This window comes from Panicum hallii, chromosome 2 (genome assembly GCF_002211085.1).
Source record: "Panicum hallii strain FIL2 chromosome 2, PHallii_v3.1, whole genome shotgun sequence".
NCBI lineage: Eukaryota > Viridiplantae > Streptophyta > Magnoliopsida > Poales > Poaceae > Panicum > Panicum hallii.
In genome coordinates, this window is record NC_038043.1 from 14,229,095 (window position 1) to 14,300,981 (window position 71,887).

A 71,887-nucleotide genomic window follows, 5' to 3' on the forward strand; every position below is an offset into this window, starting at 1 on the left:
TGAATTTTGATGAACTTGCTTGCTGATGCATTAAAAAAATAGATGTGCGGGAAGGGAGACATGCCTGGTCGTTCATGGCCTTATGTGTTAGATCCTTTCTAAGGTGGTGTGGGCTCTACAGTGAACTTCATAATATCACAGTTGGGGGCGGAAAAATTCCATTAACTCCCTTTGGCAGCACCATGAACTGATTTCGATGAACTTGCTTCGTTAGCATGATTTTTGTCCCTAGAACTGCAACCTTGATCTGAACCACCATCCTTATCATTGGGTTCCGCTACGTTACTTGGCTTGTCTGGCGGCCTTAATCTTGAGCGCCTGCTGTTCAGATTGCCCGGTTTGTTAGGTGGTTGAGCTTCAGGTCCTGTGCTCCCATTGCTTGAATTGTAGGTTCACCTCCAATGCTGTTAGTAGCAGGTGCTGTTTCCAATTACATCCTTTTTAACCGTATATTGAGAGGACAAGGTCTTTCTCGAATCCCTGGTCTGAACCATCCTCGCTGCTGCTGATCCACTCTTCTTCATCTTCAATGTAGTCTGAATCTTCGTCTATGTCTTCTTCTTCGTCATTGTTTTCATGTTGTTTTGCAGTTTTCCTCCGCTTTGATCTTCTCAAGTCTGACCTGGGATAGTCTTCTGCCTCGGCCATGTCTTGTACGAATGTGCCAAGCAAGTCTGACGCTTCCCTTAGAACTTTGCTCACAGCATAAGCAATTTTTCTCTTCATCTGCAAAACATTAAAAAGTGAATCCAGTGTGTGTATGCTGATTTTGCTGAATACATGCTATAAAACTGCCTGCGGAGGAAACCTAAATTACTTAAGGACAAACACACCTCAATTGCCATCGGTCGAGGCGCCTTTGATGCTACAAATCTGTTTACATCATCCATTTGGAAAATGAAACCTGGGCCGCCGAATTTCCTGATAATTTAAACTAGAAAAAAGAAAAAAAAAAGGCAGAAAGGTGTGCGAGGCCATCTATAGAACCTATTTTTACTGCAACAAATGTGCATTATTCGATTACCTTTAGTTTGTCAAATGATCCATCACAATTTGTATCAAGCTTGATAACCTGGTCCAAAAGTTTCCTCATCCATGCAGCAATCCTGGGCTTGGTTGTAGGGATTTGTACATCATCGGCAGCTAGTGAATCTATGTATTGGATCTGCAAAAAAAAGATGTAAGAAAAAAGGTAAAAACAAGGCAAGAGATGCAGTGCAGAAGGTATTTTGGATAAAAAAAGGTAATGACAGTAAAGAAAAAAAAGGAATTGGAACTTACAACAAGTAGTAAGAGGCAACCCTCCACAGAATTTTTCTTGTTTATTTTTCTGGTTGCATCCTTCACCTGGTCAACGATAAATTGACACCAATTTAGCTTCTTCACACACGTAAGGTCGACTAGTGTTGGATAACATCTGAGGCTTATTCCCAAACTGGTGGGCGGGCACAAAAAGGTTGACACTACAATCATCAGCCAAGTCCTCAAGAAATCCTCATATGCATGCTTGTTTCATTTCACCCTGTTCATCATTTCTTCAATCTCGGGTGCTTGCCCTTGGATGACCCCATAAATGTTGTGCATGAAGTTGATCGCATCCACATCAAGCTCGTATTTCACCTCATCACCCTTGTTAGCAAGTTTGGAATGTCAGCCACAGACTCTGCTGTCATTGAAATCCTGCCCCTCCCAGGGAAAACTAATTCTGATGATTCAGCATCAAAGCACTCCATCTGCCAGTTGGCAAAATCCGATGGGATTGTGGCGCATGCGATCTTGAGCAGACCATCAAAATTGACTTCACCAATCATCTTGTGCTGATCTTTAGACATGACTTTATATAGCTTGACAAGTCCATTATTTTTACGGCGGTAAGGCGAAGCTTGACGACCTGCCCCTTCTCGACGCCTAGGCAAATAAGGCGTGCGGCGAGGCGATGCCATACACATATCATCATTTAGAATTGAGCAGCACAAACATAAGCGATTAGACATTTTTAGACTAACTGAACAACAACCACAAATAACCCCGCAAGTGGTTTTAATCGGTGGTTTTGCTTGACGCGGTTTTATCTTTATCTTTTTTATTTATTTTCGTTGAATTTTAAAAAATTATAGTAAATTATAGAAAAATCATAAAATGGAAATCCAATTTTATTGGACTCCACACGAGTAGATCTAAATAGTGAACATATAATATAGCGTGTTTTAGTACAAAGTTTTTCCTATGACCTATACTTTTCTATAATTAATTGAAATAATTCATAGCTGCAGCTTCTATGGTCCAATTATGGTGAAATATTTATGGTTAGCATATAATTATATGCTTGAACTGTAGTAAAAATTTCATACTTATTGGATCATGTATAACTTAGTTACTGATAAAGTATAGATTCAGAGCATAGATTTAACAAGCATAAATCTAAATAAATCTATAACTAAGTTACACATGATTTAATGAGTATAAAATTTTACTACAGTTCAAATATAAAATATTTTTTCCACCATAAAAATTTCACCACAATTGTACCATAGAAGCTACACTTATGAATTATTCCAATTAATTACAGAAAAGCATAGATATAAAACTACAGCAAAAACTTTATATGAAAGCATACCATATTTTATATTCACTGTGTAGATCTACTCATGTGAGGTCCAACAAAATTGGATTTTCCATTCTATAATTTTTCTGTGATTTACTATAACTTTTCAAAAATTCAGCAAAATAAAAAAGACAAAACCCGCCACTATAGTAAAACCACCGCCCAAAACCACTTGGAGGGTTATTTGACCGGTTTTGAAAAGTTTAGGCATAGAATATTCAATTTTATAGTTTTGAGGTGAAGTAGTCCATTCTGGATAGTTAGGGATATTATGTAGACTTTTTCGTAGACAGAGGAAATACTTCTCATTAGTAAAAAACAAGTCGTAGAGATCAACGGTTATTTGGTTATTTTTTGAGAGAGGAGGAACCAAAGAGAGGTATTGGTAACAAACCTCTTAAAAAATTGTAAATCCTCAAAAAACTTATAAAAAATAGTAGGCCGACTTGGGCTGACTGACGTCAGGTAATCTTAGGCTGGGCCAAGCAGCCTAGGCCGAATTTTTTCACCCATAGTGACTTGCCGGCCCAATGAATCCTGCTCCATCATTTAACCCCTCGAACGCCGCCAGCCCCGCCGCTGTATCCTCCCTCTCCGCCCACCGGTTTCCTAAACCTTTCCCGCCGTCGCCACAATGTCGTCGGAGCCTTCGCCCTCCGCTTCCCCCTCCGCTGCGGCTGATCAGCTCGCGGCCGACCTCTCCGCCTCCGCCACCCTCAGCAAGAAGCAGCAGAAGAAGGACGCCAGGAAGGCGGAGAAGGCCGAGAAGGCGGCGCAGCGCCAGCAGCAGCAGCAGACGGCCGCCGCCGCCGAGGAGGACCCCTTCGCGGCCAACTACGGCGATGTCCCAGTCGAGGATGTCCAGTCCAAGGCCGTCTCCGGCCGCTCCTGGACCAAGGTCGGCGACCTCGACGAGGGCGCCGCGGGGCGCGCCGTGCTCGTCCGCGGGGCCGCGCAGGCGATCCGCCCCGTCAGCAAGAAGATGGCCTTCGTAGTCCTGCGTCAGAGCATGAGCACCCTGCAGTGCGTGCTCGTTGCCAGCGCCGACGCATGCGTCAGCACGCAGATGGTGAAGTTCGCCACCGCGCTCAGCAAGGAGTCCATCGTCGACATCGAGGGCGTTGTCTCGCTGCCAAAGGAGCCACTCAAGGCCACCACGCAGCAGGTAATTAGCATGGAATTCGTTTTATGTCACTACGATTATTTCTTGATCCTAATTTGTGTCAATATGGTCTTCGTATCGACGTCTGGTGACCCTAGGATGGTGATTCAGACATGTCAGATGGTTTGTGTGATTTATACATACATAGATATTTGCTCGCTGTCACCACCACCATAGCTAAACTAGGTTTACTCCTATGGCTTATAATTCATAATGCAAACTATTACACGCATTCAGCATTGCGGTTTGTTTGATTTATCCAGTTCCGATATAGTGCATGAATGGATTGTTTCTGTGGTCCTTCTGGATGCATCTTGCAGGTGGAGATTCAAGTGAGAAAGATTTATTGCATCAATAGGGCGACACCAACCCTTCCAATTAACCTCGAGGATGCCGCCCGGAGCGAGGCAGAATTTGGAAAGGCTGAACAAGTATGTTCTATGCAAATTATGTGCTTTGTCAGCCCCCTCTATTCTGAAAACACACAACATTGTGCTCCAGATTTCCTTCCTATCATTTTTAGAGTCATATCGCAGTTCAATGGACTGACTGTTGCTGTGATTGCAGGCTGGAGAGAAGCTAGTGCGTGTTGGTCAGGATACCCGCTTGAATTACAGAGCTATTGATCTGCGCACACCCTCTAATCAAGCAGTATTCCGGATTCAGTGCCAAGTTGAAAACGTAAGTTCTTGGTATTGTTTCTACTAATTGTTGATTATGGTGGATGGAGCTGTGTCGATAGTACGCTATATGACCTCCTTACATATTACTAAAAAAACACGAGTCTGCTGAACTTTTATACTTGCAGCATAGTATATTATATTTAATAAAATGTTCTTGTGTCTTTATCTGTACTTGAATTTTTCTTTAGCTGTGGCTCTTGTTTAGATATGTGGATTCAGTGGTCATGTTCATACTATATAGTACCCTTTTACCGGTGTCTTGCAATTCTGTCTTATTGCATTATTACAATTGAGTTCTACCATGATGCATAAAATAATTGTTTTTAAGGTGAAAACTATGTATCGCCTTGACTCTATCTTAATTAGGCGATTTGTCAAGGTGCCATGATTTGATGATGTATTTCTTTAGCATGCAATAGTCACAGTGCTGGTTTGTAAATATATCTTTTCCTGGGTATTCTGCAGAAATTCAGGGAATATTTACTGTCAAAGGACTTCGTTGGGATCCGTACCCCAAAACTGATTGCAGGATCTAGTGAAGGGGGTGCAGCTGTGTTCTAAGTTGTTGTACAATGGACAGCCTGCTTGTTTAGCGCAATCTCCTCAGCTTTACAAGCAAATGGCTATATGTGGTGGATTTGAGCGTGTATTCGAGGTTGGTCCCGTATTTAGAGCTGAAAATTCCAACACACACAGGCATCTTTGTGAGTTTGTTGGTCTCGATGCTGAAATGGAGATCAAGGAGCATTATTTTGAGGTAAGGGTGGAATGATTTTATTTCATTTACTTAAGTAATGATGATTAAAATGGATTTCTTTACACAGGTTTGTGATATTATAGATGGCTTATTCGTGTCAATATTTAAACACTTGACCACAAACTGCAAGAAGGAACTTGAGACAATAAATGGGCAGTATCCTTTTGAACCTTTGAAGGTAAATATTATTGTTTGTTCTGTGGTTCCCACTATATGTTACTATTTGTGCCCTTTAGCTCTAATAACTGACTCAAATTGTGCGAATTATTCATGTAGTATTTAGAAAAAACCTTGAAGCTGACTTATGAGGAGGGAATTCAAATGTTGAAGGTACAAACTTGCTGCTGTTTCATCTCCATCTTGATTACTTGAGCACTTATTATATTAGGTCAAGCAATCACATTAAACTTTCCTGAGTTGTTATATGCTGGTCTAGATTGCAGAACGTTTTTATCATGCTTGGTTTAGCATATAATATTCAGTAGCTAGTACCTGCTGACGACTTTAGTATGCATAAAAATGACTACATTGCAATTCATTTAATTGGCAGGAAGCTGGCACAGAAATTGAGCCTATGGGTGACCTCAACACTGAAGCTGAGAAAAAACTTGGTCGGCTTGTCAGGGAAAAGTACGTAGATTCTACAACTCTATTACATTTTACTTTATAAATTTGAAGCTTAATTTATGGTGTTGTTTGTAGGTATGGTACCGATTTTTTCATTTTGTACCGTTATCCTTTGGCTGTACGTCCGTTCTACACCATGCCATGTTATGACAATCCAGCTTACAGCAATTCTTTTGACGTGTTCATCCGAGGTAAGCTTTAATGCAAGTTATCAGTGAGTCATAAATAAAATGCGAAGTTATCGCCGAGTCATAAAATGTCTGTACTGGGGTGAACCCTTTTCTTCTGTAGACTGTGGGTAAGGCCTTTGAGTTTAGAACTTTAGATACAGACTGAAGTTGTTCCTTCTCTTATTTTCATTCATCCTAGGATATGCAGTCTTTGTGTTTTCTTGTTTTATTTAGGTATCTTGATTGTTTTTAATATATTTGAGGACTATTTATTTGATTTTCCGATCACCAGTTTTAGGTGTGAGATATTTCTTATTCCAATCATGCATATTTAATGTTACTTATAGTCCATGTGCAACTTTGGTTCTTTTTATTGCAAACAGTTAAGTAAAGGTATCTCATTTTCATGCTTTAGTTTCCCTCTATCTCAGGTGTATATGCTTGCAGTTTGGGTTTGAAAATACAAAATTTAATTGTGCATAGACATTGTAAATATGTTTTTTTTTCTTTACCAAGAAATAAGTTCCTTACCACTCTGCACATATTCTAGCTGGCAAATCTTTCCATTTGGTCTCCTTTGAATGTACTATTTATGTTTTATCACTATACAAATAGTGTTCTATTGTACAGAAATGGGTGTCCAATACGTTTGTCTTGCTTAATCTGGCAATGGAGACAGAAAAGAGATTCCGTTACCTGAGCTTTAATGAAAATAGGCACTGTAAAAAGAATCACATCATTTTTCATGTTCTTTTGAAATGCACGGAAACCACTAACATCCTGTATGTCAGCTGGCCGTCATGTTTGATCTTTATGATTAGGTTATCTTAGTGTTTTACACTGCATCATAAACCCTCGGATTGTGCCCTTGATCAAACTAAGCAAGGTTTAAATGTTCAATTCAGTGAACTTAACTATTGTGGCTGCCTTATTCGTATATTTTCTGCTTGCCTAATGGGAAATCAATTTGGGCTTCACGAGTTCCTTTCTTCCCCATGATGGCATTCAGTATTAGTAGCACTCATATACACCTGTGGAAGTTGTAAATAAGTTGTGTATTTGGGAACCTGCGTTTTAAGCTTTCAAGCTGCTGCGTAAAGCAAACTGTGGTGTTTTTTTTACGAAGTTGAGCTTTACAATGATCAAATAATGAGCCGGTCCAAATTTACTGATTTGATATAGGTGAAGAGATAATTTCTGGAGCACAAAGAATACACACACCTGAGCTGTTGGCGAAACGTGGAGCAGAGTGTGGAATTGATGTGAGTACTATCTCAGCATACACCGAATCATTCAGGTATGTTCCACAGTCTTCCATGTTGCAACCTCTATTATATAGCTGTGTTTCAACACTGCATCAGTTAGTTTCTCTTATCTGTTTGCCTGGTACTGATTTCAAGATATTTTTATCATTGTAGTTATGGTGCACCTCCTCATGGTGGCTTTGGGGTGGGCTTGGAGAGAGTCGTGATGCTGTTCTGCGCCCTAAACAACATCAGGAAAACATCGCTATTCCCTCGTGACCCACAAAGGCTTGTCCCATAATTTCCATTTTGCCAGAGCTGAGGATAATCCCATTGTGAATTCCATATTTGCCAACCCTCTGTCTCTCAGCTCTTGAAGCAATAGGTTTATTGTTTTGGAAGTAGGGCTGTTGCACAAAGCTACTTGTTTCTACTAGTTTGATTAAAGCCATTGAACAATACATACCTCATTCGTGGATTGATGTTCTCATTTCGGTTCTTTCTCACTTCGCCCGTGTACATGTACGCCCGGTGGAGATCCTTTGGTTGACTATTCCTGTTGATAAGCTGGGTTGCTATGGCAGCGCCATTGTTGGGTGGTGTGTGTATGCGTGTTTGATATGAGGATTGACCTGATCTCCAGTTCACCGGACGGGCGTTGATAGCTTTGTTTCATGGAGTGCCAAGTTGGCGAATTCAGGGCTTTTAATCGAGCTTTGACCAGAAATCTTGCAATCGTTATATCAGGATGTTATCAACCATGTTGAGCAACTTTGCTTCTAATTGAGCTTTGATCATGTGAGTATAGAAAAAATATCAGAATTTTTGATTCAGTGATTAAAAACGTAGTCCTAAGCTAGGCTATTTCTTTTGAAACTATTTCTTCTTTCTTTTCCTTGACTTATTTAAATTGGTTAGCCGCTTTATTTTCATTTTCTTTTCCTTGCCTCTTTGAATTGGCTAAGCTGTTTTATTTCCATTTTGTTTCTTCTTTCACCACTTTGCTATTCTTATTTTAGAAAGTGCTGAAAAATAATTTTACAATGCAAGGATTAGATGTACCAGCACAGCTTAGACATTCACAGCCATCTAACAAATTCTTATTTGGATTGAAGAATGAAACGTGTTATCCATCGCCGCCTCATCCCTCATATGCACATAATTAGTAATACGGACTTGAATCATTCTACGAAAATACATAGGGGCAACTCGTGAATCGTGAAAGGAAAATGCAGAAATATTTTGGTTATAGTCTTTAGTATCCTTTTCTGTAATTGGTGCTGCTATTCTGTTTTGTCCTCTGTTCGCCGGATTTTGCATTATATGCTACCATGCTAAGAGAGGAAAAAGGTTGGTTGCGATCAATTAGAAAGGCCATCAAAAATACAGGTCAAAACAATTTTGGTGAAGGTAATAAGCATTTCCTTCTAACAATTCTTAGCAAAAGCGTGCTTTTAGAATTTAACAAGGTCTTACTCAACTCCTTTTTGCTAGCTCGCAATTAGAAAGGCCATCAAAAATACAGGTCAAAACAATTTTGGTGAAGGTAATAAGCATTTCCTTCTAACAATTCTTAGCAAAAGCGTGCTTTTAGAATTTAACAAGGTCTTACTCAACTCCTTTTTGCTAGCTCAGCAGGATTTGAAGTAAACTTTCACAAATCAATAATGATCCTCATCAATCTATTAAGGAGAAGATCACACACCTTTTTTTGCGTGGAAAAGGGTTTTCCATTGACTCAGTGGTGCAGCAATATCGCTGGCCACAACGTCCACAATACAAGACGGAGTACCATCCCAGGACAGTACATGCCCAAGTGGACACGAGCACCCTACAGCTGCCAAGACATGAGCAGCTTTGTTACATGATCTAGGAGCATACACAAATTCATACGACAGGAAGCTGTCCTCCACGAGATCACACACCTTACAGGAACCTTCAGTAGCAATGCTGCCTAGATGCCTTCTACTTACCTTGGGCTGCCATTATGCACCACTAGACCCACAATGTCAGGGATATATGCTTCTCATGAACAGGGTGGAGAGAAGAACGGCTGATATCCATTCCAATTATTTTTTTTCTCACACACATATGCTGGATGACCGGACCGGTCCTAGCGAACTCAATCTATACTAACTTGCCAATGACTACATGATCGGTTAAAGAAAAGGGACTACATGAGCATATATGTTTAAATATCCAGCCACAGTGATCAAACAAGTGGAAAGATATAGAAAGGATTGTGTGTGGGATGGTGATGACAGACATCAAGAAAGGCTCACGCCTTGTTGGATGGAAAACGGCCATAAGACCCAAAAGAACAAGGTGGTTTTGGTATTCATGAATGTGATTTGGAGGCAGGCACAGAAATACTATTGTCTTCGACAACTATGAGACTATCTCTTAGCAGATGGAAACCAAAGTTCAAAGAACAAATGGGGTTGACCATTTTGGAAGCAAAGATGAGTAAGAAACAGAAACTTCGGACCTGGCTGGATAGGTTCCGTTAGCTTCATTGTTTTCTTTTCTGTTTGGGGTTTTGGACTCACGTGTGTGGAACCGTCCAAGTTATCTTGACTAAATGGAGGTTATCATCTTGCTTGACTCAGCTTAAGTGAAATAATTCCAGTAATCCTCCGTATGCGTCTTGAGCATCGTCCAGGAACAACTTGCTTATCGTTTGTACATTATAGCAGCTATCATCACAAGGATACATAAGAGAGAAAAATTATAAGCTTTTGATTACAAATCCTAATCATCTTACAAAAGTTCATGAATTTAACTATAACATATACAACTAAATTATGAGAGTTTTCACCAACTAAAGTGAGGTTCTTTACCAACTAAAATGTAGCCTAGGTCTAGGTGGCTATCTTCCAATATGTTTTCCTTTGATTGAAGATAAAACACAGCAGGAAGGTAGAGAGTATTAAGGAGCAACAATGATATCCTTGCCTACAAGACACCACATGCATAACTTTGAGCGACTTCCACCATCCATCCACTTTGCCGGCTCCGTGATAGCTTTTGCACGACCACTTGTTTTGAGGATTTCCATTGCCTAGGACTTGATAATGACGCGAGTCTAGCTATATTGAAAAGTTTATCTCCTTAGCTTTCCGTACATATGTTGAATGTTAAAAACCGAATTTGTATGTGGCTTGGAAGATAATTTTAGTGCGGACTGCTATTGGACTCCGAGGTGGACTCGAATTCGCTATATTGCGGGTTCTTGGATATGCTGCTCATGATGGTCTTCCCCTTCTCCATACCTCTCTCTACAAACACTTTCTGGTCCTCTTCATTGTTGCTAAGTACAATTATATCATTAGGTAGCATAACATTCTCACAATTATCAAATGTACATAGTAACAAACCCATCTATTGATTTAGCTTAGCTGTTGTGCTCAAGATCTAATGACGGTCCTTGCAAATCATACATAAGTATTGCATGTATCCAAAAGAGTGATATCCTCATTAGATTTGAACCCTTAAGAGAAGCGTAGTGAGGATGCCCGCTTCCTACAACAGGAATATAAATATACTTTTGATAGTTGTCTAGTGTGTTATATATTTGTTCCTAAGTGCGAATATATTAAGAAAACGAGAGAAAGAAACAAAAAGTAAAGATGTAAAACTCTTGGAGCAACACAATCACACAATTACTTTGATTACACATAGCACAAGGTCATGGATCTCTTAAATGAGAAACTATTGTTATACATCTACCCATGAGCTACTATCCACTAGATTTGTTAATTAAATAAATAATAGGAATCACATGCTCCTTCCGTCCCAAAATAACAAGTCAGTCTAGAATTCAAAATTTATCCCAGAAAATAAGTCATTCTACCCTATTTAGAAAGTGCACGTGCATGCAAGAATTAATTAGTGTTAAATATAGGTAGTAAATAAGGGCAGATATGGTCATTTATCTTTTTGTTAATCTGTCATAGAATTCCTAGAATGGCTTTGTATTTTGGGACGGAGGGAGTATACTGATTTTGATATCCTTATCTATTTAGGGAGAAAGTTACCTATGTAACACTAGTAAAAATATTGCTTTTTTTTTTAGTTCTAGAATGTTAAACTTCCCTATTTGGTACTATGCTGAAATTTCATCCTCGATATAACACTACTATTGAATCTGTCAGCTATTTCCATCAACATGTGTCCTCATGAAATTTATATGGACCAAAATTCCCTCCTACGGCTAAGGCCTCCAGCGGCGAGGTTGCGCTCTCCACACCGCGGCCAGTTATGTCGTCGCTTCTGCGCCGTGCCCCTCACTTAGCTGCGGTGGGATGGACACCGCGCGGAGGCCGTCACCATCAGCCGAGTTTATGAGGCGGAGCGGTGGCTGGGTTACACGACGACGGACCTTGGGGCGGTCCTGCAAGCTGCAAGTCGTTTTGGTGGTATTACACAGGACAGGGGCCGAGTTTGTCTGTTCTGATCCTGTCACCTCACGACTTGTCCTGAAGATCACGTCTGCTTCTACAACTTTTCGTGGTATTTTTTATAAAAAAATCCGTGTTGTTTTGTCGTCCAACTGGAGTACCAAAACATGTACTGATACACTTTTTATGTTTTGCTTGCATAATAAAAAAATGATGCTGAAACAACTACCTGATGTACAAATGCACATTTCTTAAATATCAACGGCAAAATTGCATTGCTCACACTAAGGGGCAAAAGGGTCTTATCAACCGCCAATTAACACCATTACTGCTCAAAACGAACGGCGTGTCATATTGGGAATGAAATTTAGATATAGTGTCAAATAGAAAAAGTTTAAACTTTCGAGAGTCAAAGAAAGAATGAATTAGTCATTTGACTTGTGTTAAATAGAGACCTCCTATTTAGGCTAATCCAATGTACCTATTATGCGCATTTGTTTTTAACATGGCTTAACATGGCACGGAGTTACAGAAGTCAGAGAAGAAAGCTATCCTATCATAGTAGAGATACAGTTTGGACTCTATATCTTGACTAGAAAAATGTGCTCACCATTTGGACCACTCTCATAGATACAAATACATAACAACTTAGGGCACGTTTGGCGCGGCTCCTACCGGCTCCGGCTTCCGCACTGTAGCAAGAGGGAACCAGAGGAGCCATGTTTTGCAGCTCCACTAGCTTCCACTGATGTTGTACAAAGATGGCTCCAGTTCTGAGTGGAGCCCCACGTGAAGCCGACGGCGGAGCCATTTTGTATTTGAGCATTTGGCAGAGCTTCACATGAGGCCGGCAGTGGAGCTGACCATGCCAAATAGGCTGTTAATGTGTTGCGTGGCATAGGATACAACAATACAATTCCGTGTATTGTAAAAGTTATTTCTACACATCTATTTAATAGGTTTTAGTGACAACCTTAGACGGAACACCATGTTAACTGGTATTAGCCTTAACCTAGGTTGGGCTCCATGATCCACATTGGCTTAGAATTTGTAGAGTAAAATAAACTTTTATAAATATCTATATTTAATTAAAACAATAACAAATTTTCTTAACCAAATGTCTCCAACGTGCTGATGGCTCCTACTTTCAAATATGGCGAAATAGCTATTTTTATCCTTAAATTTTTCTCCCAAGGTCCAATTTAATCCCTTCCCTGTCAAAACAGTTGTTTTGGTACTCGGACTTTTCTTTTGAGCTCAATTTCATCCATTGCACTATGTGGCATGCCATGTCATGCCAAGTCAGCAAAGAATCACCGGAGTTTCATGGTAGCTATGTACATACATTTAAATATCCCTTTTACTCTCCTGTATGCAGCGCATGTCCCATTGAACCTGACCTATTTGGTTGACATTCTATTATGGTTTGTTTGTAACCAATCGTGTGGTCTGGCTGATCTGGTTCATATTCAAGGAGGAGGAATCATATGATTTTATTGTGTCTTTTCTCAGGATTAAGAGAATCTAATCAAGGGATGCGTATCTTTGACTCACTAGGACTGACAAAAGTCAATAATCTTCGTACGGTTGGCGAGCTCTGGTTGCTACTGTGACACTTATGAAAAGTACATTTCCAGGCCATCTGCTTCCGATCAGAGGCTGAGATTGCGCCACAAGTTACTTTACAGGCCTCAAGTAGCCGAATTTTTTTTGAAAGGTTCAAGTAGCCTAATTTTTTTTTTGAAAGGTTCAAGTAGCCGAATGACTAGGCGCTACTCGCTCCTCATCCATTCGTGTCAGAAGGGCGGCCCCCAAATTCCTTCAGCAGCAGCGAAGCAGGCAATGGCGCCCTACTGCTGCATGCTCGCCGGCGCCCGGGCGGCGACCTCCCCTTCCCTCCCCGCCTCCGCCACCCCCCTTCTGCGGCGCCACTGCCCGCTAGCGGTTGCCGTGGGTGATCCATTCCCGCGCGCCCAGCGGTGGCGCCGCGGCCTCCGCTTCCCCTGCGCCTCGTCCCCGTCCTCATCGCCTCCGCCGCCCCCGCCGGTGCCCCCCGAGGAGATCGACGACTACGAGGTACGGCCGCTTCTTCAGTTCTTCTCCTCTTTGGGTTTGGGTCTCGTCTTCGTTCTAGTAGCTTATTACCCAGCGACCCCGCTGGAGTTGTTATGCAAGCTGGCTTGCTGCTGCGTTTCGGTAAAATAAAGCTTGACTGAACCCGTGCTGCCGCGGACACTCGGGCAGTATGCGTCTATCCCATCTTATACTCGGATCCTTGTGTGGTTCGAATCGTGTGGCATTTACTAGTGGTGATAGCTGACGCTCATTCCTTAGATTTCAAAGTGATCTAGAAATGTAGTTTTTGATGACAGCGAAATAAATATTATGAGAAGTTTTGAGAATGTGCCTTACATCAACAGTGAGATGCAACTATTTTCTAGCATCTCAGTGAAACTCTCATGAATGAGTTTCTATAAAATAGACAACCAGTTACTGGCCATGAACTAGATCCCGTCGAACATGGCTGCAGAAAAATAGCATAGAACACATTGCTTGATGGTAGTCTTAATTGTTAAATTATAATGAAGGGATATTAGGTTGAATCTACAAGCATATGGTTTGCTTTGGTTTCCACAGTCTTCAAGATTATACTATGCTGGTTTCTAGTATCAAATGTATGATTAATTTTTTGCAACTAGCGAGTTGGGGAGTTTTTTTTGTTCTAGTGAGAATTTCATCTGTTTTCCACCTGCACATCATGCTTGGATTAAACTTGAAGAACAAGACCATTGAGAGGAAAAACCCAGCTGTTTAGGTCCTACAATTTTTTATCTGTCAATCTTACGATTTATTTTCATCAACGAGTGCAACTACCATATGGTGGACGGTGCGTAACTACATATACAAGTAATTTGTCAATTTAACTTTAGTGACACAGAGTTTCCGTGTATTCCCATTTATCAGTAAACAACTTGTTGATAGAGATCTCTACGTCCTTGCATACGAGTACTTGGCACAGTATTTGTGTTGCTTGCAAGTGTATTATGCTGGGCTTGGTAGTTGCTAGTCAGTTCTATGCAGTTATTAATGCCTTTTTGTTTCACTAAAATTTCAGCTTCTGGACACAACAGGGAATTGTGACCCTTTATGCTCAGTCGATGAAGTTAGCTCACAGTACTTTGAAGCTAACTACAAACCAAAAGATGATCTTCTGAAAGCTTTGACTATCTTTGCAACAGCATTGGCTGGGGCAGCTGCAATAAATCATTCCTGGGTTGCTGCTAATCAGGTCAGTTAAGTCCTTGCATCTTGTTCAGCATTTCCCTCTTTTATTAGTTTAACTATGTATTTTAACCTCATTATTTTATTGCTATTGTGTGGTAATAATGATTGTTGTGAACACAGTTTTATCATTTCCCTTTTTTTGTTATGCATACAATAGTAATTATTATTTTTGCAAGCATTATTAAAATATTTCCTTTTGCAGGACATCGCAATGGTGCTGGTTTTTGCTCTTGGCTATGCAGGTATCATTTTTGAAGAGTCACTGGCATTTAACAAAAGTGGAGTCGGAATATTGATGGCTGTCTGCCTATGGGTTGTCAGAAGCATTGGGGTAAGCTACTCTGCGAAACAATCTTCAAGACTTCTTCTTAAACAACAACTTCAAGACTTCAGCAACTGTCTCAAAATTCAAGCTATCAATCATGTGTTTTAAGGCTCAGTTGTTTTATCTTGATTATCACTGGCTGAGAGTTGAAAATATTACACTATAGACTGGTTGTGATCTTATTAGGTATTGAACCTCATATTGGCATCGTGATTAGCTAAGCTCGAAAATGATATATTGTCAATAAATCTGTAACAAAATTATGGAAGATTGGAGGCCATGGTCGCTTTATTCCTCTCCCTAATCTATCTGTCTCATTTTTAGTTAATAAGAAGATTCAAGACTTGTGAGTGTTAGAAACTTAATATATTTTTGACATTTATGGCATCCTAATTGTTGGTACAGTTAGAATAAGGTGCTTAGTTGCAAGTTACGGGCAATGCTGATTGATGTTCTGATGGGTTCTTAAATGATTCACAATAATAAACTTGCAGCCTTCTTGTTTCTGTCACTGAGCCAAGGAAGGTTGTTTTTGGACACTGAGTTCTCTCATTGTCATGTGGCCCCGGAATGGAAGAAAGTAAAACTTGATGCCATCATGTCTTATGGCAAGAAAAATTTTCGCTTTATTTAATCCTGAAACTCAGTCTAGTTTTAGAATAAAATCTATCTGAATCTATGCATGTTTATGATGAAATTTTGAATTGGGTTGTCCCAATACAGAACTACAGATGAATAATATGGTGTAACTTTGTTTGTGAGTGTCTATTTAAAGTGCCAACATTTTAACACATGGAGGGAGTATAATAATTTTTTCTGTTGAAACTATCCGTTCAAGCATTTATATATGATATTTTCTTTTTCCAAAAGAGATGTATATGATATTCTCCGATTGGCCTTTATTCTTACCTGTTTTTCTGCTGGATGTAGGCTCCCTCGATTGACGTAGCTGTTCAAGAGTTGAGTCAGACAACTTCTGAAGTCAGTGAAATAGTATTTTTCTTGCTTGGTGCAATGACCATTGTGGAGATTGTTGATGCTCATCAAGGTTTCAAGTTGGTGACTGATAATATATCTACTCGAAGCCCTAAAACTCTTCTGTGGGTGGTGAGGTTTTTTAACATATACTTTATCCATTGTACTGTGCACACACTTAATATAATACCAAAGAGTCAACAAAAGAAACTGTTTTGCCGGTGGTGTACTAATACGATTGCTACATATAAATACTACAATGTTACCCTTTGAGACTAAGAATCTTCATTTAACTAACTATCCAGTCCGGATAGAAATTCTTTTAGTAGAGGCCCAGAAAGATCATTTTGTATTTAGGGATTTTTAGTTTCGACCAGCTTCTAATGACCAGTGTGGACCACCTTCTGTTTAGTTGTTCAGTCCAGATACAAACCATACTTTTCAACACACAAACACGCAAGATTTGACCTAACATGAAAGCTGCTTCCACCCATTCTCTATTTTTTTTTCTCAAACACGTATGAGAGCTTCGTATCTTTGTATTAAGAAGAGAGAATTGGCCAATCCACCTTGGGCCAGAATGGGTGACGGTAGAACAGAACTCAAAAAAAGACTATTACAGAAAAATAGGAGGTAGGACCTGACCACAGCACCCTAATGGCGCAGCTAAGTCACCCGGCCAACGCCGAGGGCCCTAAGCCCCTTAGTGCTTCCACCCACCATTCTCTTTCTACTCTTCTGTGTTTCTCTTTATGACTGCTTTGTATACATGGGGGGATGTCTTATCCCCAATGTTGAGTTGTTGTTTTTTTATACTGATACTGCTATTGTTTTTTTTCTGATCGGGCCTTTACCCCATTTCCATTTAAAAAGAGAGAAGTACCTACTACAGTGATTACATCAGAGATAGAAAGGTCAAAAGAACCAGAGCTTATTTATTCTTGTTGGGTTTCTCTCTAGCCTACCCTGAGTTTGAGGATAGACTTCGAGTTTCTCCTTTTGGTTAGTAGTTTTATTGCTTCCTAGCATATGTTGATTTCTGCCACTGTTAGTTAACGCTGCAAACATGTTAATTGGATCTGAGTTTTGCTTCGAGTTAGGTTTACTTCCATTGCTTGTTTTCGCGTTTCTTCACTTGGAAAAGTTCAGTTGTAAGTGTAGTTATGCTAAAGGCTGTAATGAAATATGTCGAGTGTCAAATACTTTGTTCACTTCACCCTCTTATTGCTCTCGGTCTCGGTTTGTTGGTTCCTTTTGCCAAGTAAACAAATCCATCAACTAAACCTGCTCAATTATGCAGCAATTTCTAAAGGTCTATGCACAAATTTAAGCTGTTACTTAATTCCAACTCTGGTAATATCTTAGCAGTTGAGAAATACTACATTTTTACAATTTTCTATAGAATTCCAGCTCACCCAGCCTTTGCGTTGGTAGGCTAACTTGCTTGGGACAAAGGCTTTCTTGTTGCTGCTGCTGTTAGACTTCTGATATTTTTTTCTCTCCATATAGTGCATAGTCTATTTTAGTGAAGAATGCTAGTTTGGTTCCTATAGCTTCCTGTGTTCCCATTTTCCTGTTCTACAAGGTCAAAAGAAGAAAATCGTGGCTGTAATGAGTGCACTTGAGCTATGTAGACTGACCAAATTCAAGAGAAGCAATGCATGTTGTGCAATATTTGGTGCAGTACAGTGCGGATGAATTTGAATTTTACTATTTCAGATAACTGTACTGCTGCATACTGCATCTCTTTCACTATTCTTGGTGATCAAATCTTTCTTCCCCAAATACTTTGCACTACGTCCATCCCAATACGCTTTTTCCGCAATTTTGCCCTTACGACATACTCTGGTCATTGCTTGTGCAGTTTAGTTTTGTTAGATGATATGGTAGGCTGGTTAGGCCGACCCATTGGGCCGTAGGGCTGCTGGCCGTGCGCCAGCCCTCCTCCTGGGATAGGTTCTAGGTCAAGTATCTAGATTAGGCAAGGTCTCCGTTGATTGGTATTGTTTCCACAACCCTGGGGCATCCTTGCCTATATATCTTGTACATGTGCTTTGCAGCCTAATCGATCAATTATCCCGAGCCATACTTGCTTTCAAATTTGGACTAGACAATTAAGCATGGATTATGCAGGCACGTATACTTACGTAAAATACGAAATAAAGAATTAGCTGTCCCTTTCATCTCCATCTCATTAGTACCCATCTGGCAGAGGAGATGTCAGCACTGAACCTCCCTTGGGCGGGTACACCAGGCCCAGGGTGGGTTTGTGAGATTAGATTAGATTAAATTCCTGTATCCCTACCATTATGGTGCAGCCGCTGGGCAACACCAAAGGTTGCAGAATTTGTGTTCATGGTCGTGGCCATCTAAAGTATGCGCATGACACCCCCACCAACTACCTTGAACTATTAATTTGTTTCTTAATTGTGAAACTGTTTAATATCTTTCTATATTTTTCAAGGATGAATTATTTACCTTTTCAGATTGGTATAGTAACTTTCTTCCTGAGTGCGATCCTTGACAACTTGACGTCCACCATTGTGATGGTGTCATTGCTTCGGAAATTAGTACCTCCATCGGAATATAGAAAGTATGATTTTTTTCAACTCGCCTGTTATATCTGCACATGATCTAGTAATTTTCTTCTATACATATGTCCATTTTATGGTTGCTCTATCTTGCAACGTTTTAATAGCGGGCTATAACATTTACATTTACTTAAATAGTGGTCTAATATTGTTAGGGATCATGTCCGCAAAAAAAGGGGATGAACAATTCTTATTTGTCACCTACATATGTCCATTTTATGGTTGCTCTATCTTGCAACATTTTAATAGCGGGCTATAACATTTACATTTACTTAAATAGTGGTCTAAGATTGTTAGGGATCATGTCCGCAAAAAAAGGGGATGAACAATTCTTATTTGTCACCTATATTTGGTGACAAATAAGGGTTTTCCCCTCCTTTTCTTTTTGTGTGTTGGGTTTGAGCCCAACCCATTGTAGTTTCCATACTTTCACCAAGTGGGTTGTTGGTGTTAGTTTTTTTCTTTTAATGTTAGAGCATGGCAATAGAGGTCGACACAACTCAATGCAGCCTGCTGAAGCCTCAATTGCTGAGGTGATATGGTTGCTACTGTAATGGGTTGACTGTAACATCTTTTTCTCTTAATACAAAGATACACAGACCTCCCGCATGTTCGAGAAAAAAAAAAGGTGTGCACAACATTTAAGTTCAATCTAAAGGAATTTTTATTCCCTTGCTCCATCCATAAATAGTTTGTAGGAATGTTGTTGAGCTTCTTGAATGAGTAAAACATTTTCTTATTGGGACAGATTGTTAGGTGGTGTTGTTGTAATAGCAGCGAATGCTGGCGGTGCATGGACACCAATTGGTGATGTGACAACCACTATGTTGTGGATTCATGGTCAGGTTACAACATTGAAAATAATGCAGGTCAGCTTTTAACGACTGTTGTTATGTACTGCAATATGCCTACACAAATAAATTTCCTTACATTTGGTTTCATTGACGTTTCATGCTATATTGTTCTTTCTTTAGTTGTTAATGATAAGTATTTGTCAAGATTTTAATAATCGTGTCTGCAATCAATCCAGAATTTCAAAAATCAGATAATGCCTGTCTTTTTATGTGCGGAAGTCATAAATATTTTTCTTGAACACGCAGCAGAGCAGCATGTATAAAATCTTAGCAACTTGCTCAGGAGAAGTGGAGAACATCTAAACTTGTCTACAGAAGATGTTACTAAAGGATAACACAAAATTTTATCTCTCTCTCTCCCTCTCTCCATAAAATGATCTATTCGTGTTCTGCCAAGTGTCTATATCTTTTTTACCCAACACACTGTTTGAAATTCCTCACAGTTGTATGTATTACTCTTCCATGGTGCAAAAAATTAGGTGACTGGATTAGATCAATATAGTTGAAAGATCTGCCATCACAAAACTGGAAAGTAATATTGCAGAAATTACAGAATGGCCACCACAAAGCAAAGCAGCTACTATATCTATGACATGAAATTTAGATTGCCGAGCTTTGTTTGTTGGAAACTGTTAAGTCTCCACTTTATTGCCTTGAATGATGAAATGCTAAATAGATAGCTATGTTAAAATTTAGATGGATTATGTTTATTCAGGTTTTTGAGGGCTGCTTGCACAAGCCTGGAATCCTTCTTTCCATGATTCATGATAAACAAAATGTACATAGTAAAAGAAAGAAAATAAGGCATTGTCACTGTTTGGTTTAATGTGTCCGGAAGATTTTATTGGATTAATTCATTACAGGAATTAAGAAATTCATTGCATGCTGGACAAACAACATTCATTTTATTCATAATCTGAGTTATTGATTCATTGTTTTGAACGAAGACATTTTCCTATAGATTCTAGACCATAGTGTGGACTTCTATAGCTTTATGGAAGGCCCAGCTGCACACTGGAATTACATATTCATTGCACATATCTGTTATGAACATGACATCACCCAGTGGTTCTGGTGACTCAAGTTTTAAAATAGCATTGAAAGTTAGCATCGTGCAAGTGTTAATTAACTGATCATGTGGTTGCTCATACAAAAGGTCAATTTTCTTTGAGATAATTTTTGGTATCTGATCTTTGTAGGGAAATCCGGTTGCTTTATATTGGTTTTCCATTTCCATTATTTACTTGCTTTGTAGGATAGAGCTTCGCCCGTTGTTGTCATGCTGTTATGTTTATTTTTCTGCATACCACTTCAGCAAAACACTGCTTCATTTGATTGTGAAATCAGCTGTTTGGCTTATGATCTGGCAGGGCTTGTTTATTCCCTCAGTTGTTTCATTGGCAGTCCCACTGGCTCTGATGTCCCTCACCAGGTTGTTAACTAGTGACAACTTATGATATACTCCGTATGAAATGGAACAGTTTTAACTGTGCCTGATTTAACATTTTGTATGCATTGCAAATAGTGAAGCAAATGGATCATCTCAGAAATCTTCCAGCATGCTGTCATCAGAGCAGATGGCTCCTCGGGGACAACTCGTATTGGCTGTAGGAGTTGGAGCTTTAGTGTTTGTCCCAGTCTTTAAAGCTCTCACCGGTCTGCCACCTTTCATGGGTATGCTGCTTGGTCTTGGGATTCTCTGGATCCTGACGGATGCAATACATTTTGGAGACTCTGAAAGGCAGCGACTAAAAGTTCCACAGGCCCTGTCACGGATTGATACACAAGGAATTTTATTCTTCTTAGGTATCCTTTTATCAGTTGGCAGGTAAATCCTTCACCCCTTCTCTTACTAAAATTATTTAAGAAATGCATACACCACTGAGAATCGTATGCATTTGGCATGCATAATTGTTAATATTCAAAGTATATTCTCAAAATAAAAATAAAGTACAGAGCTGTATGCCGTCGTGCCATGGTTACAGTGAAATGCTAGTAACTATGAGCTGGCATAGAGATGATAAGATTAGTTGGAGCATATCTTAAAGATAAGACTAATTATTTATTTGTGCAATGATTTGCCACTGTAAATGTCATTTAGGCCAAAGTTCTGTTTGTGATATGGTAATTAACTAAATGTAATGTACCTTTACACTTATGAACTATATGAGTTTATGGTGTTAGTGTAATGAAAAAGCAGCTGTCCTGTTATTTGCAGTCTAGTCCATTACCAATCAGATGTTCTTCATTTGCTAATAGTTTTTCTCTCTTTTGGCACTAGCCTGGAATCTGCAGGGATCTTGAGGCAGTTAGCGAATTATCTTGATGCCAATATTCCAAATGGTGATCTTATTGCTAGTGCAATTGGTGTGGCATCAGCAGTTATAGACAATGTTCCACTTGTTGCTGCAACGATGGGAATGTATGACCTGACTTCATATCCTCAAGATTCGGACTTCTGGCAGCTTATTGCATTCTGTGCTGGTACTGGAGGTTCAATGCTTATCATTGGCTCTGCAGCAGGAGTTGCTTTTATGGGAATCGAAAAGGTGGATTTCCTTTGGTATTTTCGCAAGGTAATCTTCTGTTTTGTTCAAATATGATGAGGAGCTATGTAACAGCCTAATGAGTTAATGAAAGTACCATATACTGCAGATCCCTTTTTTCTGCGTCGAAGTGCATTTTCCTATGTTTCCCTGATAAACTGTTGAATCCAGTCTCTGTCTGCTATTAGACCTTTTAAGGAGCGTAGTGTTGAGCAAACATGACTACCTTAGTTGATTACTGCAGTCCACTTATTTGTATAAACATATTAAAGTGTAGCTATATGAATATACTATTGCTGCCTGTTGCTGACTAAAGGTTACATCCAACTTCCATGATCGTTCATATATATGCTTATTGCTAGAGATGAAACATTCTTAGTTGAGTTATTTTGCCCACTGGTTCGCGCCATATTCTAGTAACCAATTATTCATCTTTCATGTTCCTTCTTGTGTTGGCAGGTGAGCGGTTTTGCCCTTGCAGGTTATGCAGCAGGTATAATCTCATATCTAGCTACTTCAAATCTCCATCTAACTCTTCCTACATCACTGGCTGAGATCCCATTTATTCCTGGCTCATAAAAGGTTGGTCTTTGTACTCCTGTAAGAATGATCTTGCCTTACACATGGAGAAAGTATTAATACTGTCTTTCATTTCGTATGTAAGCTCTGATGTGTTGTCAATGGGAGTGTTTAGAACTTGGGCAATAGATAAGATTAATACCCTAAGGTCCAAGACCCTCCACATCGGATCCAGACCAGCGCTATGAGTGCTGGCGAACTTTGTTAGTTGTTACCCTGGACAAGAATAAGAAAGAATATCAGGGAGAAGGCAGGCTATGGATATTTGAGCGTCTACTTTGGATAAATATGAGCAGCTTAGAAATGTGGGGTTATTGCAGAAACAAGCTTATTAGTTACTTTCAAAAGAAAACAAGTTGTCTCTTGTATACTAAGAACATGCAAGCTCGTTGAGTCATTTTCGAAAGGAAAAAAAAATGTGACTCCCATGATGCCATTTTAACCGACCTGACTGAAGAATACTCCTCCTTTCTAAGTTATTATTGTTCATGCTCTAAGTCAAACTTGTCTAACTTTGATTAAGTTTATAGAAAATATAAAAGCATCTACGATACTAAATAAATACAATATCAAAACATATTTCATGATGGATCCAATGAAACTAATTAATTTGATGTTGTAGGTATTGAACTTTTTCTGTAAACTTAGTCAAAATTAGGAAAGTTTGACTAGGATAAAGCGAAAGTGAAGTATGATGTAGAATGAAGGGAGTACAACCTACGGATGTTATACAAATATTGCGTGTTTGTATACTGCCATTGTTGCTACATGAATGAGCATCAGCTGAAGGGCAAGGCAAATGCAGGTGTCTGGTAACAGCACCAGCTGTCACTCGCATGAATGCGGGCAGGCAGCCCATTCAGAATGAGCACGACAGCCTGAGTAGTTAGTTCTCTGAAGTCTGGACTGCAGCAAGCGAGGTGTCAACCAAGGCATCGTTCCGAAAATCCTTTTCCGTTTCCTCTAAAAATACCTGATGTTAGAAATGCAGGATATTACTAAAAATACCTCTAACATCACTCACGTCTGCCCAGACTATATGATTTGCAGCTGGGGATTCACCATCTTGCTCGCCCATCGTCCTGCATGTACCATAAAAGGCCTGAAAGCGAGAATTAGCAGGCATAGAAATGATATGATAAATGCTGCCTTAACCTTTCCAATACTTCCAGTCTAGCGGTCAATTTTAGAAAATCTAATGAGCTTATTACTTCAAAAGCAGTAAGGGGCTGACCGAGGTGTACATAATTTGCCGCAGTGTAGTATATATGGCAGCAGTGGACAGCTAGTACAAGGAGATTTCTGATTCTTCGTTGCCAGATTGTTCAGCACGCACCTGGGTGAACACTGCGTAGTGGACGCACTAAGATGATCACGATTCGCGCCTCACGGTGTAAGGCATGGAAAGCACCAGCAGGTTCCTTGTTGTGACCTTGGTTTGACACCTTTGGGATGGAAATTCGACACCCACACTTGAGCGAAGAAGAAGAATAGTAACAGGATGCATTAGATGGTTCAGCAACATCATCACAACATAGTATAGCAAATCTCAAAGCTCTCTAACAATGAACTTAACCAAATATCTAACTGCCCAGCTAATCCAATCCGGCAAACCAACAAACTCAAACAAACCGAATCAAAACTCAAGCAAACTCCATAGCCACTATCTGCGGGGTGTCTATTCATAGTAGTTGTGGTTGGAACTCATCCAATCGCAGCAGCGCTCCCGCTCCGCCCTTCGGCCACAGTCCCGGCGACGTAGAGCTTCCCTGCCCCAAATCCAGCCACTGGTTATCCCGACCGCCGGCGGCCGGAGGCGTGCCCGCCGTCTCGCCGCGCGCCCTCACAACCGCCTCCACCGCCGGGCTGCTCTACCTCCACCTCCCTCTTCTAAGGTCGACATTGGCCACAGGACCCTGACAACCCCACACCTCGAACTCTGGCCGCCGCTGCCCTCAATGAGGGAGATGAACAGAAGCGGCGGCGGCCTTGCGCGATGCGGCGCATCCCACCCGCGCGCACGATGAATAGCCTCCGCCCTATCTGCCGCATGGGCCTTCTTCCTGCGCTGGAATTTCCTCCCAAAGAACGAGTCCACAACAGAAACTAACATGGTAGTGATGAAGAAAATGGCATGGTACCAACTTGAGGGTCTCCGGTTCATTTACTTCGCACCACAGAGAAGATCAAGCTTAAAAAGTGGTTCCTATTATGTCTGTGGCGATTCGAGTAACTTCTCTTTTGTTTTTTTAAGGATGCAACGGAAGTAAAAACAGTATAGCTAGGAGAGATGGAGTGCATTTACCCGAGGATGCCGGTTAGGAGCATAGACGCACGCGTAGCAGTTCTTGGGAGGACCTGGTGAAGAAACCTCGGCTGCTGCACGAAGCTTTAAGCTAGCGTAGTCCAAGCTGTTATCGCGCAGAGATTGGGAAGATTTGCAGGTGGCGGTGGACGGGCCTATTCACCTGTGGTGCGTGGAGGGGTGGTACTGCGCTTGGCAATGATGCTGGCAGCATCGTCCAGACCTGAAATCAGCTTCTGCTTCGTCTCGCTCCGATGTTGTATGCTAGCTGCTCCGTCGTAGCGTGATGTATGCGGGCGACGTGGTTTTCAATTCACCGAAAGATGCTGCAGGGAGATGTGGGCAGATCGTCCAAAGTCGGTGCTCCATCTGTTGGATGCGGGCGGCTGTTGGATCTAGTGGGGAGAGCTTTGCTTGAACCGAATCCAATCAGCGCAGAAATGGTGGATGTGGAGGATGAGCTAGACACTACCACAAACGGAGATTTCATAAGGGGGGCTCAATTTTCGTGAGAACTCTCGTGAAATCTTTTATTTTTACGAAGGTGTGTTGAATATCTGGGCCTAGCCCATGTAAATCCAAATAATTCCTGTAAAATCTCAAAGACCCATTAGTGCATAGGTGCATGCCAACAAATTAGTCCCACCTTGCTAGTGGAGGTGGAGGGAACCTAACTTAAATAGTTGGATGCTCTCCATGCTTTTGCAAGTGTGGGTGAGAGGAAGAAGGAAGAACACGCGCGCGCTCGCTCGCCTCGCCGGGCTCGGGCGAAGGGCGCGCGCACGCGACGTGCGCGTGAATGGTCCGCCAAAATCCGGGTCCAACCCTTGTGGGCGTGCGGCTTCTTTTTGCCGATCCGGTAAAGAGCCGATCGGCTCTCTCTGGTTTCGGGCGAAAGAGCCGGTTGTTCTTCCGTCTCGGGCGAACTGCTACGGCTGTAAAAGAACCGATCGTTCCCCATGATCGGCTCTTCAGACTCGGGCAAGCCGATTGTTTCCTATGAATCGGCTCTCTGGTCTCGGGCAAAGGCTGTAGAAAGCCCGGCGGCTTCCTTTTGCCACTTTGAATCTGTTACGGATTTCACGCGCGGATTTTTGGAACTCGTAACCGACTAGGTTTTGGGACGCCAAAACCCTAGCAGTTCTCCTGATAAATACGTGCGGGTGCCGGCATAGATAAAAAGTACAACGTAGAGAAAACCTACAACGCACAATACGCCTCAACCCGCCTGTTGCGCCGCCGTGTACGCTACTTCATCCCGTTCGTCGGCGTGCACCGGCGATCGGGAGAGCAGGTCTCCGGAACCTCGTCCTCAGCGATCCTGCACTGGGAGAGGGCGAATAAGGTTTTTGGGAAGCGCTCTGCGCGACTGCTCGAACGCTTCCACATCGCCGTCCTCTACGTCCTCGTCACCACGGCTCGTCTACCTCCTCGTCAGTGGGGCGCGACTCGGCGTCGTCAAACGCGCGGAGGTGCTGTTCATCGCCGTCGTCATCTTTGCCTGGTTATTCCAGTCACGCAAGACACGTACGACTCTCTGTCCCTAACTATGCTTTTCATACCTAGTATGATCTGGTTAGGGTTGATATTGCTGCTGCAATATTTTATCTTAAATTACGTCATGAGCATATTTAGATTTATTCGTTTTCTGTACACAACTTTCATCATGGTCATGATTTATCTTTGGATTATTTTTAAACTGAAACTCCTAATTTTTCCAACAATCCAAAAACCTTATTGTAGGAATTTCAGTTTCATGGCCGGATTTGTTGATGCTCTGAGGCCCGAGAAATTCTCTGGTGAGCATTTTAAGAGATGGCAAACGAGAGTGATTCTGTGGCTCTCTGCCATGAACGTGCTGTGGGTGTCCAAGGGCAAACCTGAGGGGCCTCTTACCCCTGAACAGGAGAAGGCCTTTACCGAGGCCAACACACTTTTTGTGGGCGCTGTGATCGGTACACTTGTAGATCGCCTACAGGATGTGTACCTTCATCACACAGACGCTAAAATGTTGTGGGACGCCCTGGAAGCCGATTATGGCGGCACAGATGCTGGCGCTGAGCTGTACATCATGGAGCAGTACCATGACTACAAGATGACCAATGGGAAATCTGTAGTCGTGCAGGCTCATGAGATACAGTGCATGGCGAAGGAGCTTGAGCACCTCAAGATCAACCTACCCGACAAGTTTGTGGCTGGTGGCATTATTGCAAGTTGCCTTCTTCATGGAGGGATTTTGCCACTACTCTCAAACACAAGAGGATGGAGATATCAGTGTCTGATCTGATAGCATCTCTTGATGTTGAGGAGAAAGCTCGGGCCAAGGATGGGCGATCTAAGGCTGCTGAGGGCCAGACTAGTGCCAATATGGTGCAAAAGTCTCACGGCAAAGGCAAGGGCAAGGGAAAGAAGACCAAGCCGCAGCCTACTACTACTTTTAAGAAGAAAAAGTTCAAGGAAGGTCAAGGCTGTTTTGTGTGTGGATCTAGTGATCATTGGGCAAAGAAGTGCCCACAACGCAAAGGAAGAAAGCCTTCACCTGAGCAGAAGACTGTGAACACGGTCACCATGGCTAGAGTGGAAACCAGTGGGTATAATTCTATACCTTCGGTTTTTTCAGTGTTTCAATCTACTAGTTGGTGGCTTGATACTGGTGCAAATGTTCATGTGTGTTCTGATTCTACCTTATTTTTTTCTTACCAGACCGCTCGGGATTCTACCGTGATGATGGGCAATGGGTCGCATGCTACTGTTCGTGGTGTTGGCACGATTGATCTGAAACTTACTTCGGGAAAGATCGTGCAGCTGAAGAACGTGCAGCATGTCCCTACTATCGGCAAGAATCTAGTTAGTGGATCCCTTCTGTGTAGGGATGGTTTTAAAGCAGTGTTTGAGTCCAATAAATTTGTCGTGTCTAAGTGTGGATAATTTATCGGCAAAGGCTATGAGTGCGGAGGCTTGTTCCGTTTTTCAGTCTCAGATTACTGTAATAAGTCTGTGAACTTAATTTCAGATGGTATAAATGAGAGCGATGCATCTGTTTGGCACTCGCGTTTATGTCATCTGAATTTTGGCTCTATGTTTCGACTTTCCACCATGAGTTTAATTCCGAATTTTTCCATAGTTAAAGGTTCTAAGTGCCATAGTTGTGTGCAGTCTAAGCAACCTCGAAAACCTCACAAGGTAGCAGAGGAGAGACATTTGGCACCTCTAGAACTCGTCCATTCAGATATCTGTGAGATGAATGGCGTGTTAACAGAAGGTGGAAAAAGATATTTCATGACCTTGATTGACGATGCAACTAGATTTTGCTATGTGTACTTGCTGAAAACGAAAGATGAGGCTCTTAACTGCTTTAAAATCTATAAGGCTGAAGTAGAAACCCAAGTTGAGAAAAAGATCAAACGACTTAGGTCCGATCAAGGAGGTGAATATTTCTCTAACGATTTTGACTTATTCTGTGAGGAACATGGCATTATTCATGAGAGAACGCCTCCCTATTCACCCGAATCAAACGGGATTGCCGAAAGGAAGAATCGCACGTTGTCTGACTTGGCTAACACCATGTTAGATAACGCTGGATTATCTAAGGCATGGTGGGGGGAGGCAGTATTGACTGCATGTCATGTCCTGAATAGAGTTCCCATGAAGAATAAGAAAAAGACTCCTTACGAGGAGTGGATTGGGAGAATACCTACACTCTCTTACTTGCGCACTTGGGGTTGTTTGGCCAAGGTGAATGTACCAATCAACAAGAAGTGCAAGTTGGGACCTAAAACTGTGGATTGTATCTTTTTGGGTTATGCACATCATAGCATTGCTTATAGATTTCTAGTAGTTAAATCTGAGGTGCCTGACATGCATGTAAATTCACTGTTCGAGTCACGTGATGCTACTTTCTTTGAGAATATTTTTCCTATGAAAGACTCGCATGTTATGAATGGAACAGTGAATACAACTTCTAAATCTGTTGAATTTTCTGAGCCTGATGAACACACACTTGAATCAAATCATGAGGAGATTCATAGTGATGCTCCTAGGAGGAGCAAGAGGCCAAAGACTGCAAAGTCTTTTGGTGATGATTTCACTGTCTATCTCATAGATGATTCTCCCAAAACAATCACTAAGGCATTCTCATCTCCTGATGCGGATGATTGGAAAGAAGCTGTCCGTAGCGAGATGGACTCCATTCTCTCCAATGGAACTTGGGAGCTGGTCGAAAGACCGTACGGTTGCAAACCGGTGGGTTGCAAGTGGGTGTTCAAGAAGAAGCTTAAGCCTGATGGTACTATTGACAAGTACAAGGCTCGTCTTGTGGCTAAGGGTTATACCCAGAAAGAAGGCGAAGATTTCTTTGATACTTACTCACGTGTTGCGAGATTGACCACTATTCGTGTGCTACTCTCCCTGGCTGCCTCGCATGGTCTTCTCATCCATCAGATGGATGTTAAGGCAGCTTTCCTCAACAGAGAGCTGGAAGAGGAAATCTACATGACACAGCCTGATGGGTTTGTAGTAGAGGGTCATGAGAACAAGGTGTACAAGTTGTATAAATCTTTGTATGGCCTGAAACAAGCACCTAAGCAATGGCATGAGAAATTCAACTTAACACTCATATCAGCAGGCTTTAGTGTCAATGAGGCTGATCGATGTGTGTATTATAGCTATGGTGGGGGTCAAGGAGTTATATTGTGTTTGTATGTCGATAACATACTGATCTTTGGCACTAGTCTTGATATGATCAACGAGGTCAAGATATTCTTGTGTCGAAACATTGATATGAAAGATCTTGGTGAGGCTGATGTTATTCTCAACTTCAAGCTGATCAAGGGAGAAAATGGGATTACTCTTTCGCAATCCCATTATGTGGAGAAAATGTTGAATCGGTTTGGCTATAAGGATAGCAAATCTAGTCCAACTCCCTATGATCCGAGCTTGATCCTTCGAAAGAACAAAAGAATTGGCAGAGACCAATTGAGATATTCACAGATAATTGGCTCACTCATGTATCTTGCGAGTGCAACGAGGCCTGATATCTCTTTTGCTGTTAGCAAGTTGAGCCGGTTTACTAGTAATCCGGGAGATGATCATTGGCGTGCGCTTGAGCGCGTAATGCACTACTTGGTGGGTACTGTGGAATACGGGATTCACTATTCTGGTTTTCTTGCAGTACTGGAAGGATACAGTGATGCTAATTGGATATCGGATCTAGATGAGCTGTATGCCACCAGTGGATACGTTTTCACTCTTGGCGGTGCTGCTGTTTCATGGAGATCATGCAAACAGACGATCCTGATGAGATCTACTATGGAGGTAGAACTCACAGCATTAGATACAGCTACAGTGGAAGTCGATTGGCTTCGTGAGCTCTTGATGGACTTACCTATTGTTGAGAAACCATTGCCGGCAATAATGATAAATTGTGACAATCAAACTGTGATTGTCAAGGTAGACAGTTCAAAGGACAATATGAAGTCTTCAAGACATATCAAGAGACGGTTAAAATCAGTCAGAAAAATGAGAAACTCTGGAGTTATCACTGTGGGTTATGTCCACACTGAGAAAAATCTGGCTGATCCGTTTACCAAGGGGCTGCAACGTAATGTGATAGACAATGCATCCAAGGAGATGGGTTTGAGACCTGTATAAGCTATTCCTGAGTGGTAACCCAACCTATGTGATCGGAGATCCCGTGAATTAGGATCTGGGAAGAACAAGCTAGAGGTTAGCATGAGAGTAAACTTTTATACTCACTCGAGAAGGATGTAATACTCTCGATTTCTGCATGGCAGGTTGGCATTGGCCTTAATGTATTCTGTTAGCTTTAATTAGCAAAGACGTTATCCTGCAGAACGTTCTTGAAAGAATACACCTATGTGAGCCCGACTGTTGGACGGTCGCAGTCTGTGAGATTCAGGTGATCTCTATTAAGCTCATGATGAGACCAGGGAGTACGACCTATATGCTCCAACCACGAAGTAGCCTACCAGAGGTCAAGTATCAGTTTGACTGTAAGTGAAACTCATTTGCACAAAACTTGCAATTCAAGGCTTAGTCCATTGTTCAAGTTGTGAATGAGTGTAACTTGCTGTTCTAGATGGAAGTTCAATTTAACAGTCTCCATTGAAACACTGATATATCAAACAACAGTGGGTTGAGGCAAAGTCATAATGAGACTTTGAGATCTGGTGGGGGATTGTTGGAATATTTGGGCCTAGCCCATGTAAATCCAAATAATTCCTGTAAAATCTCAAAGGCCCATTAGTGCATAGGTGCATGGCAACAAGTTAGTCCCACCTTGCTAGTGGAGGTGGAGGGAACCTAACTTAAATAGTTGGATGCTCTCCATGCTCTTGCAAGTGTGGGTGAGAAGAAGAAGGAAGAACACACGCGCGCGCTCGCTCGCCTCGCCTCGCCTCGCCTCGCAGGGCAGGGCTGGGCTGGGCTGGGCTCTGGCTCGGGCTTCGGGTGAAGGGCGCGCGCACGCAACGTGCGCGTGAATGGTCCGCCAAAATCCGGGTCCAACCCTTGCGGGCGTGCGGCTTCTTTTTGCCGATCCGGTAAAGAGCCGATCGGCTCTCTCTGGTTTCGGGCGAAAGAGCCGGTTGTTCTTTGGTCTCGGATGAACTGCTACGGCTGTAAAAGAACCGATCGTTCCCCATGATCAGCTCTTCAGACTCGGGCAAGTCGATTGTTTCCTATGAATCAGCTCTCTGGTCTCGGGCAAAGGCTGTAGAAAGCCCGGCGGCTTCCTTTTGCTACTTTGAATCTGTTACGGATTTCACGCGCGGATTTTTGGGACTCGTAATCGACTAGGTTTTGGGACGTCAAAACCCTAGCAGTTCTCCTGATAAATACGTGCGGGTGCCGGCATAGATAAAAAGTACAACGTAGAGAAAACCTACAACGCACAATACGCCTCAACCCGCCTGTTGCGCCGCCGTGTACGCTACTTCATCCCGTTCGTCGGCGTGCACCGGCGATCGGGAGAGCAGGCTCCGGAACCTCGTCCTCAGCGATCCTGCACCGGGAGAGGGCGAATAAGGTTTTTGGGAAGCGCTCTGCGCGATTGCTCGAACGCTTCCACATCGCCGTCCTCTACGTCCTCGTCACCACGGCTCGTCTACCTCCTCGTCAGTGGGCGCGACTTGGCGTCGTCAAGTGCGCGGAGGTGCTGTTCATCGCCGTCGTCATCTTTGCCTGGTTATTCCAGTCACGCAAGACACGTACGACTCTCTCTGTCCCTAACTATGCTTTTCATACCTAGTATGATCTGGTTAGGGTTGATATTGCTGCTGAAATATTTTATCTTAAATTACGTTATGAGCATATTTAGATTTATTCGTTTTCTGTACACAACTTTCATCATGGTCATGATTTATCTTTGGATTATTTTTAAACTGAAACTCCTAATTTTTCCAACAAGGTGGTCCAAAAACTCTCGCGAGAAGCTATTTTCGTGAAGGCATTTATGGACCGCCATGAAAATAACTATTTTTGTGAAGGTGTTGCAAAAACTCTCACGGAATCTGTAGATTCCGTGAAGGTGCTATATAACACTCATGGAAAGCTATTTTTATGAAGGTACTTATAGACCGTCATGAAAATGATTATTTTACGTGAAGGTGATGCGATAACTCTCATGAAGTATGTGTTGATTTAGTGTCCACAAACCCTCACGAAATAGTTGGATGCACACTCTAGTTTTCTAAGGCACACAATAGTTACTAAATTTTAATAATACCTAAATTTTCTCAAAAAATTATGAAATTCGGCTGAGGACCAATATACATCCCTATAACATACCCAAAAAAATTTCATCATGGAAATCAAATTGTGGTAAAAGTTGTTCATTTGAGAACAGATGTTCAAAGTCAACTATCTCCTTTCTAACAAGATTCAAGGTGATCGATATCTAACTTCATTTTTTTTCAAAAGAAGTTAACATAATCTCAATTAAGTATGTAGTCCATAGAAATAATTTCTAAAAAATAATATACATTTCTTAGAATTTAAATGTATTTCTGCCTATTTATTAGAATTACCTCACATTTGAACTACATGAGCTGTAAAAATTATCCCTAAATTACAAAAAACATATATGCAGTTAGATTCATGCATTTCGATACCACATGCAAATTTTTAAATGTTGGTATACTTTACACTCTTGTTTTCTTAGTCACTTTATAGGTTCTGAAATTTAATAATACCTAAATTTTCTCAGAAAATTATGAAGTTTGGATGAGGATCAGAATACATGCTTATAACATTACCAAAAAAGTTTCATCAATAAAATCAAATTAAGTTAATGATTTGCTTCATTTAATGTTCATATCGAATCATAAGTTTATGGTCAACTCTCTCTCTTCTCTAGCAAGATTCTAGGTGATCAATAGGTAACTTTACTTTTTTGCATGAAAAACTAATACAGCCTTGAGCTAGTATGTTTGTTAATAACATAGTTTAGTTATAGTTTTTAATGCAATTTCATGCCTTTTGAAAAGAATTTAATTGCATTCCTATTTGAGCAAAACATCTGTTAATTTTTATTAAATGGGCTGAAACACCTACACCTGGGCATTGTTAATTTTATACTTTCCTTGACTGTCATTGTTCTGAATTTGCATTTCCTTAACTGCCATTTCCGTGGAAGACTGTTAAGTTGGAGACGCTGGCAGCTTGGGCCCGCAAGGCCGCAACCATGCCCTCTGTTATCGTTTCCGTGCCGCATGCCGCACCCACCCAATTCGGCAGACGAACTGGCCGCGACTAGGCGAATGCCGGCTGCCATGGCGAACGTGTGGTCGCATCTGGGTGAAAGCAGGCAGCCTTGGGGAGCGTGCGGCCTGGGCAAGCGTAGAGCCGACAAGGCGGAGCGCCGCTAGCTGCTGGGGTGCGTGCGTCAAGCCCCGTACACATGCTGGAACATTGCCGGAAAGTTGCTCGGCGAGCCTCCAGCTCCGCATGCAGGATGGTTTCTAGTACAAGAACTTTTAATTTACATGGAACCATAACAAATGAGAGAGCGGAGAGAGAAAAAATTTGATCTTATGCAAGAATTTAATGTCAACACTTAAACCAATACGCTAGACACTACAAGTTGTGCATTGAGAGTGAAATGGTATCTTCGTAATAAATGAAGAACAAATATAATAGTGGAGAAAAAAAATAAGTTTAATAGCAATCCATATTAAGATAAAATGACTCGCAAAGTGCAGTTTCTAAAAATATTATCTTAATATGATAACACAGATACTATCTATGCATACTATTATACTATAAGTTGAGATTGCCCACTAGCTCGGCCATAGATTAGGGCAATGCGCAACCTTTTCCTCTTCTTTTCTACTGATGGGCTTCTGATGCCATTTTTTCTCTCGCGTCTTGGGTCCTTTCTTTCCAGTTAGGAAATAATCAAGCATCGACGGGAGGCGGAGTTCGCCATTGCTGCTGTAGCCGGCATGCGTGCCTTTTGCCTCATCCTCTCGGCGCCACGTGCGAGTGCATTGGACCGCATGTTCATACCCTGTCAGAACGAAGCACTGCCTCTGATGGGGCTGCTTCTGAAGAGCTTGCTTCTGTTGAGCCGCGTCGTGGTGAGCAGGCCCGAAAGCGTAAAGCGCGTGTCTGGTCCAGAGTGGGAGTAGCATGAGCTAGTTGCTCGATGTGCGTTCTGATCTGTATTAAGAGCGAGTCGAGCTCATGTATGAATAGAACAACTTTTACTCCAAGAGAGCATTCCTTCGAAACTAATCTGTCCAATTCCTGTCTCTTGCTTGCTATCCGATCCCCATTATGATTCTCTACTCCTATCCCCGCTAGCTCCGCTAACATCTGGTACCACATTCGTCAATTCCGTTCGTGTCGAATTCCTTGGGCCATCGGTTGATTCGGCGCCTGGATTTGGTTTGGTGTTGAATTCGCGTTATGAATAATAGTTCACAACTTGCCAGTAATTCCGGTTCCTGCTGAGTCGACTTGTGGCGATTCGCCATCCTGGATTCCAATTTCCATCACGACCATTTCACCCGTCTACGTAAGAACCGTCCAATATAACATCATTTTAAACGAACCGCCGGTCATTATCATTAAAATGAGAGTTAACACGTTTGCACCAAAAGTATGCCACGTGTTAATCCACATCTAAGTCATGAACAACCGACACGTCATTCGCCAAAAATAATATCAAATTCGGTAGTCCCGGTATGTGCTCCACCATATGGCCAAGATCACATGTACACACATACCATTTACAATCACATACATTGCCGATGAACCACAAAGACCAATTTTAAGCATTACAAGGTTTGATAATTAAATATTACAAGTTCAACATAGGAGGGTTCAATTTACGGTTCAACAACAAAATACAAGCCTCGGGCTCTCAATTAGCATTTAAAAGGGACATGAAATATAAAGTTTAGTGTTTAACATAATAATATCAAAAAAATGATTGCGCAGCGGATAACTTGATAAACGCGATAAACGTGATAAACTAATGGAGTCTTGCTCAAGGACACCATCAAAGCCACATCAACCTACTTCTCACCCGCACCAGGATTGGGGGGGGGGGTAGAAGTGGCCAAAACAACTTTCGGCTCACCTGCAACTTAGTTTAAAAAGTGACATAAGTATAAAGGTACTCGCAAGATTTACGCAATTTAATAACCAAGTAGTATGCAAATGAGGGCTCACAAGATAAGACTTTAGGATTAAGTAAGTTTGCATAAGCATGAGCTCTCTAATCCAACACCTAGCTTTCTAGCCATTTAATTATCTTGCCCAACCCACCTCACAATTTTAGTTGATTGAATTACTAAACAAATAAAGCATAATGAGGTGACATAAGCCAAAACCAAACATAAACGATACTTGTACGAAGAATTCATTGGATATTGAGCTTGCTCATAACCGATAGCGCGACAATTCGAATTGATTAATTAACCTTGCTAGGTGTACTTCTTTACCCACACGACACAAGGACCATGCGACTCACCCAACCAATCATGTTGGTAAGGGGGTACTCGCATCAACCTTTTCCAACGAGTCTCAACCGTGAAAATCACACCTAACTTACACGGAGAGTCACCTAGGTCCGCCGGGGACACCCCTAAGCCTCTCTACAAAGCCATATGGCCACGCATCTAGGACCGTGCATCAAAGATTAAAACTTAGAAGGTATTCGGCTCATCCATACCATGATTCGATATGTGGTAGTAGAATAAATTGCTCAAAACCGAGGTCATCCACGGACGGTCCTTAACCGATTCAAGCAGACTACGCCTCTGAGACTCCTTCCTCTAGGCCCTACTTTCCACCCAAACCACGCAAACACATAACCAACTAGACCGTTCCGATCCTTCCAACATCTCAAAACCGGATAAGTGCGATCAAGGTAAACAAGTCGTGTAGTGAGCATAGTGATTCTATTCCTAAAATGTCCTTACAAGTTATAGACCAACTCTAAGCATGGCTAAGCATTTATTCAATTAATTAGTTACTAACTACAAGTGACAAGGACATGGAATGTAAAAACAAGGAGGATAAATGCACGAAAGTAGGATCAACGATGCAATAGATAAACATATAGCATAACCACACATACTTAAGTGGGATAACTAAATTAAACCAATTTAAGTGGGTCAAGGAACATGCTTAGCTGCTTGCCTTGGATTTCTTCCGGCTCGACAATGAACTCAACTCCGGGCTCGGGTTCGACGGTCTCGGCTGGCTCAACGGGCTCGTTCTCCGGCGTTTCGATCACTATAATGCATGAATGAGATGCATGCATTAGTATGATACCGATGATATGAAAATGATATGGTATAAACTGAGAATGAATGGCACACTTAAACCCGACAAGCATCACGAACTCTAGCATACAGGGAACCTCATAATAAACTTATGGGAGTTGGATTTGCAGAAAAATCATTTTGTAGAATTACTTATGCATAACACCATTTTCAGCTACTCTAAACAAATTAAATCTTAAAAGACATGCAAATCATTTCCACAAATTCTCAGAAAATTACTAGAGGATAAAGACATGAAAAAAAGATAACAGAAGTGGTTTCGCCATTTTATCACTTTTCAAATAAAAGTTATGAATTAAAAAAGCTTGCCGGCAAAGAACAATTAAACACACTAAAACCCTATCAAACAGCATAGATTCATTAGAACAAGTTGCACCATTAGATAGCACATTTCACAAGGATTCTAACAAGATTTAGTTTGACATTTTTAGAGCATCCTACCATTTATTAAGCCATTAACTTACTTTGATTGAGATAAGGCATAACTAAATTTACAGAGAATTAACATAAAAAACAACATTTTTGCCATGAAGATCTACAACACAGGAACCCAAAAAAATAAGTTTCATAATTTTTGGAGCTCTACACAAATTTCTATAGAATTTACAAGTTAACAGCTCAAATGAAACACATAAAAACTTCGAAAAGCACTAAGGACACCCGGATCCGGCGCTCCCAGGCACCGACAAGTGGGCCCAGGAGGCCAGGCAGGCTTGGGCTGAGTCAAGGCCGACCTCTCGCCTTGACTCGCTGCAGGGGCGCGGCCAGAGCGTGCCCACGACGCGGCCTGCGCGCGAACGCGAGCACGCAACGCGGTGTCGCGGCGGCCGGCGGGGGAATGCGGCCGGGAATGCGAGCGGGGCGAGGGCGGCGTGTGCACGGGGAGCTAGGTGCGGCATGGATGCTCACCCACCCGCACCAACGAGTGGAACAGTGTGGCGAGCGGTGGCACGGCGAGGAGCGGCGGCGGCGGGCGGAGGCGAGCGTCGAGGAGTACCTGAGGGGTAGGAAGACGACCGGTGAGGTTTTGAATCGGACAAGGGGGTTGAGGTGGTGCGGTGCGCGCGGGGAATCAGAAGGGGGCTCACTGGAGGTGGCGAATCACAGCGGCCAGCGGAGCGGAGGAAGGAGGAGGTGGCGGCTATGGAGGAGGACCTAGGGTTTTGGGGAGAGGAACGGCGTTTGAATGGGGAGAGGAAGGAAGGCGAGTGGCCGCGGGGGCGGCTTTCCTTCTGCGGCCATGCTGGCCCAGCTAGCGGCCGACGACATGGCACCGCTGCTCGGGCTGGCCAACGGGCACGGCCGGAGGCGCGGGGAAGGCGGGGGCTGCGGCTGACAGGTGGGCTCGGGGCGAGTGTAAAAAAAGAAAACAGTGGTTCAGCTTTCAAATTCAAAAACTGGCACTTCCAGGGCTTCAAAAATTGCCAAACTTTTACTGGAGCAAGATCAAACTACCCAGAACATAATGCAAGAACAAGAACTCAAAAATCTATTAAGGATTGCTCACAGAAATTCAAACAAAACAGCAATTTTTAAAGCTTCCAAGAATTTTATGGCTCAGGCTAAACATCACAAAATTGAGAAAAAATATGTTCAATCCACCATTTGAAATCTAGTATTTGAATCAAAATTTTGAGGGCACATTTACTTAGCAAAAATTAGACTTGCTTCACAACTTTCACTCAAACAAAACAAAGAATTAAATATAAACAATCCAATCCATGCATAAATGATGCTCCATTATGACTAGATGATGCTCATGATGCTGCAAATTACATGTTAACATGGTTTTTAAACTTTGGGATGTTCCTCGTTGGTAAGGCCCGGTTGAAGATCAAGTGTTTCTATGTTGGCGGCGTTGGTTGGGACTCGAAGACACTTCTTCAATTGAGAAATATGAAAAACATTGTGAACGGTGGAAAGTAATTGAGGAAGATCCAATTGATAAGCCACTACTCCAACCCTCCTTGTGATTTGAAAGGGTCCCACAAAACGAGGTGCTAATTTTCCCCTTAGTTGGTAATGATGAGTGCCCTTGAAAGGAGAGACCTTGAGATAGATATAATCGCCCACCTTGAAATGGAGTTCACGACAGCGACGATCGGCATAGGTGATGGGATTGAGAAATGCGAAGATTTTCACGAATAATCTTGACTTGTTCTTGGCATCTTTCACCAAATCCGGGCCAAAGAAAGGCCTTTCCCCCCGGATTCGGACCAATTGATAGGTGTCCTACACCGTCGTCCATAGAGGGCTTCAAAGGGAGACATTTTGATACTTGCTTGATAGCTATTGTTATAGGAGAACTCCGCGAACGGTAAGCAAGTGACCCATTTCTTCTCATATATAAGAATGCAAGCTCGTAGCATATCTTGTAGGATTTGATTCACCCTTTCGGTTTGGCCGTCGGTTTGAGGATGATAAGCGGTGCTATATGTGAGGTCGGTTCCCATGGCTTCATGATGGCTCTTCCAAAAATAGGCAACAAATTGAGGACCACAATCGGAGAAAATAGTTTTAGGAACACCATGAAGGCATACGATGCGAGTAAGATACAACTCCGCATATTGCTTGGCTCGGTAGGTAGTCTTGACCTGAAGAAAGTGAGCCGATTTTGTTAAACGGTCAACGATTACCCAAATAGAATCATACCCTTGAGAAGACCTTGGCAAACCGGTGATAAAATCCATTCCAATTATTTCCTACTTCCATGATGGAATAGGCAAAGTTTGAAGAGTACCAGCTGGTTTGAGATGCTCGGCCTTAACCCTTTGGCAAACATCACACTCGGCGACATATCGAGTGATTTCCTGCTTCATGCGAGTCCACCAAAACCTTTGCTTGAGATCTTGAAACATCTTGGTACCACCCAGATGAATAGAGAATTGAGAACTATGGGCTTCATCGAGAATTAGGCATCTTAAGTTGTGATCCTTGGGCACTACAATACGCTTCCCAAAGAATAGAACTCCTTGATCATCAAAAGAGAAACATTGAGCTTTGCCCTCCTTCATCAAAGCACGAATTTGGGCCATACCTTTATTATTCTTTTGAGCTTCCTTAATTTGATCATGGAGATCGGACTTAACCATGAGAGCACCAAGAAAACCCTCCTTGACCATTCCCATTCCAAGGTTTTGGAATTCTTCGCAAAGAGTATGAAGAGGAGGCCCCATAGTCAAACAATTGCATTGGGCCTTGCGGCATAGTGCGTCGGCAACAACATTTGCCTTTCCGGGATGATAGTGAACTTCAAGGTCATGGTCTTTGATTAGTTCAAGCCACCTACGTTGCCTCATGTTGAGATCGGACTGGGTGCAAATATATTTAAGACTTCTATGATCGGTGTAGATGGTTCAATGATTACCAAGAAGGTAGTGGCACCGTATCTTTAGAGCATGGACAACGGCCGCAAGCTCCAAATCATGGGTAGGATAATTTTCTTCATGCCACTTGAGTTGACGAGAGGCATAGGCCACCACTTGGCCTTCTTGCATAAGGACACAACCGAGACCGATGCGAGAGGCATCGCAATACACATCAAAGTTCTTGTGAATATTTGGTTGAGTGAGAACGGGGGCGGTAGTGAGATGATCTTTGAGAGTTTGGAAGGCTTCCTCATAAGCTTGGGACCATTCAAACTTGACCCCATTCTTCAACAACTTGGTCATAGGTTTGGCAATTTTAGAAAAATTCTCTATGAGCCGGCGGTAGTATCCCGCAAGCCTAAGAAAATTCCGGATATTGGTGACACTTTGAGGTTGCTTCCATTCAAGAACATCTTGCACTTTGCTAGGATCCATGGCAACACCGTCCTTAGAGAGAATATGACCAAGAAAAGATACTTCTTGAAGCCAAAACTCACACTTGCTAAACTTGGCATAAAGATGATGCTCCCTAAGCTTTTATAGGACAATATGGATATGATGAGCATGATCTTCTTGAGTCTTCGAATAGATAAGAATATCATCAATGAAGATAACCACAAAGACATCAAGTTCCTCCATGAAGATACTATTCATCAAATACATTAAATAAGCCGGTGCATTGGTGAGGCCGAAGGACATGATGGTGAATTCATATAAACCATATCTAGTAGAGAAGGCCATTTTTTGAATATCTTCTTTGCTAATCTTAATTTGATGATAACCCAACCTTAGATCAATCTTGGAGAAATAACGAGCTCCTGAAAGTTGATCGAACAAGATATCAATACGAGGAAGAGGATATTTGTTCTTGACGGTGACCTCATTTAACGGACGGTAATCAACAGACATTTGCAAACTATCATCCTTCTTCTTCACAAAGAGAGCTGGGCATCCCTAAGGAGAGGAGCTCGGATGAATGAAACCCTTGTCCAAAAGAACCTTGATTTGTTCCTTCAATTCTTTCAACTCATTAGGTGGCATACGGTAAGGACGCTTGGAGATAGGAGCTGTCCCGGGCATGAGCTCAATGACAAACTCCACATCACGATTGGGAGGCGTGCCTAGTAATTCATCCGAAAAAACATCTGGAAACTCGCAAACCATAGAAATATTTTCCAACGCCGTGGCTTCGTTACCTGTCAGGGCATAAAGACAAACTTCCTTCTTGGCGAGAGAGAGAAGAACCCTATTCCCGGAGGGGTGCAAGAGATCGATGGTGCGTGGCCCACATTTGATAACCCCATCATGTTTACCCAACCAATTCATTCCGAGGATTACATCTAACCCTATCTTATCTAGGATGAGAAGATTAGCTTGAAAGGTAGCTCCCTCAATGAGAATTGGAACTTTATCTACAAAATGTTTTGAGATGATTTCCCGACCCGGTGAATCTATATGGTATGGTAGTTGTAGGGTTTGCATTTGAAGTTTACTATGCAACATGAATTTCTTGTTGATGAAAGAAAGAGTTGCTCCTGAATAAAAAAGAAAATGACAGGATAGGAATTTATGAGAAGCGTACCCATGAGCACTTCGGCATCCTTCAGAATTTCTTCCGTGGTGGTGCAGTTGAGGCGGCCATGCTTAGGAGCTTGTTGTGGCTTGGCTCATTGACGTGGTGCTTGAGGTGGAGGGTTGTTGGGCCTAGGTGCATTGGTGACACCATCTTGTCTTAGGGATGGGCAATTCTTGGATATGTGGCCCATGCCACCACAATTGTAGCATGGACCCCTTATGGCACCACTTGGGTTGTTCCAATAGGCATTGGCCGGCCTTGGGGCTTATCCTTGAGGAGGTTGAGGGTGGCATATGACCCACATAGGATGTGGAGGTTGAGCATCCGGCGCACGAGGTGGAGGAGGATGTGGCCCCACACGTCAACGTGAGGAGCTACCTCCCGCCGAGTTAGGAGCGGGATGCTTGTTCTTTGCTTCAAGCTTCTTCATCTTATGCTCGGCGCTGATAGAAATATTCACCAAGTCATTGAAGTCATCAAACTTGGTGGTAGAGAGTTTGTCTTGCAATTCCTCCGAAAGACCATCATAAAACCGCTCTCACTTCTTGGCATTGGTAGCCACTTCTTCGGTTGCAACTTGGGAGAGAGTGTTGAAAACATTGATATATGTCATTACATCATGATGGCCTTGAGTGAGATTGAGAAACTCCTTTTTCTTGATGTCCATAATGCCCTTGGGGATGTGGAAGGAGCGAAGTGCCGTCCGAAACTCCTCCCATGTGAAGCGGTGATTTTTGGGCTGTGAAGCCCTGAAATTCCGCCACCAAGCCTCGGGGTTGTCATGAAGTTGGTGAGAGGCAAATAGAACCTTCTCATGTTGCTCACATTGAATAAGGCCAAGTTTCTCCTCAATTGCATTAAGCCAAAAATCCGCATCAAGAGGATCCTTGGAGCCATGGAAGATGGGTGGGTTGGTGCGGAAGAATTTCCCATACTTGTTAACTTGAGGCTCTTCCCTAGGAGCTTGATTACTGGCATTGCCCATGTTGCCGATGTGGTTGACTATTTGCCCAAGGAGTTGAGTTTTTTGGGCAAGCACATCCGCGAGAGTGGGGTGGATGGGAGGGTTGGGAATGTCGTTGCTGTTGTTGTTGTTATTATTGTTATTCCCACCTGAGCCATTCGCGAGGTTCGTTCCGGTTCCCAAACACAAATTCATCCTAGCAAGATGAGATAGGTTAGCCATTGAGAGTGAGAAAAGAATGATATTAAAGAGCAATGGCGGAAGGATAATGCATAGGTAACGATTTGATACAAGATTGAGACTTGAGCAACAACTATAGAAGAAAAGACATATTCGGTCCACTAGAAGCATAGGTTTGATAAGTGCAAAAATCGGGACAGCAACACTTAAGTTAATTAGGTGCGGATTTGGAGACCAAAAGAGTAAGAAAATTGTCACCAATGTACTCCAACAAATATTATATGTGTATGAGTGCATGCATGCGAGGTATGAGTGCAAAATGTCATTTCCTCACATCGTTTCACACAATAACATAAGCTCCACAACAAAGAAAATTCAGCAAGCATACAAGGATTAAAACGAGATTAAATTGCACAAATAAAGCTACAGCTAGGAACATTTAAGCATAACAATAACAATGAGACCGATTTAACTCAACTCACAAGCATTCAACAAGTTTAACCAACACACAACAAGCGCATTTTAACATCTTAACGTTTACTTCCACCAATACAACCTCATTACCCAAAGTGCTATGACCCTCTTATTAGCACTTGAGATAATGGGCAACTCTCCCTCTCACAAAGCGATAGACATGTCAAGGGTCAAAATGCTCCGGGGCTCCCAAAAGAGACTCACGAGTGGTGGGCTTCACATGGAACCGGCGCATGTGCAACCCCATCGAAATGGGATTGTATGTTTCCCTCGCCTCGGCCCACACACCCACCACGTGCGGAAAGCTATCAGAAGGAGGTGCTTCCTCTTGCAGCGTGTGTCGCGGCCAATCATCGATGGCCTTCTTGGGCAACTTCATCAACCTTAGGTACGGCTCCATTTGGTATTGGAGGTGGACGAGATGGCTCTTTGTCTCATCCAACTCCCAAAGTAGGCTCCGATGCGCCATCTCATAGGCGGAGATGGTTTCTGCCATGCACCTCTCCAAAGTGAAGGGCCCAACCGGGGGTGAGACAACATGCGCAATGGGTTCCTCAGATCCCCGCACTGGACGGTAGGTGAAGGGGTCATCCCAAAGCTCCCGGTGCTCGTGACAAAGTCGAGTGATGGCTCCTCGAGTCACCTCTTGTATGGCCATCTCCACCGAGGTACGCCAAGCGTGAAAGTCGTACGTCTCCACTCCAACCACCATCCTTGCGTCAAGGTGGAGGGTCGCCAAGTAGTCCACCAAGCCTGCTCCATATCCACGAGCATAGACTGCGTACTCGGGCCGAAGGGTGTAGTGCGCCTGCCTCAACATCTCATTGAGGAGCACCGGGAATCCAATCATCTCCAGAGCGTGGGTCGCCATGATCAGCTTAAGGGCCATCTAACCATGAAGACAAGAGGGATTAAGCACATTTAAATAACAAGTGAAGCAATAGAGAGAAAATAGCTCTAGGACAAAGGAAGAAAGTTAGCAATTAATCCTTAGGTTCAACTTTCTGCAAGAAATAAATATTAGTGCAAGTACTCAATTTTTATTTCGCTCTCAACCCACTAAGAAACATTTTAAGTTCACTTCATGGAACCTCGGCTCTGATACCCATTGTAAGAACTGCCCAATTTGACACCATTTTAAACGAACAGCCGGTCATTATCATTAAGATGAGAGCTAACACGCGCTTGCACCAAGAGCGTGCCACGTGTTAACCCATATCTAAGTCATGAACAACCGACACATCATTCACCAAAAATAATATCAAATCCGGTAGTCCTGGTATGTGCTCCACCATATGCCCAAGATCACATGTACACACATACCGTTTACAATCACATACATTGCCGATGAACCACAAAGAGCAATTTTAAGCATTACAAGGTTTGATAATTAAATATTACAAGTTCAACATAGGAGGGTTCAATTTACGGTTCAACAACAAAATATAAGCCTCGGGCTCACAATTAGCATTTAAAAGGGACATGAAATATAAAGTTTAGTGTTTAACATAACATCCAAAAAATGATTGCGCAGCGGATAACTTGATAAACGTGATAAACTAATGGAGTCTTGCTCAAGGACCATCAAGGCCACATCGACCTACTCCTCATCCGCAATGGGATCGGTGGGGTAGAAGTGGTCAAAAACAAATTCCGGCTCACCTGCAACTTAGTTTAAAAAGTAACATGAGTACAAAGGTACTCGAAAGACTTTCACAATTTAATAACCAAGGAGTATGCAAATAAGGGCTCACAAGATAAGGCTTTAGGGTTAAGTAAGTTTGCATAAGCATGAGCTCTCTGATCCAACACCTAGCTTTCTAGCTATTTAATTATCTTGCCCAACCCACCTCACAATTTTAGTTGATTGAATTACTAAACAAATAAAGCATCATGAGGTGACATAAGCCAAAACCAAAAATAAACAAATAAAGCATCCTACCATTTATTAAGCCATTAACTTACTTTGATTGAGATAAGGCATAGCTAAATTTATAGAGAATTAACATGAAAAACAACATTTTTTCCATGAAGATCTACAACACAGGAACCCAACAAAACAAGTTTCATAATTTTTGGAGACCTACACAAATTTCTATGGAATTTACAATTTAACAGCTCAAACAAAACACATAATAACTTTGAAAAGCACTAAGGACACCCGGATCCGGCGGTCCCAGGCGCCGACAAGTGGGCCCAGGAGGCCAGGAAGGCCCGGGCCGAGTCAAGGCTGGCCGCTGCCCACGACGTGGCCCGCATGCGACACGGCGTGACGGTGGCCGGCAGGGTAACGAGGCCGGGAATGCAAGCGGGGCGAGGGCGGCGTGCACACGGGGAGCTAGGCGCGTTGTGGATGCTCACCGGCGGCACCAACAAACGGAATGGTGCGGCGAGCGGCAGCAAGGCGAGGAGCGGAGGCGGCGGGCGGAGGCCGGCGTCGAGGAGCACCTGCGGGGGAGGAAGACGACCGGTGAGGGTTTCAATCAGACGGGGGGGGGGGGGGTTGAGGTGGTGCCGTGCACACGGGGAATCGGATGGGGGCTCACCGGAGGCGGCGAATCGTGGCGGCCGGCGGAGCGGAGGAAGGAGGAGGTGGCGGCTATGGAGGAGGAGCTAGGGTTTCAGGGAGAGGAACAGCGTTTGAATGGGGAGAGGAAAGAAGGCGAGCGGCTGTGTGGGCGGCTTTCCTTCCGTGGCCACGTTGGCCCAGCCAGCGGTCGACAGCGCGGTGCCACCTCTCGGGCTGGCCAACGGGCGATGTCAGACCCGGGACTACAGGACTGTGTACATAACGTAGTTCATACAGGAATAGGGGATAGGACATGTCCTATACCTTATGTATGTTGTATTCTACTCGCATGCGAAGTAGAACTGGTCGATACAGAAGGAAGCTACTCGAGTTGTACTCGAGTACGATTCCTAGTCTAGTGTCGGACTAGGATTCATGTAACCCTGTCCTCCCGGATATATAAGGGTGGGCAGGGACCCCTTCAAAACACATCAACACCCAAGACAATACAAACCAGGACGTAGGGTATTACGCACCTCGTGGCCCGAACCTGTCTAAACCTTGTGTTGCTTGCACCTTCTAGTTCCTGATCTCGGTGACACCCTACCTAAAAATCACCACCTCGGTTATACCCCTCGGTGGGCAGGCGGTAAAACACAGACAGCTGGCGCGCCAGGTAGGGGAGCGCATCGAAGATCCATCGGCGAACTCGATGGCATCATTCAAGTTCACCAATGGCATGCTCCCCGAGGGCACGACGGTCATTTTTGGCTCATGGGTCTGCGTCGCAGACGGCACGGGCGATTTCAGTCGATTCACCATCGACATCATGAAGCCGAAAACTATTGCAGCGAGTTTCCACAGTGAGCTCAATGAATTTGTCGACAATCTCGATGACTTGTTGACCCATGGCTTCGTAAGGAAGATCGAGGAGGAGTTCGTTGTCAACGTGACTCCACCCCATGCTGCAACGACCACGCCCGGATCGGACTCGCTCCAATCTGAGGACTTGCGTAGCCGTTCATGACTCGGTCTACGCAATTCGGCCACTGATCTTCAGGAGGCCAACAATTCTGAGTCCCTCTCCGCATTGGAAAAGGACTTAGACCTTTTACTCCAAATCGGAAAACCCGAAGCCACTACACGTCAGGGGGCTGCGGGTTGCCTTGGTGACGATGGTCTGATGATCACCTCCACTCCAGAAGGCCGTTTCGTGCATTGGAGAGGCATGAAACTCTCCGATCTACTCGAAGATAAAGACCGACTCGTGGCACACCTCGAGCCCTTGCCTTTTCAGGAGGGCAAGCCATTAGCCACCATGGTAGAAGAATGAACCGAGCTAGTCGAAGCGAGCTCCAACAAACTCATATCTCGCCAAGTGTTGATGGCAGAAGAGGGGGAGGATGATGGCATCTCACCCAACGAAACACTTGACATGATATCCGAAGATGAGGCCACAGCCAACGCCGGTGATGAAAATGACACCAAGCGTGAGGCACGAAGGTTCAGGAACAGAGCCCGCACAGCCCAGTGAAGGAGGGTTAATGAGCGCATACGATCTATGCATCGTGAACTGGACGCCGAATTCGCCGTCGTGAGCGAGCGGGGCTTCAGAACCCCCATGGCTAACATTGCCAGGGTAACCGCCATACTCGAACGCAGTAACGATCCAAACCTGCGCCAAGCACTTCGCTACATGCAGAGAGCATGGATCTAGCTCGATCAACAAAACCCGGCGTCAGCCATCGGAGAAGAACACGTGGGCGAAAGCCGCAGCCAGCCTAACAGTCGAACGGCAGGCGGTCATCTTCGACTTCAACGAAGCAGTAACAACGACAACGCTCGCGGAAGTCAGGCCACTAGCGGGAGTCAGCAGCCACCTCCAGGAGGCAACCCGCGGCAACCTAATCATCCCAACCATCGGAATCCTCAAGAAGACCTGCGCTAGAAAATCAATGAAGGATGCGATGCGTGATCCATAATTGATTCCAGACGTAGAGAGCATGAAGTAGCCGATCTAGAAGGTACCGACTGCAATGATCGCTTTTCAGCATTCACAGCACGGTTCAACAGTTACAAGTACCCTGAGGGCTTCAAGCCGATTGGGATCACCAAGTACGATGGCAAACAAGCTCCTCAGCAATGGCTACGATGTTACTCTACCGCCATAGAAGTCGCAGGAGGCTCCAACATCACCAAGGTCATCTACTTCCCGATGGCTTTGGACCCTGCACCGCTAACATGGCTGGAGAGCCTCAGCAACAACTCGATCGACTCCTGGGAGCGGCTCAAGAAAGTCTTCATCGACAACTTCCAGGGGGCGATCGCCCGGGCAGGTACTCGTCATGACCTTGCTCAGTGTAAACAGGAATGCAACGAGCTCCTACGGTCATACACACGCCATTTCTTCAACGTACGAGCCACCATTGCGAACATCTCAGAAGAGGACATCATCGACTGCTTCCACAACGGCCTCACCGACCCAGGCATCTATAGAGACTTTGCGCGGAACAGACCAAAAACTGTTGCTGGACTTCATGACATGATGCACGATTGGTTCGAGCAAGAGGAGAAGATGCATGAGTGGTTTCCGAGGCGCAATGACAACAACCCAAGGTGCACAAATGACAACCATACCGACAAGAGCCAGCGGGACTACTCGGGTTCATCCCGAAAGCGCAAGCCAGATGACCTTGTCGTGGCTGTAGATCGTCCTTAGCGAGGCAGGAAGACAACGACGCAGGAGCAGTTCGAAAAGATCTTGCAGAAGAAATGCCCATGTCATCTAGGTGCCAATCATGCGGCAATCGATTCCTACCACCTCCGGAGGACATTCAGCAATCCCAGCAATGCAAAGAAGAACAAGTCAACGGACCAAGAGCTCGAAGAGGACGACCAAGGGGATAAATCGCACAACGTGAAGTTCCAAGATGCCTCGAAAACCATCAATGTCATCTTCGAAGGTGATGGAGAGTTCAGTTCCAGGAGGGAACGGAAACTGCTACTCCGAGAAATCATGTCCGTCGAGCCGGCGGTACCACGACCACTCCGGTGGTCAGAGGTCCCCATCTCGTTCTCACGAGACAATCAGTGGACCAGCTTCTCAGAGCCCGGCAAATTCCCCCTGGTCCTGGACCCCGTGGTGGATGAGGTCAAGCTCACCAGAGTACTCATCGATGGCGGAAGCTGTCTCAACCTCATCTTCGCCAGCACGTTGAGAAAGATGGGCTTGGACTTAATGGACATGCTCGTCCCAAGCAAGTCTCCCTTCTACGGCATTGCCCCAGGCAACGCAGCGCATCCACTTGGCACGGTGGTCCTTCCAGTCACCTTCGACATGAGGGAGAACTACCGTACTGAGTTCATCAAATTCGAAGTTGCTAACTTTGACTCTTCGTATCATGCCATACTAGGCAGGCCGATGTTGGCCAAATTCATGGCAGTGCTGCACTATGTTTTTCTACTTCTCAAGATGTCAGGACGAAGTGGGGTACTCACTCTCCGAGGCGACTTGAAGAAGTCGTATGACTGCAACCAGGAGGCCATCCAATATGCTTCGACTACGCGTGTGCCAGATGCTTTAGGAAAAGTACTCGCGGCCGTGCAACAACTATCGCAAGCCGGGCTGAAAATCCCAACAAGGAAGGCAAGCAAGTCAAGCATCCAGTCGACCGGCGACGTGGCCCTCAAGACAATCCAGCTCTAGGAGGGCGACTCATCTGTGACCATTGTCATCGGTGCAGACTTAGGTGAGAAATAGGAAATCACGCTCGTCAGTTTTCTTTGGGCTAACCGAGATATATTCGCATGGAAACCAGCGGATATGCCAGGGGTGCCCAAGGAACTGATCGAGCATAGCCTAAATGTACACGCACAAGCTGTGCCCAAAAAGCAACGCCTTCGCAGGTTTGCTCAAGACAAACGAGAGGCAATCAAAAGGGAAATAGCTAAACTCCTCGCGGCTGGCTTCATTAAAGAAGTAATCCATCCAGAGTGGGTAGCTAATCCTGTCCTTGTAAAGAAAAAGAACAATGAATGGAGAATGTGCATTGATTACATCGTTCTCAATAAGCATTGCCCAAAGAACCACTTCGGGCTACCACGCATCGATCAAGTCGTCGACTCGATGGTGGGGTTCTGTACTCCTCTGTTTCCTTGACTGCTATTCGGGGTACTGCCAGATCGTGCTCAAGGAGGAAGATCAAATAATGACCGTGTTTATCACCCCGTTCGGGACATATGCCTACAAAACTATATCTTTCGGGTTGAAAAACGTAGGTGCAACCTATTAATGCGCAATTCAAATGTGCTTCGCTGATTAGCTGCATTGGAATATTGAGGCCTATGTGGATGACGTGGTGATCATGACCAGGAACCCTGAGGACCTGATTGCAGACTTGGAAGAAACGTTCAACAGCTTACGAAAGTTTCGATAGAAGCTCAACCCAACAAAGTGCGTTTTCGGAGTACCTTCAGGGAAATTGCTTAAGTTCATCATCAGCCACCGGGGAATTGAAGCCAATCCGGAAAAGATCATGGCCATCACTGACATGGAGGCTCCGGCCACAATCAAGGATATGCAGAAATTAACAGGATGTATGGCAGCCCTGAACAGGTTCATCTCCCAACTCGGGGAGAGAGGACTACCCTTCTTCAAACTCCTGAAGCACCAAGACAAGTTCCAGTGGATGGAAGAGGCCAAGTGGGCCCTGCAGGATCTGAAACAACACCTACAGACACCCCCGGTCCTCACAGCACCACTGCCGGGAGAAAATCTACTACTCTATATTGCGGCGACAACTCATGTCATCAGCAGTGCCATCGTCGTCGAGTGCAGCGAGGAGGGCCATGTATTTGGAGTGTAGAGGCTCATGTACTTCGTCAGTGAGGTACTCTTTGAATCTAAGGTACGATATCCGGTAGTTCAGAAACTCCTATATGCGATACTGATCACATCAAGAAAGCTACGCCATTACTTTGACGAGTACAAGATCACTGTGATTACGGATTTTCCGTTGACGGATATTTCTACACAATCAGGATGCCACGGGACGTATATCAAATTGGGCAGTGGAACTGGGGGCTCTGTCAATCGACTTCAAGCCACACACTGCAATTAAATCTCGAGCTCTAGTTGATTTTATGGCCGAATGGAGAGAGAACCAAATTCCAACTCTAGTCGATAAGCCAGAGCACTGGACCATGTATTTCGATGGATCTCTTAAGCGCGATGGCGGAGGTGCTGGAGTCCTATTTATCTCCCCGAAAGGTGAACAAGTGCAGTATATCCTCCAGATCCTTTGGGAGGTATCCAATAACGAAGCCGAGTATGAAGCCTTGCTTCACGGGCTCCGTTTGGCGATATCACTAGGCATCAAGCGACTACTTGTATACGGCAATTCACTTCTGGTCATTCAAAAGAGTGGGACTGCAACAAGGAGACAATGGATGCCTACGAACAAGAAGTGCGCAAGCTGGTAAATAAATTTTCCGGACTGGAGGTTCATCACGTGATACGGGAACACAATGTCGGCGCAGATATACTATCCAAGCTAGGATCCACCCATGCACAAGTCCCAGCGGGAGTTTACATCCAGGAGCTGAAGCAACCATCCATCAAGTCCTCAGCTCAGATAACCACTGATACTGGCCTTCAGAAGCCCGATCGGGAGGTTATGATGCTTGGGGAGGACTAGAGAGAAACTTACATCGACTTCATCCGGGACCAAAGACTACCAGCAGGGATGGATGCAAAAAGCACAGCGGCAGCTCATGTCATGCGCAGAAGCAAAGGTTTTGTCGTAGTCGACAATAAACTCTACTAGCGTTGCGCACGGTCAGGTGTACTCATGAAATGCGTCACAGGAGAAGACGGCTATGACATACTGCAGGAAATACATGAGGGAGTATGCGGCAACCACGCAGCTTCCAGACCGCTAGTTGGGAATGCATACAGAGCTAGTTTTTGGTGGCCCACCGCAGTGTCAGACACTGAAGACCTGGTGCGGAGATGCCAAAGTGCCAATTCTTTGGCAAGCAATATCACGTCCCAGCCCACAATCTTATCACCATACTGCCATCCTGGCCATTTGCCTGTTGGAGCCTTGATATGATTGGGCCATTTACAACAGCGCCAGGCGGTTTTACCCACATAATCGTAGCGATCGACAAGTTTACCAAGTGGATCGAGTACAAGCCGATAACCAAGCTCACACCAGATAGAGTCGTTGATTTCATCTCCAAAATCCTGCATCGCTTTAGCTTCCCGAATACCATCATCACAGACCTAGGATCCAATTTCACGGCTAACCAGTTTTGGGAGTTCTGCGAAAATGCATGCATCAAAGTCAAATACGTCGCCATTGCACACCCAAGAGCCAATGGTCAAGTTGAGAGGGCCAACGGCATGATAATCGAGGGCCTCAAGAAAAGACTCTATGATGAAAACAGCAGGAAAGGCGGAAAGTGGATACACGAGTTGCCACATGTCGTCTGGGGGCTCTGGACTCAGCCGTCCAAAACTACAGGACAAACACCGTTTTTCTTGTCTACGGCTCCGAAGCAATCTTACCGGCTGACATCATGTGGAAATCCCCAAGGGTTCAAATGTATAATGAAGGCGAGGCGGACGAAGCAAGGTAGCTAGAGCTAGACTCTATCGAGGAGGCTCGCTGCACTGCTCTTGTTCAGTCAGCATGATACCTACAGGGGATCCGACGTTATCATGACCGCAACGTTAGAGAACAGTCGTTCAATATAGGCGATTTGGTCCTACGCCGCATCCAAGACGAGTCAGGGTTACACAAGCTCAATTCGAGATGGGAAGGACCGTTTGTCGTCAAGCAGATTACAAGACTGGGGTCTTATCGACTACAATACCCTGAGGGCTAGGACGTCCTAAATTCCTGGAACGTACAGAACCTACGCAAGGTTTACCCATAAGAAGACACGTAGTGATAGCTATTGTTCGAGCGCCAAGGCGGTTTCTTTCCGATTCAATTTGGAGGCCATGTGCCATAGAATCAGGAATGTAAATTTTCTATTAAAATTCAGAGGCTATAGCCACGTTCAAATTTTATATAAATCGACTTCTTGCCATGAGCATAGCTGTCGTTGCGATGATGATCGCGTTTTTCCAAGCAGGCTAGATCTGCTCGACCGGACTCAATCTAACTTGTTTGACGGGCTCACTTGAGGAGCTGTATCGACTACTCCCAGAGTCACTGCACTCGGGGTAGTATTGACTACTTGGTACGAGCATGATAATCATTGCGATGGTGATCGCATTTTTCCAAACAGGTTAGATCCGCTCGATCGGATTCTATCTAACTTGTTTGACGGGCTCACTTGAGGAGCTATATCGACTACTCCCAGGGTCACTACACCTGGGGTAGTGTCTACTACTTAGCCTATGAACGTGGATGGCAATCCCGAAATCACAAGGCAATGATAGTACAGACAGCTCTGACAGATATATTACAAGGAGAATAGTACTTGTCTTTACAATAACTCAATCCTGTACTGTGGCAGAACCGCTTGAATTATTCTGGTTCAAGTGTGATAGACATCGCTTAAGCAGGCGACAAAGGCTCAGCGCACCTCAAACGGAACAACTCATTGGTCTGTCGGGTCACCACCCGATACAACCATGGTTACACAGGATCGATGTAGGTTTACCTCGTACGAAGACGAGTCCAGCCTCACAACAGCTCGCAACTTTTACCCACATGATAATTAAACATTATTACATAGGGGTTTTATTTTATCCTAGCTAATACAAATTTATACAAGTATTGTTTGAAACTTTAGTTTATCAAACAGTATTTAGAGTTAGCATCGGAAGCAACAACGCGACTACACACGTCGTGGAGGTAGGTACCACACTTAGCCCAAAGTATGGCGTTACATCGCAGGGTCATTGCCGGCAGGGGACGGATCCCATTCCACGGACCAGCCAAGCGGAACATTGCCGGGCCAAGTCAGACTATCCTCTTGAGTCTTGAATGACTTACCTGAAAACCATATTACTAGCAAGGTTGAGTATACTAATACTCAGCAAGGCTTACCCGATATTTGGGTATACTTAGCCAATAACTCGACCATGATATTTTGAACGGCTCTAGTTTTCTTTTGCTGAAAAACAACAAAGAGTATGTCCTTACTTTCATATATTAGCTTTCAGATTCTAGTTTCTTTTAACCATTCTAGGTAAGCACCTATACTAGTCAAGCATGGTAGATATTAAGCATACATCAAAATTATTCGATTAACTGTTACTGTTATTACTCTATGTGGCAGAAGTATCAAGCAATCTCAATCTCCGCGAGAAACGGACGATTCTGAATCGAATTTCACAACCTTTCAAGGGATCCTAACTCACACACTCAGAAACTTTCCTTTCCGGGCAACCATTCCCCTCATATTCCGGGTCGTAGAACAGGGCCACCACAAGCGATTGCAGGACCATACGCACATTCACTGTGCAGGACGTACGTCTACAGCGCGACGGCACGACCGTACTCCCGTCTGCTATGCAGAACGTACTCCCACACGTCGGTGCGTGTGTGTGACAAAAACCAAAATTCGAGTGGTGGGGTAAGTCCACTTGCCGGGCCAATCAAGTACTAGGCTTACCGCGTACCATATTTACGGTATGTGGCTAGTACTTTCAAACACTTGACCACCACTACCACACACTGCGACCTTATCAAACTTAAACCAACACAGATGGGGTGTCAGACCCGGGGCCACAGGACTGTGTACATAACGTAGTTTAAATAGGCTTAAGAGATAAAGCCCGCCTTATCTCTTATTTGTCTCATTTATCTCTTATTTATCTCATTTATCTCTTATTTATCTCGTATGAATAGGAGATAAAGCTAGTCGGTACAGAAGGAATCTACTCAAGTTGTATTCGGTTACGATTCCTTATCTAGTATTGGACTAGGATTCTTGTAACCCTGACCTCCCGGATATATAAGGGGGGGCAAGGACCCATTCAAGGCAGATCACCAAGATCATTCTACACCCAAGGGAATACAAACCACCATACAGGACGTAGGGTATTACGCACCTCGTGGCCCGAACCTATCTAAATCTTGTGTTCCTTGCACCTTCGAGTTCCTGATCTCGGTGTCTCCTCACCTAAACTTACCATCATGGGTATACCCTTCGGTGGGCAGCCGGTAAAACACCGACAGCTGGCGCGCCAGGTAGGGGAGCGCATCGAAGATCTACCGGCGAACTCGATGGCATCTTTCCAGTTCACCAGGTCAGTACCTTCTCAGGGTACAACATTTGTTTTTGGCTCGTGGGTTTGCATCGCAGATGGTGCGGGAAGTTTTCATCGATTCCTCGTCAACATGAAGCCAAAAAATCCCATGGCGGATCCTCATAGTGACCTTGACAAGTTCGTTGATGATCTCGACGGTCAATCCATGCATCCGCTGCAAGGATCGAGGTGGAGTTTTCTTCCAGCGTGACTTCATCCGGCGCTGCATCAACTTTCCTTGGGTTGGACTTGTTACAATCTGAGGATTCGTGTAGCCGATCATGATCAGTCTACGCAATTTGGCCACTAATCTCTAGGAGGCCGACATCTTCGGGTCCCTCTTCGCATTAGAGAAGGACTTGGACTCTCCGCTCCAACTTGATGGGCACAAAGCCACCGCACGTCGGGGGGCTTCGGGTTATTTTGGTGCCAGCGATCTGATGATCTCCTCCACCCCGGAGGGGCGTTTTGTGCATTGGAAAGGCATGAAACCTTCTGATCTACTCGAGGCTGAGGATCGACTTGTGGCCCACCTCGAGCTTTTGCCTTTTCAGGAGGGTAGGCCATTAGCCACCGTGGTGGAGGAGTCGACTGAACTAGTCGATGAGGGTAGGCCATTGCCGTTTCTTCGATGTCCGCACCACCATTGCGAATATCTCGAAGGAGGACATCATCGACTGCTTCTACAAAAGCATCACCGATCCAGGCATCTACAGAGACTTCGGGCGAAACAGGCCAAAAATTGTTGCGGGGTTGCGTGACATGATGCACGATTGGTCCGAGCAGGAGGAGAAGATGCAGGAGCGGTTCCCGAGGCGCCAAGATGGCAATCTGAGGCGTCCTCATGACAACCGCAATGACAAGAGCCAGCGGGACTATCCGGGTCCACCCCGAAAGCGCAAGCCAGATGATCTCATCGTGGTTGTGGATCGTCCCTCGTGAGGCAAGAAGTCGACGACGCAGGAGGAGTTCGAGAAGCTCCTGCAAAAGAAATACCCATGGCATCCAGGTGCCAATCATGCGGCAATTGATTGTTATCACCTCCGGAGGACTTTCAACAATTCCGGCGGTGGCAAGAAGAACAAGAAGCCCATGGATGTAACACCCTGAGGTAATTTCTTTAAATTTTAATGAATTTATTTTGGGCTCAAATAAAATTTTCCAGGGTTTTCTCTAATTTATCTCGCATTTAAAATAATTCTATAACGCAAGTAATTAAACTTTATCATAGGATTAAATTGTTTGTGCATTCATGCTGCAGCATTGTTTTATTTGTGTTGAATTTATAAGGTTTGAATTCAAACTTGTTTGAATTCAAATAGTGTTGTTTGAAGGTTTGAGTGTAGAAAAGAAAAGAAAGAAGAAAAAGGAAAAGAAAGGGCAGCCCACTTCCTCTCCTAGCCCAGCCCAACAGCTCCCTCCCTTCTCTCCCTCACGGGCTCCCTCTCCTTCTCTTCTTGGTCCAATCCAACCCGAGGCCCAGCACCCCCCTCCTCCTTTTCCTCTCCCCGCGTGGGCCGCACGCTGGCCCATTCCTTTCTCCTCTCAGCCCGAGCGCCCCCTCCCTCCTCTCTCTCTCACTGACCGCCGGGCCCCGCGCATCAGCGCTTTCTTCTCCCTCTCCTTCTTCTTCCCCGGGCGCAACGGCCTGAGATCCCCGGCGACCCCCCCCTGCTCCGGGCCCGCACGCCAGGTAGCGCCGCTGCCCTTCAAAGAGCCACCCCAACCCCTCCTGAACCCTAACCCTAGCCGTCACTCAAACCCCCGGCGCCGCCACCCCTTTCCTCCGCCGCGCAAGCTCCCTCGGCCTCACCACCGAGCCGCCGTTCCACCGCGCTCTAGACCCCCACAGCCCCCGCAAGAGCTCCACCGCGCCTCCTAGAAGCTTCCCGAGCCGTGCATTCGAGCTCCGAACCTCTGCATCACCGGAATTTCGTGGAGCAACCGCCACCGGTGAGCCGCCCCCGCCATTCCAATTCGTCGCCGCTGGTGCCGTTCTGGTCCTGCTGATTCCCTTTGCACCTCCGCAGGAAACCCCCGGGGCGTTTCCCGCCATCCAGAGGGCCCGGCCACCCCTGCAGCACCTGCCTCCGCGAGCGCCGCCCACCCCGCCGCACGGTCATCGTCGACGATCGTCCTTCGCCACGTCCTCCGGCCAAACTCCGCCTCGGTGAGCAACACAGCATCTCCTGTAGCCTTTTGCGCTTGATGTTGTGGTCTGTAAACCCCCGCGACAACCCAACCACGGTACGCCGGTGACCCCGTGCCGCCTCCGCTGTGGGGAGCGTCGACCCGAGCCCCAATCCTCCGTACCGACCGCCCAGGTGGATCACTCGTGCCGCCAGCGTCCTCCCGGACTTGACCTCGTCTTGAATGAGGGCCGGACGGCCAAGATCGGCCATCGCCGGCGATCTGCCGCCGCGGGAGCGGTCCATTCCGGTGACCAGCGCTGCCGGCTCCTGTTCCTTTTGCCCCTTCTCATTCTGGCCGCCCGATCCGCGATCCACGGATCAAAACAGAACCCGCGTACCCATTCGTTCCGAACCGCAGGATCCAAATCCAACCGCCCCGATTAGATCTTGCCGGTTCACCCTTGCTTTGAATCTAAGCCGTCCGTCCCTGATCCGGCGCGTGGGATTTGATTCCCATTATGATAGGCCCTGGCGCGTTAGATCCCGATCGGACGGACAGAAACCGCGCGTACCCCTTCGCGTTAGAGATCTAATCCGAGCCGTTAGATGACAATCCAAGGGCCCAGAACAGAAGTTACCGGTTCAGCCCGTCGTTCTTGCTAAAGAGTCCCTGCCTTTTAGGGAAATCAACCCGCCGTCCAACCCTAGCTCAAAAATAATTACGGATAGGTCCTTTTCTTCTCGTTTAGACCCCTGAGTTTTCCAGATTTTGAACCCGCAGTCCAGGTCCAGTGTTTTCACGCGCTAGCCCCTGTGTCTAACCTTTAATTAGGTTTTAGTCCTCGGTTTTTGTGCAGAAGCCCCTGGAAGTTAGGTTTTTCTTACAAATAGGTCCCTGGATCTTGTTTCGAGCGTAGTTTTCGCGTTTTAGCTCTGTTTTAGGTGTTCTTTATATCGACGCGATCGTTGTAACGCGTAGAATAGTTCTAGGCCAGATTTATGTGCTGTTTCATTGTCTTGGTGTACTGTTTCTTATAGTTGCCATTGTTTGTGCATGTGTGTATGTATGGACTATGTTTTGATGATCGTGAGTAGACGCGGAGCCTTTGGACGAGTACCAGGAGCAGCCGTCTTCCGAGCAGTTTGAGCAGCAGCCGGGAGAGTACGAGGAAGGCAAGTATAACATGAACCTCCTATCACTTTTAAATACAATTTCATACTGCATTTTAATTTTGTATACCTATAAGGACTTCCTAGCCACCTTTATATCCTTATATACATCCTATGGGTTGCATTTTTGGTTAGTTGTGATAGGTTGCTGCGCTATAACAAATCTTGGTCCTTTTTAATTAATTTGGTTAATGGTCTTATGCAACTTAATTCTGGAGCCAACCCTCTGTGCTGTGTGCTTGAGTGGTTTGTGCGTCCTTAAAAGATGTTTTTGATAGAAACATGGTTTAGGGGGCCAGCACGGTGCTTAGTGCTTGGTTGGCCACTCTCCCTAAGGACCGGTTCATAGAGCGACAACCTGGGACAACCGCGCAACCACAAGACTGGAATGGGACGGTCTTGACTTACTAATTAGGTCATTTTGGTTCGGGAGTAACTTACCTGCGTGGGCAAGAGGGGTGGTAAGCTTCAATGGTCCCTGCTCCTCCGGCTTGGTCTGTGCTGTGTGTCTTGTACCCCCGGAGGTGGGCCCCATCGTCGCTGATCCAGAATCCTTAGCGGTCACACCTTACCAACGTGATCCTTTGTAACGGTCTCGTAGTGTGCTTGCTAGCCATCTCACCTAAGGAAGTGTGATGAACGACTAGCGTAGCTCACGACTTGTGGGTAAAGTTGTGCAACCTCTCGAGAGTGTAAAACTGATATATCAGCTGTGCTCACAGTCATGAGCGGCCCAGATCCTCCGTCTGATTAGTGGGGTTATCAACCTTTGACGAGGGAGATTCCCCGGGTGGTTTTGGTTTGGATGGTTCCCAGTAGTTCTTAATTAATACTGATTAATTTCTTATGCAATTTGGGTTATGGTAACTCATCCACTTGTAGTAATTAGCTTTAATAAAATTTGCTAAGATTAAAAGCTAATGCAGTTGAGTCAGCTAGCCTAGAGCCTCATAGTTTGTGTTATACTTGTTGAGTACGAGTTTGTACTCACACCTGCCTCTCTACTCTTCTGTTCTATTTCGGATATCTTCGACTGCTGCTCAGTGCCTGGCAACGTGGAGAACTATGTCAGCGGCTTCGACGACTTCTAGGCGTTTGTCTCCCAGTCGACATCCCTGTGGCGCCCAACTCTTCATGTATTCATTTTACGCTTCCGCATTCCTTGAACTGATTCTTGATTCAGTTGTAATAAAGATATTCATTTTATAATTTATACGCTTTTATTCGTGACATGTGTTGTGATATCTTGATAATCTGTTGTATATATGCGTGACTTGATCCTGGCGCATATATGATTGCTCGATTTATGTTATTATAAATCGGGTGTGACAGATTGGTATCAGAGCCGTGTCGACTGTAGGACGAAGCCTAGATAGAAATGGTCGAGTTTAGGGATTTTCTTCCGCTTGCTCTGCTTCTGCAAAACCCAAACATTCATTTTTGCTTCTATTCCTTGAGTCTCAAGTCCTTGATTTGCTATCTCTCCTGTCTTTTCTGAGCTATAGCTTGAGTTTTCCGTAGACGTTGGCCTGAGTCGCCTAATCTTATAAGTTAAAAGTTTAGGTTGTCCCGATAAAATATATACGCTAGAACGAGTGTGTTAGTCGAGTGGGGTGATAAACTCGACTAAGTTGTGAACATTGAATGGTTGTTATTGTGCAAATGTATGATTTGGATCTTTGGTTGATTGCATAGTTTAGTAGTTAAACTTGTTCATGCAAATCGACCCTAACCCAACTTGAACTAAATAATAAAATTTGAGTTAGATCGTTGGGGGTAAAACCTATATTCCTTTCTCTCTGTCATATCCTTCCGAAGTTTCATTTCTGCAGCTGCACAATATCTCGTTCTCATAAATTTCGGTTGTTGCGATCAGATGGTGAACACCAGGCGTACCGGTTCCGGTTCTGACCCGCAGGAGCAGAACAACCAGAGTACTGGTCAACCGTTACCGATGCCGCCACCACTGACCCCGGAGCAGTTCTTCCAGCTCCAGATGCAGAAGATGGCGACCCTGAACAACACTGTTCAGGCTCTGCAGCAGATCCATGCTCAGCCACCGCCTCCTCCGCCGCCTCAGCCCCGTGACAGGCGTGCGGATTTCCTGAGAGGTCATCCTCCGACCTTCTCTCACGCCACGGACCCACTCCAGGCGGACGACTGGCTTCGTTCGGTGGAGCGCCAGTTGGTTGTTGCGCAGTGCGACGATCGGGAGCGAGTTCTGTACGCAGCAGGGCAGCTGCGAGGCTCCGCTCTTAACTGGTGGGAGTCCTACCCAGCTCGTGATCGTGATGCTCTCACGTGGGACCAGTTCCGTGAGCGTTTCAGGAACCATCATATTCCTGAGGGCATTATGAAGATGAAGCAGAAGGAGTTCCGTGCCCTTAAGCAGGTAAAATTTAACGGAATTCCCTACAATTTCTTTTGAGCTTGATCTATCCTTGATTTCCTTCGTAAACCTGACACATTGAGCAACCTCCATCCTTGTGATCTGTGTTCTTTATTTCAGGGATCTATGACGGTGACGGAGTACCGCGACCGATTCCTGCAGCTTGCCCGCTATGCCCCTGCAGACGTCGCTCGTGACAGCGATAAGCAGGAGTACTTCAAGGAGGGACTGGATGATCACATCCAGTATGCGCTGCTGAACCACCGCTTCGACAACTTCAACCAGCTGGTTGACGCGGCCCTCAACACCGAGCGCAAGCGCCGGGAGATTGAGGATAAGAAGAGGAAAGTGGCTCCATCCTCTTCGGGCAGCAACACTCGTCCCCGCTATCAGCATCCACCACCGCCGCAGCAGCAGAGGCCGCCCCAGCAGTACCAGCAGCGGCAGCAGTTTCCGCCTCGTCCTCAGCAGCAGCAGCAGGCGGGACAGGGTCAGAGACTTCCGGCGCCTCCGGCTCCACCAGCTCAGAGGCAGGGGGCGCCCACTCCTCCTCCTGGGCAGCAGGCCGCTGCATTTCCGCGAGTGTGCTTCCACTGCGGCGAGCCAGGACACTACGCCAACGTCTGCCCTCAGAAGGCGCAGGCAGGACAGCAGGGCCGTGCAGCTCAGCCCAAGGCCCCAGCTTAGGGCAGAGTGAACCACGTGACGGCCGAGTCAGCGGCCGATGCTCCTAACGTGGTTATTGGTACGTTCATGGTTAATGCCCATCCTACTACAGTGCTTTTTGATACTGGTGCTACGCATTCTTTCATCACCCAGTCTTTTGTTGAGCATCATGGCATTCCTACTAGCACGTTAAAGAGGTGCATGTTAGTATCTTCACCGGGAGGGCAGTTGAGGTCTCATGTCTTCTGTTCCAGAGTCAGTGTGGCCATAAGGGGGTGTAGATTTCAGTGCGAATCTGATGGTGCTAGACACCAAGAGCATTGATGTGATCCTCGGGATGGAGACTCTTGCCAAGTGGGGAGTCCGGATAGATTGTGCTCAGAGGACTGTTCTTCTATCAGCACCGGATGGTCAGGAGGTTACTGTTGGAGCTACAGAGCCTTCTGGGTTTCTTCATCAGATGGAGGCTAGACCCACGTGTGGTATTCGCGTGGTGTCTGAATTCCCGGATGTCTTTCCGGATGATTTGCCACGTATGCCGCCTGATCGCGACATTGAGTTTTCGATTGATCTCTTGCCTGGCACAGCTCCTATTGCTAAGAGGCCCTATCGTATGGCTCCTGTCGAGCATGAGAAGGTTAAGAAGACTGTCGACGAGTTGCTAGCTAAGGGTTATATCCGTCGCAGTTTCTCTCCTTGGGCTTTTCCTGTATTGCTCGTAGAGAAGAAGGATGGCGCGAAGAGGATGTGCGTCGATTATCGGGATCTGAATGCAGTCACTATCAAGAACAAGCATCCATTGCCCCGTATTGAGGATCTCTTTGATCAGCTTCAGGGTGCTTGTGTATTCTCGAAGATCGATCTGCGTTCTGGTTATCATAAGCTGAAGATTCGTCCTGAGGATATTCAGAAGACGGCATTCACCTGCAAGTATGGGCTATACGAGTATACGGTCATGTCCTTTGGCTTGACCAATGCTCCGGCGTTCTTCATGCATCTGATGAATAAGGTTTTCATGGATTATCTGGACACCTTTATGGTGATATTCATTGATGATATCCTGATATATTCCAAGTCAGAAGTAGAGCATGAAAAGCATCTGAGGCTTGTGTTGCAGAGGCTCAGAGAGCACAAGCTGTATGCCAAGCTCAGCAAGTGCGAGTTCTGGATTGACGAGGTCCCGTTCCTCGGTCATGTGATCTCCAAGGGAGGTATTGCTGTGGACCCCGGGAAGGTGAAGGATGTGCTTGACTGGGTTGTACCGCAGACGGTGAAGGAAGTCCGCTCTTTCTTGGGCTTAGCAGGTTATTATCGGAGGTTCATTGAGAATTTCTCCAAGATTGCGAAGCCGTTGACTTCCTTGCTGGAGAAGGGTGTGGATTTCTCTTGGACTGATGAGCGTCAGAGTGCCTTCGAGGAGCTGAAGAAGAGGTTGACTACGGCGCCAGTCCTTACTCTGCCAGACCAGAGCAAGAGGTTCACAGTGTATTGTGATGCTTCGAGGGATGGTCTTGGTTGCGTCCTGATGCAGGAAGGCAGAGTGATAGCTTATGCCTCGCGGCAGTTGCGCCGGCATGAGCTGAATTATCCCACTCATGATCTGGAGTTAGCCGCAGTTGTGCATGCTCTGAAGATATGGAGGCATTACTTGTTTGGGCAGAGGTGTGATATTTACACCGATCACAAGAGCCTCAAGTATATTTTCACTCAGAGTGAGCTGAACATGCGGCAGAGAAGGTGGCTAGAGTTGGTCAAGGATTATGATCTGGAGATTCACTATCATCCGGGCAAGGCTAATGTTGTAGCAGATGCTCTGAGCAGGAAGATCTATGTTAACATGGCCGTGGCTTTTCAGATGCCTCCGGAGTTATGTGAGGAGTTTGAGCAGTTGAGCCTGGGTTTCTTGCATCATACCTCGGGTACATCGTTCGAGGCAGAACCCACTCTAGAGGCTGAGATCAGGCAGCATCAGAAGGAAGATCAGAAGCTGCAGGAGATTCGTGAGTTGCTCAAGATTGGCAAGTCTCCTCATTTCAGAGAGGACGATCAGGGTACCTTGTGGTACAAGGGTCGTATATGTGTGCCGGATGTGGCAGATCTCAGGAAGTTGATTCTGAGTGAGGCTCATGATACAGCATATTCCATCCATCCAGGCAGCACGAAGATGTATTATGACCTCAAGGAACGATTCTGGTGGTGTGGAATGAAGCGTTCCGTTGCGGAGTACGTGGCTATCTGTGACACTTGTCAGCGTGTCAAGGCAGAGCATCAGAGACCAGCAGGTCTATTGCAGCCCTTGAAGATTCCAGAGTGGAAATGGGAGGAGATCACCATGGACTTCATTGTTGGCTTGCCTCGTACTCAGAAGGGGTACAACTCCATATGGGTAGTAGTGGATCGGTTGACGAAGGTTGCTCATTTTATTCCGGTGAACACTACTTACTCCGGTGCTAGACTCGCGGAGTTGTACATCTCCAGGATTGTCTGTCTGCATGGTGTTCCGAAGAAGATTATATCTGATCGAGGATCTCAGTTCACTTCACGGTTCTGGGAGCAGTTACATGATTCGTTGGATATGAAGCTGCGCTTCAGTACTGCTTATCACCCTCAGACAGATGGGCAGACGGAGAGAACCAACCAAGTGTTGGAGGATATGCTGCGAGCCTGTGCTATTCAGTATGGTACCAGCTGGGATAAATGCCTGCCGTATGCAGAGTTTTCGTATAACAACAGTTATCAGGCCAGTCTGAAGAAGTCCCCTTTCGAGGCCCTGTATGGTCGGAAGTGCAGGACTCCGCTGTATTGGGATCAGATTGGCGAGAGGCAGGTATTTGGTCCGGATATTGTTGAGGAGGCAGAACAGCTGGTACAGCAGGTGCGAGAGAATCTGAGGGTCGCTCAGACCCGTCAGAAAAGCTATGCAGATGTGCGTCGTCGAGATTTGACCTTTGCAGTGGGAGATCATGTGTACCTGAAGGTCTCACCGATGAGAGGAATCCGTAGGTTTAATGTACGAGGGAAGTTGGCCCCTCGATACATTGGTCCGTTCAAGGTGTTGGAACGGAAAGGTGAGGTGGCATATCGGTTGGAGTTGCCACTCAATCTCTCGGGAGTGCACGATGTGTTCCACGTGTCTCAGCTGAAGAAGTGCTTGAGAGTGCCAGAAGAGCAAGCACCGATAGAAGGGTTGGATGTGCAGGAGGATCTGACCTATATCGAGCATCCGGTGAAGATTCTGGAGATATCTGAGAGAGTGACTAGAAACAAGAAGATCAAGATGTGCCGAGTTCAGTGGAGTCATCACACGGAGGATTAGGCTACTTGGGAGCGAGAAGATGAGCTGAGGAAGACATATCCCGATCTCTTTGCTAGCTAGCCTATCCGAATCTCGGGACGAGATTCCTGTAAGGGGGGTAGGTTTGTAACACCCTGAGGTAATTTCTTTAAATTTTAATGAATTTATTTTGGGCTCAAATAAAATTTTCCAGGGTTTTCTCTAATTTATCTCACATTTAAAATAATTCTATAACACAAGTAATTAAACTTTATCATAGGATTAAATTGTTTGTGCATTCATGCTGCAGCATTGTTTTATTTGTGTTGAATTTATAAGGTTTGAATTCAAACTTGTTTGAATTCAAATAGTGTTGTTTGAAGGTTTGAGTGTAGAAAAGAAAAGAAAGAAGAAAAAGGAAAAGAAAGGGCAGCCCACTTCCTCTCCTAGCCCAGCCCAACAGCTCCCTCCCTTCTCTCCCTCACGGGCTCCCTCTCCTTCTCTTCTTGGTCCAATCCAACCCGAGGCCCAGCACCCCCCTCCTCCTTTTCCTCTCCCCGCGTGGGCCGCACGCCGGCCCATTCCTTTCTCCTCTCAGCCCGAGCGCCCCCTCCCTCCTCTCTCTCTCACTGACCGCCGGGCCCCGCGCGTCAGCGCTTTCTTCTCCCTCTCCTTCTTCTTCCCCGGGCGCAACGGCCCGAGATCCCCGGCGACCCCCCCTCCCTGCTCCGGGCCCGCACGCCAGGTAGCGCTGCTGCCCTTCAAAGAGCCGCCCCAACCCCTCCTGAACCCTAACCCTAGCCGTCACTCAAACCCCCGGCGCCGCCACCCCTTTCCTCCGCCGCGCAAGCTCCCTCGGCCTCACCACCGAGCCGCCGTTCCACCGCGCTCTAGACCCCCACAGCCCCCGCAAGAGCTCCGCCGCGCCTCCTAGAAGCTTCCCGAGCCATGCATTCGAGCTCCGAACCTCTGCATCACCGGAATTTCGTGGAGCAACCGCCGCCGGTGAGCCGCCCCCGCCATTCCAATTCGTCGCCGCTGGTGCCGTTCTGGTCCTGCTGATTCCTTTTGCACCTCCGCAGGAAACCCCCGGGGCGTTTCCCGCCATCCAGAGGGCCCGGCCACCCCTGCAGCACCTGCCTCCGCGAGCGCCGCCCACCCCGCCGCACGGTCATCGTCGACGATCGTCCTTCGCCACGTCCTCCGGCCAAACTCCGCCTCGGTGAGCAACACAGCATCTCCTGTAGCCTTTTGCGCTTGATGTTGTGGTCTGTAAACCCCCGCGACAACCCAACCACGGTACACCGGTGACCCCGTGCCGCCTCCGCCGTGGGGAGCGTCGACCCGAGCCCCAATCCTCCGTACCGACCGCCCAGGTGGATCACTCGTGCCGCCAGCGTCCTCCCGGACTTGACCTCGTCTTGAATGAGGGCCGGACGGCCAAGATCGGCCATCGCCGGCGATCTGCCGCCGCGGGAGCGGTCCATTCCGGTGACCAGCGCCGCCGGCTCCTGTTCCTTTTGCCCCTTCTCATCCTGGCCGCCCGATCCGCGATCCACGGATCAAAACAGAACCCGCGTACCCATTCGTTCCGAACCGCAGGATCCAAATCCAACCGCCCCGATTAGATCTTGCCGGTTCACCCTTGCTTTGAATCTGAGCCGTCCGTCCCTGATCCGGCGCGTGGGATTTGATTCCCATTATGATAGGCCCTGGCACGTTAGATCCCGATCGGACGGACAGAAACCGCGCGTACCCCTTCGCGTTAGAGATCTAATCCGAGCCGTTAGATGACAATCCAAGGGCCCAGAACAGAAGTTACCAGTTCAGCCCGTCGTTCTTGCTAAAGAGTCCCTGCCTTTTAGGGAAATCAACCCGCCGTCCAACCCTAGCTCAAAAATAATTACGGATAGGTCCTTTTCTTCTCGTTTAGACCCCTGAGTTTTCCAGATTTTGAACCCGCAGTCCAGGTCCAGTGTTTTCACACGCTAGCCCCTGTGTCTAACCTTTAATTAGGTTTTAGTCCTCGGTTTTTGTGCAGAAGCCCCTGGAAGTTAGGTTTTTCTTACAAATAGGTCCCTGGATCTTGTTTCGAGCGTAGTTTTCGCGTTTTAGCTCTGTTTTAGGTGTTCTTTATATCGACGCGATCGTTGTAACGCGTAGAATAGTTCTAGGCCAGATTTATGTGCTGTTTCATTGTCTTGGTGTACTGTTTCTTATAGTTGCCATTGTTTGTGCATGTGTGTATGTATGGACTATGTTTTGATGATCGTGAGTAGACGCGGAGCCTTTGGACGAGTACCAGGAGCAGCCGTCTTCCGAGCAGTTTGAGCAGCAGCCGGGAGAGTACGAGGAAGGCAAGTATAACATGAACCTCCTATCACTTTTAAATACAATTTCATACTGCATTTTAATTTTGTATACCTATAAGGACTTCCTAGCCACCTTTATATCCTTATATACATCCTATGGGTTGCATTTTTGGTTAGTTGTGATAGGTTGCTGCGCTATAACAAATCTTGGTCCTTTTTAATTAATTTGGTTAATGGTCTTATGCAACTTAATTCTGGAGCCGACCCTCTGTGCTGTGTGCTTGAGTGGTTTGTGCGTCCTTAAAAGATGTTTTTGATAGAAACATGGTTTAGGGGGCCAGCACGGTGCTTAGTGCTTGGTTGGCCACTCTCTCTAAGGACCGGTTCATAGAGCGACAACCTGGGACAACCGCGCAACCACAAGACTGGAATGGGACGGTCTTGACTTACTAATTAGGTTATTTTGGTTCGGGAGTAACTTACCTGCGTGGGCAAGAGGGGTGGTAAGCTTCAATGGTCCCTGCTCCTCCGGCTTGGTCTGTGCTGTGTGTCTTGTACCCCCGGAGGTGGGCCCCATCGTCGCTGATCCAGAATCCTTAGCGGTCACACCTTACCAACGTGATCCTTTGTAACGGTCTCGTAGTGTGCTTGCTAGCCATCTCACCTAAGGAAGTGTGATGAACGACTAGCGTAGCTCACGACTTGTGGGTAAAGTTGTGCAACCTCTCGAGAGTGTAAAACTGATATATCAGCTGTGCTCACAGTCATGAGCGGCCCAGATCCTCCGTCTGATTAGTGGGGTTATCAACCTTTGACGAGGGAGATTCCCCGGGTGGTTTTGGTTTGGATGGTTCCCAGTAGTTCTTAATTAATACTGATTAATTTCTTATGCAATTTGGGTTATGGTAACTCATCCACTTGTAGTAATTAGCTTTAATAAAATTTGCCAAGATTAAAAGCTAATGCAGTTGAGTCAGCTAGCCTAGAGCCTTATAGTTTGTGTTATACTTGTTGAGTACGAGTTTGTACTCACACCTGCCTCTCTACTCTTCTGTTCTATTTCGGATATCTTCAACTGCTGCTCAGTGCCTGGCAACGTGGAGGACTACGTCAGCGGCTTCGACGACTTCTAGGCGTTTGTCTCCCAGTCGACATCCCTGTGGCGCCCAACTCTTCATGTATTCATTTTATGCTTCCGCATTCCTTGAACTGATTCTTGATTCAGTTGTAATAAAGATATTCATTTTATAATTTATATGCTTTTATTCGTGACATGTGTTGTGATATCTTGATAATCTGTTGTATATATGCGTGACTTGATCCTGGCGCATATATGATTGCTCGATTTATGTTATTATAAATCGGGTGTGACAATGGACAAGGAACCTGAAGACGACGACCAAGGGGACCAAGGGCGCAACCCAAAGTTTCAGGATGCTTCGAAGACTGTCAACGTCAACTTCGGGGGGGATGGAGACTTCGGTTCCAGGCGGGAACAAAAACTGCTTCTCCGAGAGATCATGTCCGTCGAGCCGGCGGCACCACGACCACTCCGCTGGTCGGAGGTGCCCATCTCTTTTTCCCGCGACGATCAGTGGACAAGCTTTTCGGAGCCCAGTAAGTTCCCCTTGGTTCTGGACCCGGTGGTGGCAGAAGTCAGGCTCACCAAGGTGCTCATCGATGGTGGGAGTGGTCTCAACCTCATCTTCGCCAGCACTTTCAAGAAAATGGGTCTGGACTTCATGGACATGCTGGTTCCAAGCAAGTCTCCTTTCTACGGCATTGTCCTAGGTAATGCGGCGCACGGGCAGAACCAATCCGCTTGAAATATTCCGGCTCAAGTGCGCTAGTCATCACTATACAAGCGATACTGACTCAACACACTTCAAATGGAACAACCCATTGGTCTGTTGGGTCACCGCCCGATTCAACCACGGTTACACAGGATCGAGGTAGGTTTACCTCGCACGAAGGCGAGTTTACAATCACACCACAGCTCGCTAACTTTTAATTTACAGAAATATTAATCCTTATTACAATTTGTTTCGAACTTAAAGTAAACTTATACAAACATTGTTTAAAACTACAAGCTAAGCAAGCTTGTTCTGAGTCACAGCGGAAGAAACTAACACGCGACTATACACGTCGCGAAAGTTGACACCACGCTCAGCCCGAAACATGGCGTCATTCCGGAGGGTCATTGCCAGCTGGGGACGGATCCCACTCCACGGACCAGCCAAACAGAACAGATGATGGCCAGGCTGGACTATCCGTTTGGTTCACACAAGCCATACCTGAAAGGCAGACTAGCAAGACTGAGTATGCTAATACTCAGCAAGACTTACCCGTTTCATGGTATACTTTGCCATGTAACTAGACTTATGAAGGCTTGTAATACTTCTGGGTATAATTTCAGCTGAAAAATAACAAAGAGTATGATCCAACTTTCATGTTTTAGCTTTCAGCTTCTAGTTGCATTAACCATTCTAGGTAAGCACCTATTCTAGACAAGCAAGGTAGAAATTAGCATCCATCAAGATTATTCCAACCATAGTTACTGTTCTTACTCTATGTGGCAGAAGGAACAAGCAGTCTCAATCTCTGCGAGAAACGGATGATTCTGAATCGAGTTTCATAACCTTGTAAGGGTAAACCTAACTCACACGCTTGGAACATCCAATGATCGTTCCGAAGCAACCGTTTGCCTTTCATTCCGACTCGTGGATCAGGGCCACCACAAGCGACTGTAGGACCATACGCACATCCAATATGCAGGACGTACGTCTGTAGCGCAACTACATGACCGTACTCCTGTCCGCTGTGCGGAACGTATTCCTGCACGTCGGTGCGTGTGTGAAAAATCAAATTACGAGTGGTGGTAGGTATGTCCACTCCTCGGGCCGATTGGTTACTAGGCTTACCGCTTTCCATATTTCGTGGCATGTGGCTAGTACTTTCAAACACTTAACCACAACTACCACACACTGCAACCTTATCACATTTTATCAACACAGACGGGGTAACCTTTCGAGTCATGATACTGCACATGACCCTGTCCATTATCCTTATAGTGATTGCAGAAGAGTAAACATTCAACTCCTATATTGCGCGAGTGACAGGAAATCACTCAACTTCTGCTGGTCCTATTAGCAGAGCATCTATTTGATAAGGACTCAGGCACAATACATAGGTTCCTAGGATCCATGTATCTAGGGTTCCATTTCAACTCCTAGACTTAATGCATAATATAGATAGATAAGTATAAAACTGTATAAGTGTAATAATTTAAAATACTGGGTTAGGCATCGGGGCTTACCTTCTTGAGCGGGGTTGGGGTCAGGGATGTCAAGGACTTGCGAACCTTGGTTCGGAGCTTTAGTTAAATTCTCGACAACGTTCACCGGGTCTTCAGAAAACCCTTGCTCGTGTTCCGGGACTAGCTCGTAGTCTCCGTCGTCGAGTGTCGCTGACTCTACATGATATGCAATAATTTGAGTTAGGTGATTCTTGAGTTAAGAATTTTACTTGATGATAAAGTTGCAATCCAACCAATTGATAAACACAACTTCATAAAACAAGAACTTTGAGTTCAAACTTACTATTTGTATCTTAGTCCAATTATCATAATTAATTGGATTAATTCAATTAGGTTAACAAGTTTGATTTTTATTCTAAAATCCACAAAGGCTATGGCCTTGAAATTTTGTGGGTAAGCTTACTTCTAAAAGATGAGCTTACCATGTATTTTTCATAAATTTCTAAAATCAGAGATTAAAGCATTTGAATTAAGTTTGAATTTTAAGTTTAAATTCAAACCTTAGGCAAAATAGTGCCATAAATTCTTGAAAGATTTACTATGAACTACTTAATTATAGAACATCACATGGTAAAAAGATCTAAGCATAAAAACCTTAGTAACATGCTTAAATGAATTGAAACCATTTCATGCTTGATTTGCATAAGTTTCAATTAGTTCAAGCTATGGTCTAGTAGTGCAAGTGAAATTTGCACACACGCTCACCCATACCCTAAACAGGCTGCACACCAAAAATCACAAGCAATAGAGTTAGCATGCAAAAGTTACACATAAGATACCCTTTTGCTAAACTTTAAAATAAATCAAAACGCATTTGGTTTCAAACTAGACTTTAATAACCAAAGTTGTAGAGCTAAACTTCTGGAGTACAACAAAACTGGTTTGACAATTTTTGGAGTTTTCTACAAATTCCTATGGATTTTTAAATTTGGCAGATTTGAAATAGGGGGTACTGATTTTCCACAAAAAGGCCCCTGGAAAGATTTGAATCCTTGCAATTGGGTCCTTGGCTGGGTTTAATAGAAAAACCGATCGACGGTGGTCGAATTCTGGTGAGGGGGCTCACCGGCAGCGAGGGAAAAGTGGGGGAAAAGGTTCAGGAGCTCACGGCGATCACGGGGGTGGCCGGTGTTGGGGAAGAGAGGGGCTGAGACGGTGAGTCGACGGCGAACAGGGGCGGGCGGCGGGGCTCCGAAGGGCGGCGATGGCGTTCCGGTGGCCGGAGGGTAGGAGAGCGGTGGGGAAGTAGCTAGAAAGCTTCCTCGGGGTGATGTGGTGCTGGTGGTGTGCTTGGTAGGGGCCGAGAGGCGGTGGAACGTCGGGACGACGGTGAGACCGAGCGGCGGCGGAGCTTGAGCTCACCGG

General features: G+C 45.1%; 2 protein-coding genes, 1 long non-coding RNA gene and 1 pseudogene across 6 annotated transcripts; 3 read left to right on the plus strand and 1 right to left on the minus strand.

Moving 5' to 3' along the window:
- Positions 1–3,212: 3,212 nt before the first annotated feature.
- Positions 3,213–7,937, plus strand: LOC112882258 (annotated as a pseudogene).
- Positions 7,938–13,416: 5,479 nt separating this feature from the next.
- LOC112882058 (sodium/proton antiporter 1-like) lies at positions 13,417–23,249 on the plus strand. Of its 2 annotated transcripts, XM_025947032.1 has the most exons (11): positions 13,417–13,724; positions 14,764–14,937; positions 15,136–15,264; positions 16,189–16,365; positions 18,720–18,826; positions 19,573–19,693; positions 21,049–21,110; positions 21,204–21,506; positions 21,960–22,254; positions 22,684–22,806; positions 22,889–23,249. In XM_025947032.1, the coding sequence occupies exons 1-10, from the start codon at positions 13,491–13,493 to the stop codon at positions 22,801–22,803; spliced, it is 1,722 nt and encodes a 573-aa protein (XP_025802817.1). In that variant the 5' UTR covers positions 13,417–13,490; the 3' UTR covers positions 22,804–22,806; positions 22,889–23,249. The 2 variants fall into 2 exon arrangements, with proteins under 2 accessions (XP_025802817.1, XP_025802816.1); XM_025947031.1 differs by having other exon boundaries at positions 22,684–23,247.
- A 223-nt stretch (positions 23,250–23,472) lies between these two features.
- On the minus strand, positions 23,473–25,584 carry LOC112882059. Of its 2 annotated transcripts, XR_003226590.1 has the most exons (3): positions 25,109–25,575; positions 24,140–24,275; positions 23,473–23,905 (listed from the first exon to the last, which is right to left on the minus strand). It is a non-coding gene; the product is annotated as an uncharacterized LOC112882059 (long non-coding RNA). The 2 variants fall into 2 exon arrangements; XR_003226589.1 differs by having other exon boundaries at positions 23,473–24,275; positions 25,109–25,584.
- A 1,769-nt stretch (positions 25,585–27,353) lies between these two features.
- LOC112883381 lies at positions 27,354–28,165 on the plus strand. 2 transcript variants are annotated; one of them, XM_025948676.1, is made up of 2 exons: positions 27,354–27,699; positions 27,812–28,165. In XM_025948676.1, the coding sequence occupies exons 1-2, from the start codon at positions 27,371–27,373 to the stop codon at positions 27,831–27,833; spliced, it is 351 nt and encodes a 116-aa protein (XP_025804461.1). In that variant the 5' UTR covers positions 27,354–27,370; the 3' UTR covers positions 27,834–28,165. The 2 variants fall into 2 exon arrangements, with proteins under 2 accessions (XP_025804461.1, XP_025804460.1); XM_025948675.1 differs by having other exon boundaries at positions 27,354–27,695.
- The last annotated feature ends 43,722 nt before the right edge of the window (positions 28,166–71,887 follow it).

Bases quoted from the DNA above. Each gene is read 5' to 3' on its own strand.
- LOC112882058 (XM_025947032.1), top strand. From the start codon at position 13,491: ATGGCGCCCTACTGCTGCATGCTCGCCGGCGCCCGGGCGGCGACCTCC. The intron at 21,111-21,203 runs GTTGTTAACTAG...CATTGCAAATAG, and splicing joins GCTCTGATGTCCCTCACCAG to TGAAGCAAATGGATCATCTC. The intron at 22,255-22,683 runs GTAATCTTCTGT...TTGTGTTGGCAG, and splicing joins TCCTTTGGTATTTTCGCAAG to GTGAGCGGTTTTGCCCTTGC.
- LOC112883381 (XM_025948675.1), top strand. From the start codon at position 27,371: ATGGAGATATCAGTGTCTGATCTGATAGCATCTCTTGATGTTGAGGAG. The intron at 27,696-27,811 runs GTGGGTATAATT...TTTTCTTACCAG, and splicing joins CATGGCTAGAGTGGAAACCA to ACCGCTCGGGATTCTACCGT.